The sequence below is a fragment of the Gallinula chloropus genome (assembly GCF_964237585.1).
Source record: "Gallinula chloropus genome assembly, chromosome: 1".
Classification (NCBI taxonomy): Eukaryota; Metazoa; Chordata; class Aves; order Gruiformes; family Rallidae; genus Gallinula; species Gallinula chloropus.
In genome coordinates, this window is record NC_140085.1 from 210,177,300 (window position 1) to 210,248,859 (window position 71,560).

Consider the following 71,560-nt stretch of genomic DNA (forward strand, 5'->3'; position numbering starts at 1 on the left):
CTAACCATTAATTGGATTTTTTTTGTGGTCTCCCTTCATGCTGACCCCTACAATCTCATCCAGCGCTTGAGGAAACTAACTGGATACTCAGTGCTGCTCTTAGTACTTGGGAAAATAACTATGAACATTAGGAAGGGCTTTCTACCCATGCCCTGTCAGCAATGGGAGATGGAGTCAGATCACCGTTTGATGAGCTAATTGTCATGAGCAGATGCTAAACGCCCCTGGGTTAAAAACCACCAAACACAGCAAGTTACAACAAGGATGAGTTGAACACAAAACCCACCAAGTCCTAGAAGATGCTCTACCTGCTGTGCACAAGCAGGGGAGCACCAGCCCCCCCGATGGGGTCTTCTGCTCAGTCTCACCTCTCATTTTCCAAGGAACATTTTCTAAAAGAGGCTTTTTACACGCACTCTATGGAGGTGGCTGCAATGCTGGGCTACAAGAGAGTACGTGCAAGGCAGGCTGGAGTCCTCTGAGGGAGGTTGGTGACAGCTCTTGGAAGCAAGAGATAACAGATACGTTATCCCGAAGGGAAGCACTGAAGTGGGACTGGATTACTCGGGACTCCAGAGCACGACATTCAGCACCCCCCTGAACCCAAAAGCTCTTTTTGGCAGGACACATGGCAGCTGTTTTCACATTATTCCTTCCCACCTCCCAAAACCGACCTTGGCCCTTGGGCAGTTAAGACAGAATCACAGAATTGTAGGAGTTGGAAGGGACCTGGAGAGATCATGGGGTCCAACCCCCCTGCCAAAGCAGCTCCCCAGCTCATATTGCACAGACAGGCGTCCAGACAGGGCTGGAATCTCTCCAGAGATGGAGACTCCACCACCTCCCTGGGCAGCCTGTCCCAGGGCTCTGGCACCCTCACTGGGGAAAAGTTCTTCCCCATGTTGGGGTGGAACTTCCTGTGCTCCAACTTGCAGCCACTGCCCCTTGTCCTGTCTCCACAGAGCACTGAGAAGGGGCTGGCTAATTCCCCCTGCTTCCCATGCTTTAGGTACTTATAGACATTAATTAGATCCCCCCTTAGTCTTCCCTTCTCAAGGCTGAACAGCCCCAGCTTACTCAGCCTTTCCTCACAGGGGAGATGCTCCAGGCCCTTCATCATCTTCGTAGCCCTTCTCTGGACTCTCTCCAGGAGATCCCTGTCCTTTTTATCCCAGGGAGCCCAGAACTGGACACAATACTCCAGGTGGGGCCTGACCAGGACATTCATGTGCTGTGACCATTACCAGGCTCTCTGTGGAAGCCTTACACTGAAGGAACAGCCTTCCCACAAACTTAGGTGTATGTGACACACACCGTATGCACGAGGAGATGCCACTTTTGGGACAGGCAGGCTCACCGTGCAGGCAGAATCTGTCCCTATGAGCCTGGATGGTCACCTCTTTCAGACTTCAAGGCTCTGGGGCTTATTTTATTTCACTCTAATCCTTATTCATAAGCTTTCACTACGCTAGTCAGTTTTATTTTTAAAAGCTACCAACTTTTCACAGCCAAAAGCAGTGCTCCACTGCTTCATATTAACAATTACTATTACTCACTGAAGCACAAAATTATCAGGCATTACATTTTTTTTATTTTATTTAAATGCCCAAGTTCTTTTTTAACCTTTTTTTTCCCCCCAAATAAATCTTGCACACAAACCCATAATGAAGAAAGACAAAAGACAGCTTAGGAACCGTAGTCACTTTATTTCTCCTCTGGTGAATTTTTCTATAGGTACTATAGAAAGAGGCTAATTGGTGTCACAATATCTGTGTGAAACATACTTCTTGATCTCAACCTGTAGTCCCTCCTCCTAATACTCTGAAATTCAGAGCAAATAGCCAAAACTTTATTTAAAAAATAAATAAATAAAACTGAGTGAACACACAGCCTATAGGTACCAAAATTGGGTCTTTAAAATGCTCTGCTTTTTCTGCAAAGAAATAGGGTGAAAAGGAGCACTTGGCCAGTCTCAGAGCTTTAAAAAGGGGAGGAAAGGGGTGCACAAAGGTTGTATTTGTTCAATCCTGTGACTACAAAACTGGATTTTTTTATATTGAAGGAGTGCTCACCAGAGAGGCACGAGGATTAGAAGGCAAAAAGCTCCAGGATTTTTGAGTGCAAAAATCTTAAACCTTGATCTCTCAGTCATTCAGCAAACGCTGCCTGGAGCTGCGCATCAGCAGTCTCCCTTGACATGAGGGATGCAGAGGGAAGACTGATGTGACACAACATTAGGATCATCAGCTTCCAGAAACACAAATATGCAGGGAAGTACGGGACTGGAGCTGGATGTCGTTAGCACATCTCACCAGAGCTGATTAAAGCAGCAGTTACAGTAAAGCAACGTTTAGGGAAATGGGGTTGAAATGCCAGAACAATCACAGCTCAAAGCAGTTGATCTGTATCAATTTGCCTTCTGATGTGACGATTCTTAACAGCTGATGCCTGACAGCAGTCAGGTTTTTAAACATCCATGGATACAGAATCACTTAATCATACAGCCTGCTAACAAAGTGCTCTGAGATCTCCTGGCTTTTTTCTAACTTAAAATCAGCAACAGGAAATTAAGATAAAGGAATGCTAGTGAATGGTTGGAAATACTTTGAAGATCAGCCCATCAGAAGATTATATTCCATTTGACTGACATATATGCATAAATTGTTTCTGGAGGAGCACTCATTAATACAGTCATGTCAACCCAACCAAGCTGTGTACAGATGGAAAGTTCCAATACAGGCTTAAACAGCAAATCAACACACCCACGAAGGCCATGACTCTTCAGTAACCAACTAAAGCCTACACTGGCAGGATTTCTGAGCACCCCTTAAATTCTCCAACCACCAGAAATCAGCATTAAATGGAACGTTCTGTCTTGTAGGAAATGCTGTGTTTCTATCCAGCATGTTAGGAAATGACTGTGGATTCACTTCTCTGTGCTCTCTGCTGGGCGCTCTCTCTCTCCCGGTTTACATGACCTGCCGAGTGCTGATCAAGGACACCACTGATGATCTTTCTGTAATTAAAGCTCCCTAATGCCGTCAACAGCAGTTCTATACACAGAGCTAGGTGGAAAGTACCTTGCCCTTTTCTGAGCCCTCACAATCTCTTATGCAGGCAGCAATCACAAGCCATTAGAGGGAGCGAGAGAACATAATTTATTTGTACTTTTGGGAAGAAACTGGAGAATATTACTGTATTCGTTTCAGAACTGGTGATGCCTGCAAACAATCCTCTTTATGTACCCACCACATTCTTACACAAGTTCCCCCAAAGGGATTTATCCAATAACACAGGAGCTTAATTAGGTTTAGCCTAAAAATTAACTCACTTTAAAAAAAAAAACGCTGGTAAGAAGCAAACCATTTTGCAGGTATTTGTGAATATAGAGCAAAGAAAGTTTATTTCTGCCTCACCCCACCCTACAGTTAAAACTGGAAACGAAAGATTCCAGAGATCTCTCTGCAAGGATGAAGCCCCTGTTTGTTTGCACAGTCGCTGACTTGCGTGGTTCATTTATAACAATCAGTAGCAAAGCTGCTGCAAAATGAACAACCCTTGAATACAGATTACGTAGGATATTAATTTCAGTAATAATTGAGCACTTGGAGGCTTGCACATAGAGAGGCTAATGTATTATACATCTCACATTGCACTGTGAGAGGTTAGAGGGCTCTGAAACCTCACAAGACAGAAACCATAACATCTGCACGTTGCTTTATCAAGATGGAAAACAAAGACTGAGTTTCTGAGGCATAAACTTCTGATCAGCCCAGACAAACCTGGGGGGAAAAAGTGGACAGCTTATAACATAAAGCCACTCTCTGAAAGCACACAAACCTTATCTGGATTATTTAAACTTTTAGGGAAAAGGTCACCAAAGTATTGGCAATGTAATACTGCAGCCCACAGGTTACTAACCTGTACTGAAGTGAGGGTTTCTCCTCTTACAGGTAGAGGTAACTGAAGAGATGTGTGCTGGGTTAACCTATGAAAACAGTTTCAAGTAACTGCTCTCAGGCATCTTTAAAATACCCAACCCAAAACAACCAACCAAAACAACCCAAATCCCAAACCACCACCCAGCCCTTTTTAGCATTCTCAGCTGTTGATGCATATTTGGGAGGGTTGGACCCAATGATCTCTCGAGGTCCCTTCCAACTTCTATGATTCTATGATTCTATGATATTCAACACCTTCTAAAAGCTCTCACTCCAAGCCTTCCAGCCCAGGCTGATTTCTGCCACTGAACAAAGCAGTTAAACAGAAAACAAGGCATCACCTCTTCATGTGTAAAAGTAGACAAAGCCTTGTGTGCAATGGAGTTCATCCCTGCTCTGTGACAGTCCATGTTGTGGAGGTACAGCGTGCTAAAGGACAGCTACTAACTTTGGACAAGCAGTTATGAAGAAAGTTATGAGGATCTGTTTAGCACCTTAACAGTTATGATCTTCCCCTTAAGGGCAGCTGGAAATTTCTGTAGAAAAAGGTAGGAAGAAACAAACCCAAGTCAGTTCCAGTAAGCAAATACTGAAGATTTCACACAGCAAAGTTTCTTTTAGGTACAGCGATGAGCTTAATAGTAGGGCTGTGCATGATCATCCTAAACCTACAGCTGAGAGACTGGACCAAACAGCACAAGATAAAGTTCCTTTCATTTTAATAAGGGAATTATGAAAAAAAAACCTGGAGGCCTCAGATACTTCAGGTATTAAAGCTTTACAAACATCACCACAAAAAAGTAATCAGGCAATAGAGACTTTCATCTGTATGTGGTCCAAATACTGCATGTGCAACGATGCTTGAGACTGAGTCACAGGGAACAAGCCAGGATGTCCTGCCCGGCTTCAGCCCACTGCTCCAGAAGGATCTTCTGTGGATCTTGTGTTATACCTGCCAGTCCCATGCTGATGTCAACGGGTACAAGATCTGAAGGAGCATCAAATCCCTACATGCCAACACCTGAATCCCACCTAAAGGAAGGCAATCTGATGCACGACAGACTTCTGAGAGCACAATCCAGTTCACCCACATGCCACTGCTCCCACGCACCGAAAGGCTGCGGCTGTGGCCACCACCACTACAGCCCGGGCAGGGTACCAACTGTTTGCACACAGATTCACTGCAAACAGGGAAGAACAACACGACACCAGATCACATGTGGATGGACACTGTCACCAGCTGCACCTTTTCCTTCTGATGCCAGACTCCCATTCTGTGGCCACTGTCTCTGCCAGTGCTGGGAACACTCCCGATTTTGCTTCCCGTTTTCTCTCCCACCAGGTGAGGATGTAACAAGTCCCTGAGGTGACTCAGCTGTATATTTTATAGCAAGGTACCCATCTCTCTGAGGAAATGGAAGTCAAAAAAAAGACCAGTATTGCCAAACACTCCCTCCTCCTCTGCCTCAGAAACCAACAGCTTGCTTACAGCCTCACCCTAGAGAAGCACACCACCAAAGACAGGGCTCCACTGAGCAAGGTTCCTAGCACAAGATCCAGAAAGACACAGAATGCAGCGTGTTTAAACCCACCTCTGCCCTCAGGGCTCAGCACAGGTGGCTTCACACAGGCAGCTCCAGACACTTTTTTAGCTTTGAAAGCACCGACCAGCACAGAAGGCAGGGACTGAGCATGCGGGCTCCACAAAGGATACAGTACTTACCTTTAGAGAACATACTTTATTTAATAGAAGTTTTTTTTGCTCCAATATACAAAATAGGGGACTACAGTCCCAATTAACATTTACATAGTTACACAGCAAATAATTTCCACCATTTACAACGACTGACAACTTTCCCACACTCCCCAATGAAACAGCCAAGAAAGATCCTATAATGCTTTACAGACCAATCAGTTATATTTTGCACTTCCCTGTCTCTCTTCCTTTTTGATTTATTTTTAAGTTGCAGTTTCTGACACCAGTTTAATTAAGAACTTACAATTATTTCAGCTGCACTAAAAGAAAAATGAAATATAGAATTTGGAATACTATGTCAAAACCCCTATACAAAATAAAAGTCAGTATCTTATAAAAATACATTGCAGGAATAAAACTAGTGAAACAACAAAAATGTTTTAAATTTTGTTAGGGTATAAAATATTCAACAACTAGCCTTGGCTTTTAACTACACCAAAAAAAAACCCCCAACCCTCAAAAAAAAAAAACAAACCCTAAAAACAAACAACAAAAAACCCCAAACATTTTCAATTAGCAAAATTAATGTTCTTTTACAACACTGTACCTTTAGTATGCAAAGGACTTCATCCTTCTAGCATGCACCATTATCCAGCTGACTCACCCCTTAACCCTTTTCCCACTGAAAGCTGAAAAAAGGTTTTACAATTATTCAAATGCTCTAAGAAAAATCCAATCCTGTTTTATGCACCTCCCACAGTATTTAAGCTTAGCTTTACAATGCTGGTAAGTTTAATCATGATACATACTTTTATATAAAAGAATTCTAGCCAAACCAAGGCTTTAGAAACTTTGCCTTTTACAAAAGCAATTTGTTACAGTATGACAGCTGCTAAGTAGCCCAATTTCTTTAGTGACCCTGTTAAAGATTTGTTCAACTGAGTGAATAGGTGAAGTCATTTCCTGAGCTGAAAGATACAGGTAAGTAAATAGTCAGGTATAGCAGCAGACAGGAGACATTCTTCTCAAAAGCTGTAACAGTATCAATAAAATAACCTTAGAAAAATCACAATAAATGTAAAAATCACTAGCTGAAGAGGGAGTGACAAGGACATCCAAGACCTGATTGCCACAATCGGGAACGAACATCCCATGACTTTCCAGAAGTTACATTCAGCTACTGTCAGACAATGGACTGGTAAGTGGAAGAATGTCGAATCACAACAGTTCACATTTCTTACAGATCAGGTGTTTTGCCAAGCTTTAATTCCTAATGCTATTTTTTTTCATAAACCTAAAGCAAGGTAAACTGCTTAGTTTCAGAAATTTTCACTCTACAGGACTTAAGTATTATTACTTTTCAAGGAATATGATATCTTCAGTCTCATGAAATTCCAAGCCTGTTTCTTCTTATTTCTCTGATGTTAACACACTTGAGCCCTTGAGTGGTTTTTGAGATGGTCACCCATGCCACTGGGAACAGAAGTGGATCCATTTTTTAGGAGATGGAATAATAACAATAATAACACTCTTAAAATGGTTTACTTTGATCCAAATCATTCTGGTTTGCTTAGAGTACGAGCCTTTAACCATTTATTAAAGAACTATAAACACCAGTATACCACCACTGCACCATCATTTGCTTACGATACGCATTCTCAGAGTCTTCTATGTCACAGTTCCATCACTTTTTCCCCCCCCCCACCCATTAATGCAAAGAGGATATTCTAACTTAATTAAATAAAGCACCTCACTTAGATACCAGTTCCTCCAGAAGGAAGTCTCTTTTCTGTGTTACTGGTTCTTACAGATATTGTAGGCATTGCTTTTAGAATTTATATTGGCTCTCCTTTAACGTTTAAACATAATTTGTTTTAATTCAAATTAATATAGAAAATTTCCAATACTTGTTAGAATAAAGGACAATACACAAGATCCTAAGTTACAATAATTTATAAATAAAAATAAACTATTACAAACCAAATCTTTCCCCATAGGGAGATTAAAAGCCATAATCTTGACTGATTGTTCCCGATCATACATTATAAATAACGTAAGCTTCTTCAGAGAAGCAAAACATACTTGCCTCCCTGACACCAGTTTACATCTTCAGTTAAACTACCACCATCAAGAAGGCAATTGTGTTGGGCCCAGATATATCTTCTTGCTTACACGTTAACCCTCCCAACCTTGTTATTTTAAACTTGAGCACAGGAAACTTAAGTTCACACAGAGTCCTTTTCCTTTTATACACAACGTCTGTAAAAAATACAGATTTCTAATGCTCCTATTGCACCAATCTGGCAGTGCAGTGAGAACCCCATTCATGAAAACCATCAGAGGTTCTCCAGTGACCTTAATGGGCTTTGAATTAGGACCACAGAGATAGCATTACCAAAGGAAAGCTCCTGCAAGAGTGGCTGGTATCTCTCTTTTTGCTTATGGGATGCAGTGGAGATGTGTAGTCGGCATGATACCTGAGCAAATAAAATGAAAACGATACAAAGGTTTTAAGAATCCCAAACTCTTTGCTTAGTTCTGTGCAAACTGTGCTACTGCCCCGGAGCTCCTTGCTTTCCTCTTTTTCAGTGCTTGCTCCACTCCAAGATAGAGAAGATCTGAGGTGTAGAAACCTCCCTTCACTGCAGCATCCCCTCAGTCCCGAGACTGATAGAAGAGGATGTAACCAGACTCAGAGTTCTTTGAGATGTCTGATGTCAACCCGTAGAATTCTTCAATAGCTTGTGCATCGATTTTCTGTAGGTAAAAACCCCAAAATGTAAGTAAGAATATCTTGCATATACATGACTAAGTTCCACTCTTATAAAACTACTGTCAAACAAACATTAAAAAACCCTTTCACGTAATGACATGAAGTAATAAAATCTAAGTAACATGTTATGCTTTGGTTTCCCCTCTGCCATCAGCTCCACAGAGGGTAGTGCTATATACATTTTATATCTAAATTTTTAAAGTCTTAAGTGAACCTGCTTTAAGTGCAACCTGATGTACATTGCTAGGCCAGATTTCCCACAGAATCATTTTAAAGACAACAAATGTCCCACTGAGGCTTTATATCAACATGAAGAATGCAAGTACAAACTATCAGTTCTAAATCTAAGCAGTGCAAGCCAGTCAAGTGCAGAGAAGAATAAGGACAAGGCAGAGAATGAGGGCAAACACAGAATGCTTGCTTGCAATCCTGTTAGCTTAGAAAGCCTCCTCTAACCAAGATTTTGGAGGAAAGATGCAAAACTTCTGTTAATAAGGCAAAAAGAGTGCTGTCTGGTTTTCATTGTCATCATTTGTGGCTACAAAAGAAACTAAAACTGAAAGCAACTTCACATTTTAAATCAAAGGCAATTAGGCAACAAACAAGATAGAAAGATAAGTGCTCCTTCTTTTAGGCAGATTTCATTTAACCTCTTTCTCTTTTCTCCCTCTGGAAGGACTGAGCCCGGCCAACTTGGTGAACCGTTGGCCTGTGACTCAATGAGATGGTTTTGATTTAAGAACAAAAAGATTCTTTCCTTCCCCTTCAGCAGGGCTAAGAGAATTTTAAAAACCCCAAACATTTCTGCCAGATGCTACTGCTTTGGCACTGGAGAGACTGTCCCTGTTGTCTGTGAAATGATGTGAGATCTACTAGAGCTCTCTGTTTTCTCTGGTGGAAAGTGAACTTTTGACCCTATCAAGACTTTTCAATTTACTGAGGATCTTGATAAGAGACAGAGGCAATCCTTTTACTTTCCTAACAGCTCGGTGTATGTTCATGTTTGTCATTTCCCATGTGAAAACCCCTCCAGAACGTGGCTTGGAAATAAGAACTCTTGGATACTCTTGACTCATCCTGCCAATTAACAATGTAAGTTCAATGTCTGTCTCCTTCGTTTTCCATCAACTACACAGCTTTTGTTTACTGTAAGGAGAATGTAAACTATTCATGCCACAGTTATTTAATTCAAATAAAGTCAGGAAACAGACCTGGATAGTGCAATCACACTTCTGTTCACACATTAAGCACAGACAAGGGGTGAAGAAGGAAGATGATAGAACAAGGAAAAAATCTGGGATGGCAGCTGAGAGAGGGACAGCAGCAGCTTCTGCTCCTTCTCTCAATAAATACTGAAAGATAACTGATGAAACAGAAAGATCATGAAGTCAAAACTGGTGAAGGGAATTCTGCTGTTCCAAGAAATTAGAAACTTTTTTTTAAAGAATAAGAAATCCTGGAAGCATGGCTGATATTAGCAAGAACACCACCAGAGGCAAACGGCTCCTGTTTCGTGGATTAACGTTTAAATTTTAGGGTAAAATTCCAAAAATTCAGATTTTTCTTCCTATTTTGATACTTGATAAAACAGACTACCAGACTAACCCATCTGAGCTCCTGGAAAATATGAACAGAATGGCTTGCTCCATCAAGCCACCCTCAGAAAAGAACTGTGGTAAAACACATCTGTATCTTTATGGGCCATGTCCTCCAGCCACAGGAGCAGCTCATCACACAAAGGTGAAGGACAGTGGCCATAAATAAGCAAAGCAGCTTCCCTTAAGAAGTAGAAAACCCAAAATGCAATTTGGAGTATCTCCCAGTCACACTGTGAGGTGCAGCTCTGTGCTCACACTTACTGCTCATTTACACTGGGGTTGAACCCTCTTTTCATTAACATACCAGTCCTTGTAGTAATAATATACATGGGGGCAGAGGGGGAGGTACAGGCACTCTGGTTGCTATAAAAGAAGCCCAGGGTTACACAAAACTTACCTCTACAATATCATCATCAAAAAGCAACCAGAAATCATGACTCTTCACTATTGCAATATAATGTCCTCTGTTGGGGCCACTGTAAAATAAAATTAGGAAAGAACACAGACAGTAACACACATGTATGTACAAGTGTATTTCATTAAATGGTCTTTTTCTACTAGAAAAGCAATACTTAAAAGTAATTAAAATGGATACCAGCACAAGCACAGTTTCTCATTGGATGTTTCTTGTTTTACCCCTTCTCTTATATAATTAAGTTTTTCTTATCTCCAAATGTAATATTTTGATTTAAAAAGGATTACAATTTCAAATGAAGAATAAGCAGCAAGGGCATTGAAAATTTAAATTAAATTTTTTAAAAAGAGAGTCAGAGAAGTGACATCAAGGAAACATTCTGGTGTTTCATAGGGACAGAACAGATCCCAAACTATTTCTGATCTTCAGAAAGAAAAGGCTGCAGAGTTGCTGTTCATTTACTGTCTCAATCAGGAATCTCTTTATCTGCTCCACTCTAAACAAAAGCTGAATTAAACTGACAGTTTAGAAGTCTCAAGAATCTTCCCAGCAACGAGAAGGGCTCCCAATTAAACTGAAACTGCTACAATGCACAGCTCCTCAAGTGAGGGACGTGTCTGTCTACCATATCACATCACCCAACCAAAACAGGGTTCATCTCCTGCCATGGCTCTGAGAATGAGCTTGAATGAAGGAGAATTAAACAGTCAGAATTGACAAGATTTTCTGATATGGACAGGTTCTATTTTCTCTAAAATCCTGAACAAGAATGTCTCAGTTTGAGATAGAGACACCTTGTCTCTCCTTTAATTCCAGGCCTATCTAGGGAGGAATGGGGGTGTTACCAGCAGTAACTGGCAACTAGAGGGCAGCTTTGCCATTCTGAAGGACTTCAAAAAGTTGGAGGAATGGGCTGATAAGAACCTTATGAAATTTTAACAAGTATGACTGCAAAGTCTTGTGCCAGACTAACTCCATCCAACAGCACCAGCCACAAAACAGCAGCACAGGTGGGCCCAGGAGTTCCACAAATTGAGCTGTTAGCCAGCCCTGCATCATTCTCCTGACAAGGCTTATTTGAGAATGAAGGAGAAACTGCTAATCTGGGAGAAATCCAGTGGCAGACAGGCTGAGGGAGCTGGCATTACTCAGCCTGGAGAAGACTACATGAGGAATCATAGAATCATACTATCGTAGGGGTTGGAAGGGACCTCCAGAGCTCATCGGGTCCAACCCCCCTGCCAAAGCAGCTCCCCAGCTCATATTGCACAGACAGGCCTCCAGATGGGCCTTGAATATCTCCAGAGATGGAATCCAACTGCTGTCTTCCACTACCCCCCCAAAAAAAAAAGAGTGATAAAGAAATCAGAGCCAGGCTCTTTTCAGAAACACACGGTGAGTTGACAAGAGGCAGTGGTCACAAACTGCAGCAAGGGAAATTCGACTGGATATAGGGAAAAAAATTTAAAATCACTGTGAGAACACTGCTGCACTGAAACAAATTGCCCACAGGCAGTGAAATCAGCATTCCTAGTCATGAAACTGAGCCCAGTGCAAGCTAATCTAATGTCAAAGTTAGCCCAGCTTTGAGCTTTAAGTGGTTGACATCCCAGTGTGAATTATTCTGATTCTGGATGTTAGATCATTGCTTTCAACTTTGGGGCTTTTATCTAATCTAATTTATCTATCCAACAGCAGTTTGTAAAGCAGCCCTGATTTTAAGACTTGAAGCCAGAAGAACATTTAGTGAATACAGCAAAATGAAATATAAATCTACCAGTTGTATTTCAAAAGTAAGGAAAAACTAATTAACAGAACCCATCTGATACAGATGTAGTTCAGAAAATGTTGCTCAAGCCTTAAAAGAATAACAACCACAAAGACCTTTAAGGAAATGCTTTATAAGGAAATCTGTTCTATAATGCTTTCTTTCCTAAGAAAGCTTTTTAAAAAATTATCTTTAAATTTTATTAGTTATATAATAATGAATGGTTTGGGGGTTTTTTAAACACAGTTAAGCTCATACAAAGCTCTATCATGTGATATACATTGTTATTGCTTTTCACAATGAGCTCTCAGGGTAAGAAAGCCAAATGTTCTGCCAGGATTGGTAGCATCTCCCCACTGTGCTTCCTTTCCTAAGGAACTTTTCCTTTAAGACGTCTTTAAATGCTACTAGAGTGACGTGACAATAGGTGTTGCAAACATAGTTAAGCTTGTACAAAACCCCCTTGCATAAAGTAAGAGTTATTACCTTCCACAATGAACTACCACAGCAACAAGGTCATACATTCTGTCAGGATTGGTGGCATCTCCTGAGGTGTTAAATAAACGAAGCTCTAAGGGAAAAACCACTCTATAAGAGAGTTTTGTGTATCGATGCAGCTGATCCATGTATTTAAATCTCTTCAAATGGAGAGCTAGAATCATAGGCAGCTTTTTTACTTTCATCCTGAAAAAAAAAAAAACCAACAACCAACAGTGTTTCCAAAATCTAGCCAAAACAGTCACTTGGGTATCAAGAAACAGGAAATCCATCTTACTGAAGTCTTTGAAAAAATTTGCAATTTAAAGCATAAAAAGATGCTCAAATAATCACTTCTTTACCAAATATTGGACATGTTTGTGCTGCTAAACTGAAGGTGGGTTTTAACAATTGAGAGACTTGCTGATGTAATTAAAATCACAAGCTATGATATAAAATAATAAAAATAGCCATACTGAACCCATATCACAATTCAGATACAGTGACCTCATAGCACAGGATTCTTTTTTTAAATGTACCTCTCCAGAGCCTTCCTGAGTGCCCAAAACCAAAGCCTAGATCCCACTTGGTATAAAGCAGAGGTATTGCAACAAAGCTGTTCCAGAGATCCTGTTCCAGTTGAATTTCTCAGTAAACCAGCCAAGTCAAACAAGCTTTTTAGAACCAGCTTCGTTACACCACTTTGTTACCTATGCATTACTCCAAGTTTTCCTATCAAGCCATTCATTTTAACATTGCCAAGGGGTACAAATAGCCCACTGTTCCTCATCCTACCTCCTGCTACCCAAACAAGATAATGCCATGCTCTAGCACAGTGATTTTATCCAAATGCTGCAGCATTATTTTATGGCAGTCAAAAGGAGAAAGCAATAAAACTAGTTTTTGCTGAGGGCTCACTGGCCCCTTTCCCTAGTTTGAGGTATTGAGACCTCACATCAGTGCCTGCAAATCCTCATCAGCCATCCACAGCTGGCCTGGCAGCAAACACAGACTTCTACTCTCTGGGCAATAAATTTGCCCACACTAACACAGCAACCAAGCTGGAGTGCACTGCTCCTTGGCACAGCTCGTTGCCTTTGATCAGCACTGTGCTGAATTTTTCAAGCTGCCTTCAGCCCCCAAAGGCAGCTCAAGAGCCTCAATACAGCCCAGGTTTCAGACTTGTCCACTAAGACCGTATTTTCAGAATGTCAGGAAATAGGTTTGTTCAAGACTATCCTTTTCAAAAGATGGAGCTGAGGATAAAATCCTTGAGAACTCACCTTCCTTCCCTTTCATTAATCTTACACTGATAGTAACCTGTAGGAAACCCTGCCTGACTGGCATCTTCTCCATGGCCCACAGGGGAAGTAAGGAAATGAAAAAAGCTGGAGAGGAGCAGAAAGATGAGAGAAGCAAGCTCTTTTTATGAGACTTATGGGTTTTTTTTGTTAGATTACTGAGATATGGCTGTAATTTCTGCTCTGTTTCCTCTTTTCAAAACGCAAGTCCTCTTCTTACAGTGCAACTGTGTTTGATAATAGGAGCTCTTTCACTGGTGAATAACTTCATTACACCACCTTTGCTAGTTGAGTAGACACTATTACAGATAAGCTCCGTGTTACAGGGATGAAGAAAATGATGACTGCAGTGAAACTGAACTTAAGCCCCACATAAAAAGCAGAACATAAACAATAAAAGCTGTGTTTTGCCAATACGCCAGTGCCTACCCTACAGGTTTATGTCAACACAGCTTCTATTTGTCAGGCATCACCTCACCTTCCACACATAAATAGAGCTAAGGCAACAGAAAACAAGACAGACCTGGCTTTGCAACCCTCTAATACACAGCAATTAGTAAGCTTAGGTAACGTGTGAAGGCAGACTTTGCAGATGAGATATGCCAAAAGCTATGTGCTGAACCTATGGTAAACCAAATCACCACCACCAGCGGTATAACCAGTAGAGCATGTCCATCTTCCCATCCCTTCAACTCACCATTAAGCAGACAAATACTTTCTCAGATAATAAACACCACACAGTACATAAAATCTGAGGTTTTTCAAAGGTATAAACAAGACTGGAGTAATTATTAGGCAGACAAGAACTGTTTTTAAACATAATGATTCTCAGGCTTTCCACAGAGCTTCTGATGCTTTTCAGGAGCACCGCTGAGCATAAGTTTAGCAAAACTAATTATGAATTTAAAGGATAATTATGAATTTTAAAAGAATTCTTTAAAGAAACCAGAAACTTGGTTAACAAATAAAGTTACAAGCCTCATTCTGGTTCAATCAGAGAAGTGCTATCAAGCCAATTCCTACAGCAACTGGAAACATGATTTTATTATCAAGACAAAGCCACGTTTAAAAGTCACATGAAATCAGTGACTTCTCAGCATTATCCATCCTCTTTGATTAATTACTGGCAGGTCCTGTCTTGTTAACTTACTTTTGGTCTTAAGACCATCCTTTCTCTCATTCAGGAAATAAATAATAATGCAAAGGAGTCCCAAAATGCTTTTACATGGCTTCTCATTACTCATGGGAGTAGGCTCATTGAATTCAAGCTGAGGAATGTAACTGAGTTATTAAGTGTAAGGAGAGTGAGAACAACTAAGGGAAAAATAGCCTTGTCCCCCTGCCTCAACAGACACATGCAAGGGAAAAAACAGGGTATTTCCATTAAATACATGGGGTTTTTTTCCCCTCCCTGAGTCTGATGTACCTTTTATGTGCTTCTTGCTTACTGCGACACTCTTCACAGTAATACTTGTATTCACTGCACAGAGTTTCTGTATTGCTGAAACCCCTGAATAGAAGAAAGAAAAAAGACACCAGGCTATAAATACTAGTTTCTTATCTGAAATACACATATAAACATTTCCAATTTAAACATAATTTTATGCTTTTAGGTCTGTATAAGCTAAAATTTGCTAAGCTTGTGAGATTTTTACTTCCTAATTTCATGGTGGCAGATAAATGACAAATTACAAAACTTCAGATTTTTGTGCCTACCTTAAACAATGAGTAATTGAAGTATTCTGTTCCACATCAACTGAAAGGTCTAAGAAGTCTTCATCTTTGCTGCTTATCTGCAGGGAAAAAGAACCAATACATTGTAATTAAAACTTGTTATACTAATTAACCTCTGGTTTTCAGTACCATTCTCTCTTGACAGAATGCATCTTTTACCTTATAAGACCCTTCTAAAAACTGTTATAAGTGGCCTTTCTATTTCAGAAATTTGCTACATCTCTGTCTCTGATTTTGAAATGTGGATGTGTCGGGGGTGGTACATAATGCCAGTTGTTATTATGCTGTGATTTCAGCTCAACAATATTAATGTCAAGTTCCTTCTACAGCTCAATGTTTTCAACATAACACAATCACTAGGATCCTTCCATTTAGGGCTCTCACCTCTGTTCTTCCCCTATTATTCCCTCCAACTGAAACGTATGTTTCATATGATAGTGTCCTTAATAAAAAGCACAAATATTTTGAAGCCTCTTCCCAGCTAAATTCTTAAAACAAGCAGCAGGTGGCATTTAGTTAGTTAGTTGGTAAATGAGAGCTTGGGACTAGGTCTGATAAAGGCAGAATGGTACAGAGCCATTTCTCAAACAAGTGGAAGAACAATTAAGAGTAAAAAATAAATTCTCAGAAGCAGAAAATTAATTCCACCACAAATTCTGACAAACGGTGATGGATGAATTCCACAGCTGTCCTGAAAGTTAACTATGTTATTAAAAGGTTTAGGAAAGAGCAATCTGCAACCTTTTGTCTGCTACTGTTTCTTCTGCCACTGAGCAGAATGTCCTCTGCTGAGTACTCTTAGGTACAGCAGTAAAGGCTTTTAGAAAAGATGAGTGGTTGCAGTTTATTGATTGAAAGAAAAAGTTGAACTGCAACAGAACTGATTTAAGTTGATCTTTAAAACATGAAATTTATGTTCCCTTTTCAACTCAGAACAAAGATACATATGGGAAGTTGTTCTGTGTGATCAAGAGGATCACACAGTTCCTAAGGGCAGCATGCATGGCAAATAAAAAGATAAATACAGGTGGTCAAGACAATTTTTGATAATTAATACCATTGGGCAAATCCAAAAACTTATGAAATCATGTTAAAAGTTTCTGCTAATATCACAGAATCACAGAATCATAGGGGTTGGAAGGGATCTCCAGAGATCACTGAGTCCAACCCCCCTGCCAAAGCAGCTCCCCAGCTCATATTGCACAGACAGGCGTCCAGATGGGGCTGGAATATCTCCAGAGATGGAGACTCCACCACCTCCCTGGGCAGCCTGTCCCAGGGCTCTGGCACCCTCACTGGGGAAAAGTGCTTCCCCATGTTGGTGTGGAACTTCCTGTGCTCCAACTTGAGGCCATTAAATATTAATATCTGTGAGAGGACTGGGAAAGTACTTCTCCCACTCTTCTGTACCTGATCTTTCCAAGTGTACATGTACAAAAGATGTCACTATGCCAGTATACATCACACATCCCACATCATTTAGATGCTGAAGTGTAATGTTTGTATTTCTAAAGAGACCCTGGAACATATGTCAAAAGATTCCAATATGGGTTTGGTTGGGTTTTGGGGGTTTTTTGGGGGCAGAGGGTGGGGAAAGGGGGAAGCCACCTACATCTTCAGTATGCTGCACATTTCCTTTCTTCTGGGCTGTACTATGGTTTAGGTGTGTAGACAATTCTTCAACATAACCCACTGCAAATCACTTTTGGAACTATCAAACTTGACTTTATAACTCTAATATCTCTGGGGGAAATTATCTTAGCCTAGGGATTAAGAAAAACTCAGGAAAAAATCAGTTCTCGAAAATACTCTGCTGCAGTCTTCAGCTAGGAGAGCTGGAATTAAGGAGTCACATGATCAGTGTTATTCAGACATGCAATTAGATAATTCTTCCTCTCTTGGTCTAATCAAAGAAAATTCCATGAAACAATAAAGATTTCACAGGCAGCTTTGTCCCACGCAGAAGCTGTAAGGGCAGGGAGGAGATGGAGAAGAGGGAAGGGATGTGTTGTACTCAGTTAAGAAGAGACTGGTACTGTAACCAGAAGCCTGCAAAAGAAATTCTCCCATTATTGGTGGTAACACTGGTGATGCTGCTTAAAGAGCCTCCCTCAGGTTGGCCAGTCCACTGTGTGCTTGGGATCGTGAGGAACCATTAAAGGCCTTATTGAAAGAATAGCCAAATGCATTTTTTCCACCCATGTTAATTTAGAAACTGTTATCCCTAGGATTTTTTGAACATTTTTTTTCAATGTTACCTTGTATGGTTTTAAGTATATAAAGAAAAATCATTTAAAAGTCGCCTTCCACTCTAACCAGCCCCCTGCTCCTGTAGAGGTTCTGTTCCAAATAAACATCACAAAGTTCCTTAGACCAAAGTCACTAATTCTATATAGTTCAACCATCTACAGAATGACAAAAATGATGGACCTGGTCAGAAAACCTCATCACTAGCAGGATCAAGCCCTGATGTGTTCAAAAAGCCACCTGAGTGCTCCTAAGGCCAGTGGCATCCTGGGGTGTATTAGGAGTGTGGTTAGTAGGTCATGAGAGGTTCTCCTCCCCCTCTACTCTGCCCTGGTGAGACCACACCTGGAATATCATAGCCAGTTCTGGGCCCCTCAGTTCAAGAAGGACAGGGAACTACTTGAAAGAGGCCAGCACAGGGACACTAAGATGATTAAGGGAGTGAAACATCTTCCTTATCACTACAGGCTGAGGGAGCTGGGCCTCTTTAGCTTGGAGGAGACTGAGGAATCATCTCTAATGTTTATAAATATGTAAAGACCAAGAGTCAGGATGATGGAGGCAGGTTCTTCTCAGTGATGGCCAGCGATTGGACAAGGGGCAATGAGTGCAAACTGGAGCACAGGAGGTTCCATGTGCATGTAAGGAAAAACTTCCTCACTGTGAGGGTGATGGAGTACTGGGATAGGCTGCTCTGAAAGATTGTGGGGTCTCCTTCTCTGGAGACATTCAAAATCTGCCTGGACATGTTCTTGTGTGACCTAATCAGGTGATCCTGCTCTGGCGGGGAGGTTGGACTAGATGATCTCTTGAGGTGCTTTCCAGCCTCTAACATTCTGTGATTCTGTGATTAACACCAGTGTCTGAATAATAGTGAAGAATTTGAGTATTCCAGTACTGAGGACATAATCTGCACCCAAACTGCTCAGCTGAACTCTGAGGACCAATGTCACAGTGAACAGCCACCTCAGAAGGCTCATGGAGAGAACACTCGTGGAATCCACACTTCTTTCCGTTTGGAATTTCACTGGCAACGTCAATCAGCTCACTGACTTTTTAAAAAGACTTTTACAACTGTAGGTTCCCATGTGTGCTGAGCCAGAAACTAGCTTTAAATGAAGCTGAAACAAAAGGAATGATTTATCTTTGTTTCAAAAAGAAAAGGAAAAAAGAGGGGGAAAAAAAAACCCCAACGCAGGGCATAGTTATGGCTTCTACAGTACTTCTGTAAGAGAGACCATGGAGATTTTCCTTATTGCCTTCTCTCAGTTCAAAGTAGAATTGAGCCAAAGATTTCTATGCCCTGTAGAGCCATCTGAATGCAACAGCAAGACCACCAGCCACAGAAAAACATTGTGGATGTATTTGGAGCCTCTGACCCAAAACAATTTCCTGTTTTTCTCTGTAGAACTACTGCTCACATTCAGACACTCCAGGTTTAATGCTGATGAAATCAATTTCATTATTTTCTGGTTTACTGTTGTTCTTTCCTTAAATTGTGAGAGAAATCTGTAAACCAAATTAACTTCTAGCTGATGTTTATCCATTAGCTGCAGAAATCTGTAATATTTACATCATCATATCAAAGAAGGGAGAACGCATGATAGCAAGAAATCACTTTAAAAACATATAAAGACAACTTAAAATCCATTTTATAATCTCTGTTTTATACTGCAGCTTGGCCCACAACACAAATCTGTTAAAGAATTGTATAGACACTCCTTATGTTCCATAGTCCATACTGAAACTGAGGACAGGTCTTTAGTCAGTTCATTTTTTGCCTTAAAGATGGGCTAATGAGACAGTGTCCTGGACAGAAGTGTGTTTCTATAATCAGGATAAATGAAATTAGGATAAAATCTTGCCGTGCTGACTTCAGGTACACTGAGTAGCTTTGGCCAGTTAGAAGATCGTTCCCACTTAGAGCAAAGACACATCATATGCATTAAATTCCAAATTTAAATTATAAATATACAAAGGTTATTGTCTTGTCATTTAGAAGCAATAATTCATCCACTATTGCTGCGTAATCTTCTACACGAGCACTCCAAGCACTCCTGACATTTTAAATTATATTTCTAAACACAGAAAGACTCTAAATGCCAACAGCTTTTAGCAGACATTAAACCAATCATATTTGTTCACTATATTTGAAACTAAGACATTATCCACAGTAGTATTACTTATTTAATGTGTCTAAATGTGTTTCTAAATGTTCATTTTCAGGTCATTGTGTTTTAATTAGACTCCAGCTGATGTATTGCATAGACAGAAGCCAGTAAAAGAGTTTCCAGATTATTAAGGTTTGGAAAACAAATGCTGTAATAGACTAAACCAAGCATGTTGGAACACTGAATTTAAAATTCAACTGGCCAAGGAGGCACAGTGGCAAACAGGTACGGTGGAGCATCCTGCTCAGCAGCAGCTAACAGAAAACCAGAACTGAGAGGTACTAGTAAAACTTCCAAAATTGAGACAGGCCTGATAGCTAATAAAATCATAGAATCATAGAACTGTAGGGGTTGGAAGGGACCTGGAGAGATCATCGGGTCCAACCCCTCTGCCAAAGCAGCTCCCCAGCTCATATTGCACAGACAGGTGTCCAGACGGGGCTGGAATCTCTCCAGAGATGGAGACTCCACCACCTCCCTGGGCAGCCTGTCCCAGGGCTCTGGCACCCTCACTGGGGAAAAGTTCTTCCCCATGTTGGTGTGGAACTGCCTGTGCTCCAACTTGCAGCCATTGCTCCTTGTCCTGTCTCCACAGAGCACTGAAAATGGGCTGGCTGATTCCCCCTGCATCCCCTGCTTCAGATAATTATAAACTTTAATTATGTCCCCCCTTAGTCTTCTCTTCTCAAGGCTGAACAGTCCCAACTTACTCAGCTTTTCCTCATAGGGGAGATGCTCCAGGCCCTTCATCATCTTTGTAGCCCTCCTCTGGACTCTCTCCAGGAGATCCCTGTCCTTTTTATCCCAGGGAGCCCAGAACTGGACACAATACTGCAGGTGGGGCCTGACCAGGGCATAGTAGAGGGGGAGGATCACCTCCTTCGACCCGCTGGCCACACTCCTCCTGATGCCCCCCAGGATCCCATTGTCTCTCTCAGCCCCCAGGGCACACTGCTGGCTCATGGCCAACCTGTCATCAACCAGGACCCCCAGGTCCTTCTCCACAGAGCTCTTCTCCAGCAGCTCATCCCCCAGCCTGTACTGATTCAAGTGGTTGTTCCTTCCCAGGTGCCAGACTCTCCACTTGCTTTTGTTGAACCTCATCTGGTTTCTCCCTGCCCAGCTCTCCAGCCTGTCCAGGTCTCTCTGGATGGCAGCGCAGTGTCCTGTGTGTCAGCCACGCAAAATATGCTGGCAAAGAGCATATCAGTGTTTTAAAATTGTATTATGGGCTGTATCTAGATCAAAATCCTGACAGTGGTGATTCACTGTGCCACAGTGAGGGACAGTAATAATATCAGTCATGTTATGAGATCAACCTAAACTCCTGCCTCAAGAAGAAAAATCCATTCAGGATTTAAAAGAGAAGTAATTGACTGTTGCCATGAAATAGTTATTAAGGAGGGGAAAGCTACCAGAAAAGAAAATATGGTAGCTAGAAACCAGCAATCTAAATTACCAAAGTCTGCAGTTACATTACACACAACATTAGGGAGCTATTTTCTTTGAAGTAAGAGAGGTGGGTATTTCTAGTAGATGGAATAAATTAGGTGTGAAATATACAGACTTAATCTGATTCATTCCTCCTTTCTAGCATCGTGCTGAAATACATGCATTATCTAATTAAGGAAAATAGGTATGAAGAGTCATACAAAAAACACAGTCATTTAGCTTTTTACAATATCTAAAGCACAGACCATGGCAGAATTACTGGAACTTTCAAACTGTGCTGCTTTTTAATCTCTCTCAGGCTGGTAAAATTCAATTCTAAGTTTTTTCTGAAAAGTATGCTTCCTCTTATGGAACTATTCTCAAAGAAAATTTTAGTGTAGCTTACTCAAAGGAGGAGTAAGTGGTCTAATATTAGAATTCCTGTAGACAGACATTTAGGAAAGGATTACTTTTCCTACACACCATGGTCTTCCAGACTCCTAGTCTACCGTCTCAGTGCCAAAAGCCAACCACAGTATCTTGACTTACAGGACTTTAAACTTAAAAACTAGAAATCAGTGGAAACTGATTCAGAAAACATATTTATGAAATGGATCACTAAGCATGACCATAAGTTATGATGAAATAAAACTTGAGGAGAACTACATATCCCCAAGTAACAGGCTTCACTGCTCTTAGGAATACATTGATTTAGAATTTTCTAATCTAAACTTTTGAGTTGATTTATGATCACGCTGTCAAAAATCCAACTGGGCATTTTCCAAATACTGACCAAAAGGTTTTTCCTCCAATTCATGTGTCAGCTGCCAAAATTTTCTCACTAACAAAGAAAAAATACGAACGCTCAGGCAAATGTAAGATTTCTTAGGGAAGAAACTAATCTAGTATGTCTGTCTGCTGAGATAAATGAATCATGAAACATAGAATAATTAATTCTGCGAAGTATATGCAAACTTACAGTTTCACATGTAAGACATCTGGTTTCATTAGTTAATGTTCCCTGAAAGATTTCATGAACCCAGGTTGGGTCTGGCAGGCTGTTATTTTCATTGTCAATGTTGCCATTAGGTAGGCGACCATTCTGCTTCTCTTGTTTTCTTTCCTCTTGCAAGATATCCGCAATTGTGTTTAACAGATAGTTTAGGAACTCGTGTGCGTCCTGCTGCATGTAGTTATCAAAAAGCTCTACAAAACAAAACAACAGAATTCTTTTTAATTAACCAGTTAGGGCTATACCACAAAAAAAAATGTTTCTAAAAAAAATATCACATTTCCAAACCAGTCTTTATTTCATGGCTTGAATCATCCCTGACAACACAACACCAACACCAAACACGTATTTCATGTACTAAGCCAAAAATATAGGGGGTGGGAGGAGGGGAGGGCAAGTCAGCTTACATTCACAGAAATCTCTCTGCTGGGAACTTATCAGAGGAAATGCTTCATGGCCTGTGTGTTCTATCACAGGAAGAATATGAAAGATAAATGCTCAGAATATTGCTTTATTTATTTCCACTTTAAGGGTCGTAAGTCCGCTGCTGCTTGGCCATAAGCACAGTGTCTGATGACGCTGGCGATGGAGATTAAAAACTTAAAGACACTGATACTTCTAAACAACTGTTTGCTTACTCATAGCTCTTTAAGTATTTGTAGAAGCCATGTCAAAGCAGCCTGAAGAAGTTCTACCCACTGCAAGAGCTAACAGGTTTCTAACCAGGACTTCAAGTACTAAATAGATCTGTCTCCCAAGATGTGAAATACGGTTTCTGGACACTGGTATCTGTGGCACCTTTATTACTGGTGAACTTGCTGGCTAGATAACAACAGATTCACAGTGCTTTCCACTTCATGTCCTCAATTTGTCAACATTTCTAAGCCTAACCGTTTTAGGAGTCATTCAGTAATAGTTTCACTGGCACATTACTTGCAATGTATAGCAATGATACAGATTAAAGCATAAAGCTGAACTCTCATTTGTGTTCAAATCGGTACTACCCTAAAAACATCATTTACTGTAGTCCCCCTGGGATATCAAGCTGAGAAAAACTGTTGCTACAAATCTTCACATTAGTGATGGGCCTGAGAAAACCATAAAGGTGTTGAATCACCTTTACCAATAGTTGCTACTTCTTTCTTTGACCAGGAATTGTTAAAAGGAAATTTACCTGCCAATTTAAAAATCATTAAATATCATTCTATATCACTGGCTAATATCATACAAGTCTTTTAATGTGCAATTACTTCAATTAATTATAACTTGCAAGATGCTTGTAGTCCAATATACTAAGAGACCAGCCTTCAGTGGAGGGATAGTTCCCAGGACTGAAAAGATTAATGAAAAAGATAGAAAGCTTAAGTTTTGAAGTGCACACAGGGACTACATGAAAGTTTTACTACCATGATGGCATCCAGGAGTAAACTTCAAATAGAAAAAATTAAATAAAATCCTGAGTTATTAGCAGAGAGAACATTATGCTCATCTAGCTCATTTGGAGAGGCTAAGTAGTGTAACAGGTCAGCCAAGAGTATGAACCAAGTAGTTTATTTAACAAACTACTCTGTTATTTTTGAGAAGTAAGTTCAACACTGAATCTAGCCAACTGTAAGGTCTTTATTTTATCAAGTAAGTCAAGGCAGAACAAGAGCTACAAACCTCTTGAGGTAAAACACTTCTGAGCATTACATCACAGACCTCTCAGGGCTATGTGCCCAGCCAGTAAATTAGCATTAAGTATAACAGAATGAAAGCTTGACATTGTTCATTTCATGATCAGGGCTGCTTACCAGCCAGTTAAGCTTTACAGTCATTAATATGTGTATGTTACATTCAGACTTTGAAAATAAAGAAGGAATAGCAGCTGCAGTCCGGAATACATGAAGATTATTTTCTCAGTCATCACCCTGGTATGACACAGCTGGATACTGGTTGGAAAAGAATCTAGATTGGTGTTGTATACCTACCTGATTCTTTAATTAGCTCTTCTTTAAAGCTCAAAATTATATACCTTTACAATAAGCACTTAATAGCATATATGATGTCTGTGGAAAACACCTGTTCTGTAGAAAAGGTGACAGTAAGAGACCACAAAAGCCAACAAATGCTGAACTTTCACATCCAATTTCTCTATCAAAGATTTTCCAATTGCCTTCTCCCACTTAGAATTTCAGTGTCATGACATAATTAAGCCCTAAAAAGAACACTTTCTAAAAAAGAACTCAGTGGTTCCTGGGGTTTTTCTGTTCTCCATTTGAACCATTCTCCACATCTGTCATAGTTAGTCAACATTCACTGACATAATGAACTATTTCTGCAAATGCATCAACATACAAGCGTGGGTACTTGGATGTACTGACAGACTAATTGAAGCCAAGTTTCCTATTCTGCAGAGGTAAGAGATCATACATTACGTGAGAGCTTTTTTTTAAAAAACAATATTATTACAACTTATGGTTTCCTGGAGGGGTCATTTTGAGTTAGGAATGCCATTATAGTATCTTATGTCTTTTTTTTACTATAGAATTTAAACATTTTTTAGTCTGCATATATATAGTCTTGAAGAGATTACAACAGTGTGAACATGTCTACTGCAGCAGTTTTAAATATGGCACCACATCCAGCTTACTTCTATCTAGTGGTTATGTTTTAGAGGAAATTTATCTTCTTTTTTTACAAAACTGTATTCAAATAAAGTAGTAGATTGAAAGGTTTCATTTCTGTTTTAACATCAAACTGTGTTCTAAAACATTTTGATCACTTAGCCCTGCAGATAAGAAACAAGAAATGTTACAAACCTCTGGAAATCTCTTGAAATTTAAGATATTAATTACACTAAAAAAATAGCCAAAACTACTTAGTGATTTTAAAATTAATGAATCCTTTAAAAATTAGATCAAGCTAAGTATTGCATAACTTATAAATTCATTTTTAAAATTGTGGTGTTTTAAGCTAGATTCTTGCAGGGAAGTTTTAATGTCCTTTGCATACATTCAGTTTGGGAGACTGATTCTTGCATTCAAAGAGTAATGATGTTTTTTTTTTTAAATATAGGACAACAGATTTGCAGTGAGTTTTTGGTATAAAAATACAATTCATAGAGAGGCAAAATTAGCAAGCAATATCATAACCAGCAGCTGACAACACACTGAGTTCCACATGAAGAGAGAGAGACAAGGATTCTCTCTCAAAGCCAAAGCAGCTCCAGTATAACATCCTTATTCTAATGGGTTACCTCCTCTTTCTATGGCAGAAACACCTTCCATGCCTAGCAAATACACAGGTCAACTTCAGAATTAAATCACAATTGCTATGATTATTACACAAGAAAAAAAGTTACCATTTTCTTTTCGTAATCTTGTTATAAATTTCTTGGGAGGTATTACTCCAACTTTTTTCTTCTGGGTGGCTATACTGTGGAAGAGATCAGCTAAGCAGGTGAGGAGATTCTCTTTTTTCCTTGGTTGACTCTTGTATGCTAAGACTTTGTCTCGAAATGGTCGACAAAAATAAAGTGCCTGAAGAACCGAATTGCAGTAGCATGTATTCCCAAACTACAAAATAAGAGAGAGATTTATTAGCTTGCAATGTATTACTGCAGAGAGGTAAAATTAAAGCCAAAGTATAAGAGAATTCATGAGCAGGGGCAAATTTTCTGCAAGTCATTTCTTCATGCCTTTAAGATAGCACTTATGAAACTTCTGTTTCATTAAGGATTAACAAGTACACTGTATGCAAGAAAAACCTGGGTAAATTTGATTGTTCAAATATCATTGTCTCAATTGTAAATGTAGTTATTTAGTAATATTTTTCATTTACTTGGGTCAAAATGTTCAGCAAATACCACCAATTTCACAGGTGCCAAAATATGCCCAGGACGCCAGCCACAACATGAAAGAACAGGTACAGCACGAAACTTGTGCTGTGAAGAAATTCAGCTATAAATTGAAAGCATCTCAGACACTTCAGAGATTGGATTCTCCCAAACTTACTTGTTGTGATCAAAGTCAGAAATAATTGCTTTAACCCGTTCCTACATTTTGGATTCTCATTTTAGGGTGAACAGGATTGGCTTTCAGGAGTTTCCTTAAAAGATTGCAACATGGCTTGTTTAGCACTAACAGCTATGACATAGGGAGTAGTTTCAAACCAAGACTGGAAGGAAAAGACTGCACAATTTGGACATGTGCACTCCAAAGGAGGCAGGCCACTGGATTGAAACAGCTATTAAAAAAATATTCATAAACCCCCCTGTACCAAGATGCTCCAGATGTCCCTCTTCCCCAAACTCATTAAGACACCTGGATATTGTGATCACTGACATGTCTCCAGCTAACCCAAACACCACAGACCTCCCCCTCCCCATCACCTCTGTGAAGGTATCATGAGCTGTCACAGAATCACAAGGTTGGAAAAGAGCTTTAAGACCATCAAGTCCAACCATTCCCATCCTAAGCTAAACCAGATCCCTAAGTACCTCATCTACCCTTTTTTTGAACACATCCAGGGAAGGTGACTCAACCCCCTCCCTGGGCAGCCTGTTCCAGGCCCTGACAACTCTTGCAGGAAAACATTTGTTTCTAATGTCCAATCTGTCCCTGCCCTGGCACAGCTTCATGCCATTGCCCCTTGTCCCATCTCCTGTCCCCTGGCTGAAGAGACCATCGCCCACCTCTCTACAACCTCCCTTCAGGTAGTTGTAGGTGGTGATCAGGTCTCCCCTCAGCCTCCTCTTCTCCAGGCTAAACACCCCCAGCTCCCTCAGCCGCTCCTCAGAGGATTTGCCCCCCAGCCCCTTCCCCAGCCTGGTTGCCCTTCTCTGGACACGCTCCAGAGCCTCGATGTCTTTCTTGTAGTGAGCGGCCCAGAACTGGACACAGCACTTGAGGTGTGGCCTCACCAATGCCCAGTACAGGGGCACCATCACTTCCCTAGACCTACTGGCCAAACTATTTCTGATACAAGAAATTCCGTCAGTTTTATGCTGCCCTCCTCCAGTGAGATCTAGTACCTAGTAACTAACACTGAAAGTGTACGAAAAAATCTTTATAAGGCCCTCAGCATATATCCCAACCTTTCAGCTGCAGGCCCTCAGCCAGGAAATTGAAGCACACACCTAATACACATATTCTGTAAAATACAAAAACAATGTCCATATTTATGTTTTAGCCGCAAATTTTAAAACTGTATTGTGATGGGGAGACTATTTATATAGCAAACAGTGCCTTCTGAGATACTTTCAGAGCAGGTTCTTTCAAGAGGGAAAAAGAACTAAAAGCTTTTACAACTTAGGAATAACAGGGAAGTAACCTGGTTTTTATTTCTCTCATGAGTATAGGCAATGACAAAAGGTGCATCATGAAATCTTATCAGACAACTGGAAAGTAAATGGTTTTATTTTAAATTAACGGAATCTGAGAAACTACTTTCTAAATACTAATTCTTTGAGCATATTGTGGGTAAGAACTGTATTTCAGAAACATATTTAGAAGTCTTAAGAGCTCCATGTTAAAAAGCGAGGAAATTTAGGGCCATTATTTTGATTTCTTTAAGCACGGGAAGATACTTATATTAGTCTTTGTGGTCCAAATCTGAACTCAAGTAGGTCAGTGAACTTAAGAGGAATACCAGGGCTTAAAGGAAGCAGAAGAAATCACACAGTAATTTATGTCAAAATGTTTAATACGGTAACCTAACAACTTAAGAGTTTATAATTAGAAACAGCCACAAAAAGAGAACTACATTAAAATGTTAAGAAAGTTCCTAAAATTAAATCAAATGAGAAAAGTGATAAAATTTCTACAGCAAGTGTCAAAAGATGAAAAGGCAGCAAATTGGAAATTTTATAACATCCTACTTTTGAAAAGGAATAGTCTGAGGATAAATTAATTAGAATAGCAAACACGCACCGAGAGACAGACCAGAGCATGAAGCAGCAGAAAACTCAGAACACTGAACAAAATTCCAGAGATTAATTTAATTTGAACGTATGCTAACCTACAGGCACGTGGATAGGAAATAAAAGCAAGCAGACTAAGTTCATAAAAGGTTTTCTTCAACCAAATTCAGACAGACAGCAGGCAATAGAACACTGAAAACAAACTCCTGAAGAAAATGCAATTAGTTCACATTTGGTTTATGTTGAAAGCATCAATCTTCATTGCTTCAAAATCTAAAATCTTTTAAAATAAAAGCTTCCAATAATTAGAAAAATATAATGGTACACATAGTAAACAAGAGGAGGGAAGCCATAATCTATTTGTTTTGTGTAAACACTCCAGCTCCACACTCTGAAATACAAAAATGCATAGCAATGGAAGTCCCTCAGACGATTCAAATCACAAAGGATATTTAACTAGCTCTAGAAATCAGCTAGCTTTATTTAAAATAGAATTATAGTAAAGGAAATGCTTTACTGTAGAAAACTGTAAGACCATCATTGTCATTTGATATATTAAACTGCCAGGCTGTACAGGATACTGAAACGCCTCTATTGCACACAGCGGGAGTAATAGAGAATATATAGAGCAGAGTTATTTTAACCTATTTTCAACTAATTTATGTCTTGCCTCCTTCTGAGAGGACCACCTTAAGATGTGAGTATCTAGGAAAAGTAAAAAAAACAAATTTTGTCTTTTTTTCTTACTTCATATTGTTCTTTTGTTCTAAATTCTGAGAAATCAGATTTCCTTTTACAAAAATACTGCACGCACTACATTACATTTTTATGTTTTACACACACATCTTCATTTCTCTTTAATCCCCAAATCAAAGTTAGAACACTCAAACCTATAAGGAAATTAAAAAAATAAAGAGAGAGACAATCAGGAAAGCTGCAACAAAACCACCACACAGACTAAACACCTTGTAACCTTATAGTTTTAGTCTTCTGATGCAGAATAAAACTTGGAAGAAACTTGGAACTTGGTTGTTGAACCCCAGAAAAACAAAGAAGATCTCTACAAGAACGTAGCCAGGGTTTCTCTCAGCTCTGATAACTTTTACTTGTAGCAACAGGCTGTGCCAGTAAATAAGATTTCTCCAAAATACTCAGATCTGTTGCTAGAAACTGAGTAACCAAACTTTCTCCTCTAGAAATCTGGTAAACTGCTGAAAAGCTACCAGAGCAGCTCTTCTGACTTTAAAAACGTTCATTGTTTTATACTTGTTGGATAAAACCATTGCTTCTGGGAAGCCGTGCTGTGGGAGGAAAGAATGACAGGGAGACTTGATGATCCTGATTGTCCATGTGTACCGACCATCATACTACTAATATTTTCATCTTACCATGTATCTAAGTATTTCTTGCTGATTCAGTGAATGGTGTTGTCCTTTCAAACCTATGCTGAATTTTCTATTTAGAGCTTCCATTGACAGAATCAAACAACCCATCCACCATCTGGTCTTCCATATGCTTCCCATAATTGCCCTCTCTTAATTCTTTTACCTCTCAAATGGTTCTTTCAGCACATCCTCTGAACAATCCCTAGATTCCAACACAAAGCTGGAGAGGAGATAAGACAGCTGCTTCTACCTCCTCTTCTTTTACACTACCTCTGGATAATCACTACCTCTAATATTAACAGATCCCTATTTCAGAGTTGTCATCTGTATCTAAAATCCTGCCCTGCACTCCAGACATCTCAAATGGCTAGCTGTGGCACAGTTAGAAGGGAGCTATTGATTTCCACATTATCTCCTTTTTCTTTTTTTCCCTTACTCTGGACAAACCAAAGGGATAAACAAATTTAGCAGTAAATGGAATGAACCTCCTAAGAGCTTCACTTCTTCTAATTGCTATAAAACAATTAGATAAATCAATCAGGGCAAAAATTGTGATTTCTATCAATTCTCAATCTAATAGTGCTCTTTATTAGACAATTACATAATAAGTTCTTGTAATTATCATTAACTCTGTCATTCTTTCTGAATGGCCATTGTCCATAGTTGCTAATGTGGAGGTCCCAACCTTTCATTTTCCTCATAGATTTAAAAGCTGCTAGCTTCTTACATGTTTACAGCAAATACATACTATATTAGTAAACACAGTCTGCAGAACAGATCTGAAAAACGTTCAAGCAACAATATGCCTGAATTTCCATAGCCAAGCACTGCACCTGAAAAAGCCAGCACCAGCGTGCCACAGATGTCATGGAATCCCATTTTACTATTTGTTACAATTCAAAGACTTCTGGTGCATAAAAGTTTATTGTTTTTCTTAAGGGTACAAAATATGTAAAGCTTCAAGATTTGGTGTGCAATGCCACTTTACTGGTAAGTCTTAAATCCTCTCCAGACTTGGACTAGAAATTATGAAAATGGGTTATCTGTCAACAGAATGGCAGATATGAGAAAGGTAAGAACAGCTTTGATGGAAAGGCTAAGCTTTGCTACAGAACTAACAAGTATTAGCAGTTGAACTACTGTATTTCCTCTTTTCAGATTAAAAAAAACATCACTTTGAAGGTATTTCAAATTTCATGAGAAACAAAAATCAGTAATTTAAGTCATGGCATTTGAGATGTATGTAAAACAGCCTATCAGTACGAGTGTTTACTGACTGCACACTGTAGACTCAGACTGCACACTCCTGGACCACGTCAGTGCTAAGAATGTAGAGGTAGAGATGTATGTTACAGTAGCAGGACAAGCACTGGAAGTCATTAGTTTAATTAAAAAGGCAAGACGGTAGCTCTTGTTAAGGCAACTTGGTTTATATATGTACTTTCTGAAGCCTCAATAAAGAAAATAATTTAATATTTCATTTCAGAATACCATCATTTCTAACAAGATTTCATGGGTAACAGCAGAATTGAAAAAGTTAATCACTCATTAAAACTAATGATTGAATCAAACAATTCAGTATACTTTTTCCACCACTGGTTTCCCAAAGGGGAACCTTTGGGCTCAGTATTTTTTAAAAACCTTAATACAAACAGCAGATGTGAACACTTCATATCATCAACAGCCTTTCAAAGATTTCTTTCTTTTACTATATTTATGCACTTAGACTGGCATATTACGAACTACACACTATGTATTTTTAACAGCTTTACAACTTATACATTAGCAAGAGAATTCTTTTTTAAATACCCTACAATTAGTAAAATTAAATAAAGTATTAAATACAGAGTTCAATTTCAACAATTATTTCAGTAACATATTTCAACAAACACCCTGAATACCAAACCATATTTCAATAAGCACGTATATTCAATGACTCTATCTTTCAGCGTTTTAATTACTCATTCAGTTGCAGTCTTGCAATTTAACAAATCCTGACATTTCAAAGCAATTAAGTTACAGGCTGAAACTTACATTAACCAAACCAAAATAGTGCTCATTGACTGGAAATTGTTCCGGACCAATCTCTTTCTCCAAAGCTGAGGCATTGGCGCCCTAGAAAAATCCAAAGTAGTAAAATATTAGTGTTGTGACTAGGTATACAGTGAATTTACCTAGTTGAGGGGGGGGAAAAAGGTGAATTTTCTGGCAAGGATAAATGACCAAAACAAATAAATTACCAAAAAAAAAAAAAAGCCCAACAACAAACCCCTGGTCACAACTATTTGCCTTGGTAACATCAAATCAGTATATTCAAATCTCAGCCCATAAAACCTTGGGTTTACTAAACTTACTTACACTGCAGCACTTTCCAGTCAGGAAGGAGGAAAACAAAAATAAATGAGAGACTAAATCCTGAAAACAAATGAAACACCCTCCTGTCTCATGTGGTGTGGTGCAGAAAGTTGAGTTTGTGACCCAGCTCAATAATCCTACACGGCAAATTAACCAAACCTTTCCAGCTAGTCTATTGCTTAATGCAAGGACAAGGTAAGCAGGGTGGCATTAGCCATGAACGCAGAAAAATCAGCCCTTTGAGTTCTCTCAAAGTGCTTGGTTTGCACTCCCAGGATGTTTAGACTGTCCACAAAACCATTTCACCAGACCTTAAAGCAGACAGCAAGTCTTCTGTGCCGTAACTTCATGATTACATCCTTGCAACCCAGAAATTGAGAACCTAACACCCTTCCACCACAAGAATGTTCTATCAACACAATCCAAACTACCTTAAGAGATACCATTCCAAATACGCTCTGTTCAAAAACATCTCAAAGGTGTATCATTTTCATATCTTTTCATGCAATGATACTGTTTTGATGTTCTGTGTTTCTTACTGTCAGAGCGGAGCTTCTTTAACAACAACTGCAGTAAGACGGTATTGCAAAGCAGGTGACACAGGGCCAAACAGTGAGCTCCTCTTAACCAGTGTAATTTTCATGCTGTATAGCACATCTCAGAAGAAGTTAAGAAATGTAGATTGCTCACAGGAAGCAAAACCAGCAGTCTACTTCACTTATACTGAAAAATATAAAATATTCAAAGTGCTTTGCTGAATACCTTGAACTTAGTAAAATTAAAGACAACATACTACAGCCAGCGTTGGTGTGCATCACAAATGCTGCAGCCTTTGCCCAACAGACCTGCTGTGTCTAATTCTCAGAAAGAAGACAGAGAAGGTAACTTTGGTTACTCTGTGGTTCTGACTTAACCATGGTTGACTGAACTGGTGCAAGAAACACTGGGTTTCAAAGGGAAGAGGGGTATTTTTTAATTTATTTAGAAACAGAAAACCCTCTTCTCTGGAAAAAAAATTAGAGAACAAAAAAAATGGAGCTTGCTATGAGCTCTTACATGGAGTATAATATATCCAACTCTAAATCCTTTCTGTTGCATACAAAACCACTGAGATAGAGATATATCCTCTATCAAACTCATATATGAACATTCCAGTCTAAAGTCAGGCCTAAGTGAAGCTAAAAAAGCACACAGTATACAGCAAACAATCTTAAAAGCAGATTCAATTCCTTCCCAACAAGTTTTCTTTGCACCACAGATGTAGCAAAAAGCCCTGGACATTGAAACAACAAAATTAAATCAAAATCACCAAATGCATTAAAGACAGCACACAGGATTTCACAGATTAATTACAGAGAGGGGGAAGGAGGCCAGGATTAAAGTTAGGACTGTATCAGAACAAGTAAAATAGAAAGGAAACTCTATTAGTGGTACGCTGCACGATGTGATTGTGGTAGTGCAGAATTTAAGGGTGGTTACCCAATCTAACACAGTAGTTCTGAAACTGGAAACACATGGTCAACAGCCCATGTGGAGGTTAACAACTTCAGTCAGAGGAAAGCAAAAGACAGCATCCCTCTGCACACGAGGCAGTACAGCTCTGCCCCATTCACAACACAGCCCCAGCTGCCGCTTCCTCAGTCACACTATCCAGCCCCTCCTTTGCTGGGGATTTGGCTGCAGGGCTGTTCTCAAATGCCAATGTTGGTGGTAAGGAAAAGGGGTATAAACCCTCATTCAATACTAAAGCACCCCACGACTTCTGAATATTTAGTTTCACAGCCTAATTGAAATGCACCCACGACTTCTGGCAGGGTGGGTACTACTTACAAATAAACTAGGGAAGAAAATGAAGGAACTGTGGAGACCTTTCATCCTACTGTTAAAATACCTACTACTTTAAATAAATTCAGGAGCAGGCTTTTAGGAAATTCTTTCTCTTTTCAAAGCTAGGGTGGAGTAGCTGCTTTATTCTATCTTTCAAAGGAAGAATATGATGGCACAAACTTTCACTTTGTGTTTTGTACAGACCTGAACACTGCATTTTAGTTTCCTAGGACAATGAAGACCCTGACGTGGCAATTAGAAAGATATGCTAAGATACTCCAATACACTGAACCTTTCCCAATGATCCAAGACTGTTTCATTCAACACTTCGGCTTTCACACGATTTCAAAGCATGGCATTACCTATGTCTGAATGCAGTTGTTAATGAATGTTTTATTACTACAAACCTGCATGGATGTTTCATACTGATATAAGAACCCTCAAGCTACTTACAAATTCCCCCTACAGCTCTCTTTTCATCTGTCATGACGGATGGTATTCCTCCCCCCCAGAGTAATCACTTATTCTGTGCAGAGTGTGATGGTTGCAGAGAGTAAAAACCCAGCATGCAGCAGGGGCCTGAGAGAGCAGGCTAAAATGCATCTTCACATCTCAGCCTTAAAAGCTATTTTAAGGCCCAACTATCTGTCACAGCAAAACATTTCCCCTGCATTATTACAGCAGGCATTATCAGTCTCAGTCAACTCTTCCATTATGCAAATACAGATGCAGAGGGGAAGCACTGCGACACCACCCACCATTAGGGTACCGTATCGCCTCTTGGACAAGCAGGCAGCAGAGGTTTAAGGCAGAAGTGGAGTTTATGTCTTTCCATCAACTCAGGTGGACTGACTGGGCTCAGGATCTAGACTTGAAAGATTTCAGCCTGTGATGCACGCTGCAGAGTACAGAATTTCTTCCTCCGTCACTTAACTGGGATGCAGGAAGACCCCAAAATGAACCTTTTTTGGGGGGCTCATTGAAAAACCATACCATAGGTGCTCAGTCCCCACACAGAAACTTGGCTTTGACACTGCTCAGGGGACAGACAGAAAAGGAGTAACATCCACTGTGATTACTACCACCACCTCCAGTTTCCCTACCCTTCTGGGTAACATCATCAGCTGTGGTTAGTATGGTTAGTACCCTCACCTCTGGTTTCCCTACCCTTCTGAATGGAAGCACACAAGGTCATCCCAGAAGGGGGAAGGAACAGAGACTCAACAGAAGTCCAAAAACCTGATACTGCAATAGTATTTACCAGGTTTTGCATCATATTAGTATAAAACCTATGCACCACCAATCACTGCCTTACATTACGCCCTCTTCCAGCACAAAGATAATTATACAGAAGGTGTTTGTCACAGTTGATGCAATACAGCTTTAGAAAGTGGCAAGTTCAGCCACTAAGGTGTGTATACAAGAACACAACATGAAATTAACACCTGCTTAGCTTTTATTTGAAAATTATCCTGGAAACAACGTTAAAATAGCAATGATTTTATAAAGATGTGTTCTCTCATATAACGAAACTTAGCTCTAAAGCTGAACTGCTGTACACTTCATCCTGTGATTAACTTCAAACTGATAGGAGACAAATCATGAGTGATCTTAGTTTAACCACGTTCCAAGCAGTGGAACACCTATTGCTTACCTCCCCCGCCAAGTTAGAGAACAAGGCTGTGTTACTGGATTTATCAAGGATCCCCTTGGATGCTAATTTCTTAATGAAAGGATAAGAATCCATGTTTGCTGTGGAAAACCCTTAATTAAATTTCTGACCTTTTCATTGCAAAAGAGCTTGAGGTTTCTAGAGATTAATACATTTAACATTAATCAAATGAGTGTTTTATTTCAGCTTAGTGAAACCAAGAAACAGAAAACACAGTGGCAGAAGAAAGTGTTGATGTACCTTTCAAGTACAGTTAAGTTTTTCTGATTTTCAAGTTTGACAGATAAGTATTCTCATAAAGATCTAAAATAAACTAAAACCCCCTGACATTGTACATTTGAATGGAAAAGTGTGAGGGGGGGAGGATAGAAAGCTCAGGCATACAATGGGATTTTTTTTGTTGTTGTTTAGTTTTTCACTTGTTAAAAATCAGTAATATTGTTAAATGCCATTACTGCTTTTATTCTTGCCTTTTCACACTGCCTCAGAGGTCACACTACTGTGATGCTACATGTCCAGCTAGTACTCCTGGGACACACTAACAGCCAACATATGGATAAGCTAACTGGAGCCAATGTGTGAAGCAAAACATGGATCGGTTGGTGCTTATGCTCTGACATACACACTTTGGGTTTCAGAGGTTTTTGCCCAACTAGTTCTAGGCTAACTGAATGCCCAGCTCCAGCTGAGCTTCAGTTTCCTCCAAAAGGAATCTAATTTGTACACCCCGAGACCACTCTAAGGCACAAATCAAACTATGGGAAATGTGGATGCCTGAGAATCACTTCAGAATTGCACACACTTTACCTGAACTAGAACACTCATGAAAATTCACCCAGCACTTGTCTAAAGAAAAAAATAAAACCCTATATTTAAAATGCTGTCTAAAACCATGCCAGCAGGCAGGCAAATGACTGCAGTTTTAAAGTCTCCTACCTTCTTGTTACCATCCAACCTAGTAGGCAGCATTTCTCTTTACAAAGACTTGATTCGTAACCAGCCCAACATGCCCTGCAGATTACACTAGTGTTAAGTCTTTTTGGGGTGGGATGGACGTGGGGTTTCATCTCTCCTTTTCTACAATAAATACCAGTTGATAACTTGCTGGGTCATCTTTTCAGAAGCTGGCTGTAACAGCTTTATGCTCTAGCTGCCCTGAATGGTAGACTTCCTGAGTAAAACAAAACAAAAAAATTCACCTTTAAAAGAGTTTTTTTTAATCTCAAAATTTAGATTTGGTGTCAAAACTCCGAAGAACCATTTCTCCCTTCACACATGTACTATGCTAGATCCACCCTTACAATGCTCTCCACCTCCCACAAGAAGCAAGGAATGGTAAAGGTGACCCACATAACTAAACCACACTGCATAGGTATATGCAAGCCAATTTCTTTAAACACAACCTTAGCTACAGGTAAGTGAAAACAGTAACAACAACCCCCCCGTAACACTGAACTTCCATTCTTTGTCCTGACAGGCATTATAAGTAAAAGGGAAGCTTTTCACCAGGAATAGCAATGTTTTCCCATATTAAGCATATGGGAAGAATAAAGCATTATGAATGTAAAGTTAATGACTTATAATTAGCAAAAACAAATCTCAGTACGGAAGTGCTCATTAACTAGTGCTTCCATTATTCTTTTTGACCATGTATTCGAAGACTCTTCCCTGCCTGTGCCTCTGGTGAAGCTACACAAAATTTCAGAGCCCACACTAATTAAGGCACTGTGACTGAGGGAATCTTCTGCTGAAGGAGAAATACAGGCTGCTGCTCTTTCAGTTATGTTTTACTAGAATATGTGACTTCATACTTCTCCATGTACTTACATGAATCGGCATCAAGGGAAGACAGAATAGCTGTCCTAAATCAGGTTAGATCTGTTGTTTCAACTGGAACCAAAATGGAAACACTTTGCTTTTGATACTGTTTCTAGCCAAGGAAGCAGAAGTGAAATAAACTGAGTGAGACTCAATAATCCTTGCTGTTTGTTGATTTGCAAAAGGACACGTGTTAGCCATACACAATTTGATAATCTCCCTAAGGAATATCTGGATAGCTTCGGTTTGTATTTTTCAAATACTTACAAATAATGCTGTTTTCTTAACTAATTAGTTTAAGACACAGACCTGTATATTGTCTCCATGTGCCTGGGCAAGGAAAATGACAGCATAGCACAAAATTACCTTCTCTTCACATTTGGTATGTCTACCACACCCGTCCTTTTGAGCCCCGCTGCGCATACACAATGCATTCATTCCCCTTCACAGCAACTAGTTCCAGCCATACTTCCTCCTGGTTTGAATACTGAAGTCAAAGGTAAGTTACTCTCACATACAAAGCTGAGACTTGGAGAACTTGGGCTCTGGGTTTGGCTCTTCTGTGGACCTGATCTTCAGAACGTCAAAAGACACGATGATGGTTCCACAACCATCCCCCAAGTTGCTGCCAGACTTGAAATGAACTTCAACAACAACCTGTCTAATGCAGAATGAAATCACACTGCTAAAAACTAAAATACTGCTGAGATAAGTCATATTTTTACTGTATAAAATCCAGAAAAATCTTGGGGTAACACTGTTTATGGTCTCAGGTGCCTTTGATTCAGTTTCCGTCAATCAGATGGCTTTTCAATCGCATCAGTGCAGCACATCTCATGAAGTGGGGTCCCAAAAGGTCAAATCTATTGCCTTCCAAGGCTTTTAGTTAAAGACTGAATTACACTAGCAGGCAAGATAGGAAGCCTACGACGTGTTTAAAAGAGGACCCAATGGTGACCTTAGAAATCTTTCACTGTCTAAAAAGTAGAGGCAGTTATAAGAGTTTATATTAATCTTTAAGAAAACTCAGACTTACCTAATCACCCAAAATGCAGAGGGGAAGGAAAAAAAAACAAAAACCAACTGAACATGTTTGCTCAACCACTTTTGTTGATAAACTGCACGCTGTGGTGTGTGTCACATGCTTTTTTAACCCACATAATTCCTGTTTCATAAAAAGCAGTGTGCTGCTTTTATAACTTCTCATCTTCATGGAAGTACAAAAATAATTTGAGTATATGAAAAGCAGTTCTGGTTTTCGTACATTAATACACCATCCTGGTCTATTAAAAAAATCAAGTTTTGGGTTTTTTTTTTTGCCCCTCAACTGAAGGATCAGACAGATCTTGTTGAAATAAGGCTATTGTTAAATGTAATTTTAGCAAACTCCCTAAGCTGTGAAAACAAAAATCACCTATACACTTCCTATATATTTATTTTTATACACCTCCCTCTTTCGGCAAATTTGAAAGACAAAATTAGGTAATATCAATTAATAGACAGACATCCTTTTACCACATTTTTACAGACTAATTCCTAGAAGTTTTAATGCAAATGGGTTGCTTCAGTAGATTAAAAATCAAGTACAAAGAGTACACAAATTACCAATCTAAATATTCAAGCGTTTCTGGTAATAGGATCAGTTATTCCCACTGACACAGCTAAATATTCTGTCGTGAGACTTGAGTCCAAATTTATATTTCATTGTTTCTTTGTGCTTAGAACTTGCACTATACTTGACTATATCTACACATACAAGTAAAAAGAAAAATGAACCTTTATATAATTGAAGTTACTCAACTAAGTAATGTGCCAACTAAATAATTCTCTGTGCTGGTATTGCTTTACAGCTACACGACTTCAGGATTTTTTTCCTTCATGTCTCACATCTGACATTCATTTTACATTCATTTATAGCCATATTCATATTTTAACGTTTCTCTAAATTAACTGGCATACTGAGCAGTGTCATAAACCCAGTATTTTAAAGCACAAATGTACAGATTCATTTTTATTACCATATTGGAGCTTGTTACATCTACAAAAACGATGATGACAAATGCCACAATCATGCTTCAGTCTGAGTATCGTATTTATCATGAAACGTTCTCTGGGTAAGAACTCCCAACAGATGAGCAAACCTGCCCACTGTGGCTGAAGCTCTTTCCCCAGCTGCCTAACGAACACTTCCCCAAAATTAAATGTGCTTGCAACAGAATCACCACAACAGAACACGTGCCTCGACACTCCAGTCCACCGATCAGGGTGGATTCAGGTCATGATGCGAGTGAAATACAGCGGCTGAGACACAGCACATGTTCCTTCTTGCCAACCCTGCTACACAAGCCAGTCAGGCAGCTGGATAAAGGAATACCATAACACTGCTATTCAGCCTGTGTCACTTTAGTCTTCTCCTCCTCTAACCTTCTTTTCTGCCACCTCCTCGCTTCAAAGCCATGTTTTTCCATAACTTTTCTTTCCTTGCTGTAATTCTCCGTTCTCACTTCTTCCAGCATGAGTCTTCCATACACTTTCCTGAGGAATCTGTGAACCTGATCATGAATTACTCTTTAGGTATCGCAATTTGTGCTTCAGGGGAGACAGTGCAATTAGCAGGGACAGGAGTGAGTCCATCACGGCCATTTCTGACTGACTGCAAACCCTGGCAAACGTCAGTTTACATTGAGTGCAGATTTCACAATCAGGTTGGAAAACCCTACTGTAAACAACTGATTCCTGAAGCAGTCATAAAGTCCATATACGTTCACCCATCGCACAGAGAGTTATAAAACTCCCCTGCAAGTGTTTTTATAAAGCCTCTCTGCTGCGATCTCTGAGGTAGGTGCGCTGCAACCTTCTCTCAGATGGCCACTTTGTGGTCTGGTTCCTCTAAGCTGCCTTGTTTCAACTCAAATACCTCTGAGACCTCATCACCCTTGTCACATCTGACTGAAACAGGGAAAAAGGGTACTTGGTTCCTTAGACAGGAGACAGGCAGGAAAAGGCCAATAGCTGGCCATGCAGCAGGATTCCACAAGCCTTAATCCTTTTAAAAACAAAACAAAAATTTGCATGGTAAGACATGCAGAGACTTCTCATGCAGAAGTGTCTTGGGTTTGCATGGCAAGGTTTTGCTAGCACAGGGGCTGCAGGGGTGGCTTCTGTGAGAAGCTGCCAGAAGCTTCCCCCATGTTGAGCTCCAACCCCATGTTGGGGGTTGGAGCTCTATGATCCTTGGGGTCCCTTCCAACCCAGCCCATTCTATGATTCTATGTCTGACAGAGCGAATGCCAGCCAGCTCCAAGACAGAACAAGCCACTGGCCAAGGCCAAGCCCATCAGTGACGGTGGTGGTGCCATTTTTTTGCCAGCAGAGAGAAGTGAGAAGATGTGAGAAACTCTGTAGGCACCAAGGTTAGAGAAGAAGGAGGGGGAGAAGGTGCTCCAGGTGCCAGACCAGAGATTCCCCTGCAGCCTGTGAAGACCGTGGTGAAGCAGGTTGTCTATCCCCCTGCAGCCCATGTGGGATGATGACAGAGCTGAGATCCCACCTGAAGACCATGGAGGATCCCACACTGGAGCAGGTGGAGGCACCCAAAGGAGGCTGTGACCCTGTGGGAAGCCTGTTCTGGGGCAAGCTCCTGGCAGGACCTATGGCCCCATGGATAGAAGAGCTGACGCTCAAGAACGTTTGTTGGCAGGACTTGTGACCCCATGGGGAATCCATGCTGGAGCAGTCTGGTCCTGAAGGTCTGCACTCCATGGAAGGGATGCACGTTGGGGCAGTTAGTGAAGAACTGCAGCCTGTGGGAAGGACTCACGTTGGAAAAGCTGGTGGAGGACTGTCTCCTGTCAGGGGGACCTCATGGTGGAGCAGGGAGAGAGTGTGAGGAGTCCTCCCCCTTAGGAGGAAGGAGCAGCAGAGACAACATGTGATGAACTGACCCCAACCCCCATTCCCTGTCCCCCTGTGCCACTGGGGAGAAGGAGGTAGAGAAATTAGGAATAAAGTCGAGCCCGGGAAGAAGGAAGGGGTGGGGGGAAGGTCCTTTTAAGATTTGGTTTTATTTCTCATTACTCCGTTTTTCTTGGTAATAAATTAGATTTTTTTTTGTTGTTGTTGAGTCTGTTTTTCCCATGATGGTAACTGGTGAGTGATCTCTGCCTGTCCTGACCCAGGGACTTTTCATTACAACTTCTCTCCCCTGCAGCTGAGGAGGGCAGTGACAGAGCAGCTTTGGTGGGCACCTGCCCTCCACTCAGGGTCACCCCATCACAAGAACACACTGTCACATCATAACTGACATACACAAACTGTGTATTTGATGTCACAGTGTGGGGCTGAATCCATCACTGAAGGAATTCAGCGACACCCACCCTGTATGCTAAATGGCAGACAGAGAAGGGAACATGCAGACAAAACACCTGAAACTTGAAGAAAAGATTTTCATCTCTAATGCTACAGCTTCTAGATTAGCATCATTTGTAAATTTCATTAAACTTTTTCAGGCTGTGCTAACACCATCAACCAGTTTCGAGAAGAAACGCTGAAAAACAAGTACTACCACCACTCCATACTTCTGTATGTCTGAGACGAAGTCTTGTAGCTTTTTGTAGCTTTTAAGCTACAAAGATAATTTCTATCTTCTCTTTACTTCAGCTATTATATATAAGGCTTGATACCTTTCAACTGCCAGCAAATGTTTGCTGGATTCCAGATGACAGAGGAGTCAGAAGTCCCTGATTCAATCTCTGTTGTGTGGTGAGAATAGCTTGGGGCACATCTTCATTGCAGTTACCACTTCTCAGCCATGCATAAACCCCCCTATAATTCAGTCAAGTAAGACTCTGATTACACAATTTGATTCACAGATGAGGATAAACAACAAAGTTTTACTGCAAAATAGACTGGGGGATGGAGGGATGGAGAAGAGGCCTCAGACTTTTAACCTCATCCATTTTGCAACAAGAACAGTGGATAAACCCCTCAAGGGGAAAGGTACTTTTCAGTGCTTTTCTACCATCTCCAGGCATGTAATTAGGACTTACTATAGCACAAGGAACCACAGGAGTGGTGATATAGAGCAATGAAGTCCAAGGAAGCTCCAAGGGGATACAACACTAGGAGACAGCACTACAGGAAGAGCTCTGCCATCACTGGTATGAACACTGGAGTACAGATCAATGAGCTAATTCAGCATACAAAGGAGCCAACCCTTTGTAGACTGAATGTGCTCTTGTAGGATCACCCAAAAAGGTGCCTTGGCTAACAAACTAAAATGACTGGGTATCACTCTTTGCTGTACCCACACAACCTGCCAGCACTGTAAAACATAACATACTGATTTCTAATATACAGAGCCTGAACAACAAGGATAAGATGCATGAAATATAAGTGAGTCAGCAGAAGTGAAACTTGAATTTGGATACAAAAAAGAAAGCAATGAAATGCAAGGCTGTGATGGAAGAGCTTCTTCAACACAGTTCCATGTGTATGTGCTTGTCAGGTTTGTGCAAGCACAACCCGTCTCCTGACAAAAATTGCCTGTCACAGGTTTTGTAATAACAAAAGAAGAGGAGCAACAGCCTCAGAGTTCTTGTAAGAGGCATGGGGAAAAGGCAGGAAAAACCTATCAGAATTTTTAGGAAGTTGTCCAGCAGTTTATCAAACAGCAGGTTGACACAAAGAAGAATTGCCAGGAAAAGGACCATGTATTACGCATCAATTGTGTTCCTGTTTGGTTCTGCAAATTACATGCTTCAACATAAGCAGATGAGACTTTGTTAAAAAGATTGGCTTGACCATAACCACAACTCCCTAGAAAACACCAAGAGCTTCTTTCATGCCATCTTTACTGAAATATTTTATGCACAATCCTCTATTATCAACTAGAATCACAGAATGGTTTAGTCTGGAAGGAACCTCAAAAATCACCTAGTTCCCACCTGCCTGCCAAGGGCAGGGACACCCTCCACTATACCAGGTTGCCCCATCCAACCTGGCCTTGAACCCTGCCAGGGAGGGGGCAGCCACAGCTTCTCTGGGCAGCCTGTGCCAGGGCCTTGGCTATTAAGTGTTCACACAACTTTTACAGCAGGTATCCTGTGGTAGCTGTCCCATCTCACAGTACTCACCCATCAGCTCATGCATCAGAAAGGCACAGGAAGAATCTTATGGCTGGCGTTTATCCGCCTCACTGCGGATGATTATGATTGGACAGATAATACCTAATTGCCATCAGAACTCCAGCTTCATGGACAGACACTTTGGTTAATCATAAGAAGATTTTCAGTTGAAAAAATTGGTTTGGGATTGACCTGAATGTCAATGACATAATGTCATTTCTCATAACCATACATACAGAATAATCTTAAACTAGCTGCTTGGCCAGCCCAGACCCACAACTTCCATGCTGTCCAGAGGCAGGAAAGCAAGATGCCATACTGGACCTTAATCAAGAGGCCAGCACTGAGTTTATGCCGACACAAAGGCTTGTGGCCAGCTGTTGGTGAACGGATGTTAGCCAGAACTGCAATAAAGCAAGATCACCCCAGCTCAAGGACCAACCACGCTGCCTCCTCAAACAGCCTAACCTAAGATCTACCTCAGAGAACAAAAACTGAAACACACAGTGTATGTCCTACACTTGGCCATACAGAGATCTGGTATGCAGCTCATGAATTTGAGGAGTCAGAGTCTCCAAGTCCCAATGAGAAGATGTGATGATCTCCCACACCACAACAAACATTGCTCCAGCTGATGCGCAGCCACCTGAGCCATCTGGTTACGGGCTTACAGACCTTCCTTCCAGACTCTCACAGGCCACCTCTGAGATGTTCAAGCCTCTCTGCAGCCAGATTTATGAAAACCATCAACCAGTTTTCAGTAACACAACACGTATGCAGTTCCCACTCTTTGACATTACAATCCCAACCCAGAGACCGTTCTTCCCCTTAACCACCTCTTCATGGAAACAGACCTGGGAACAAGAACTTCCATGGCAGAGGCAGTAAGGAGCACAAACGCCAGATATGACACATTTACTCCATGACAAGGAGTAGCTTCTACTGACCAAGGGATATATCCTTCCCTCAACACTCATTCCTCCTACTGGGCTGCCCACCGCTGTTCCAAACCCCCCCGCCCCCCCCAACCAGAGCCTTATCGCATCTGCCTATCTGCTTCTAGCTCTAATTTCTCAAGAGAGAGCGTAACGAAAAGGCAGCGGCTGGGAGAAGCCTCCTGCCAGGACCAGGATCGACGCAAACAAGTCAAATGACAGGCGGACGCGGGGAGCGATCCCGGCTGCGCTGCCGGGGCGGGATGCGGACACCTTCCCGAGCACCCCGGGAGCAGCCGGCCGGCCGCAGGTTACAGGTTACAGCCGCCGCAGCCCTCCCGCACGAGGAAGGCTCGCCGAGAGCCGGTCGGGAGAAGGGGAGCGCTCTCGCAAACCCCGCCCTAAACACCACACACCAGCCGCCGGCAGCCCCGCAGCCGGGGGCAGCGTCCCGCAGCTCTCCCTCCCCGGCTTTCTCGACCCCCCCCCCCCCCCACGCACTCCCACCCCGCTCACAGCCGGGATCCCGCCCCCTTGCCACCCCAACCCCCCCCCCCCCCCCCGGGCCCAGCCCAATCCCATCGGCGTCCGCACCGCCGAGGTCGAGTCTCCCAAAGCCGATTATAACCCGGCTCCGCTTCCGATCCCCACCCACGGCAGCGCTCCCGAGCCAGGGACGCCTCCCCGCCGCCCCGTCCCCGCGCCGCCCGCGGCCGGGGCGCTGCGCAAACCCAGCCTTCCCCCCGCAGCCCCGTCCACCGCCCCGCGCACCCGCCGGCGGGGCCCGGCACCGGCCCCACACTCACCATGGTACAGATGGAGGCGATTTTGGAGACTGTCATTAGGATTTCCATCCGCCCAGCGCCATCTTCCGCCCAATCGCAGCGCCGAGCCGAGCGGAGCCGGGCCGGGCCGGGCGGGAGTAGGAGGGCAAAGGAAGGCGGGCGGCGGGGGCAGCCCCCGGCGCCCTCGCCAGCGCCCGCCGCGCGGGCCGCACGCAGCCCCGACGGCCCCGACGGCCGGGCGCGCGGCTCCCAGCCCGCGCCACAGAGCTCCGCTCCCCCCCCCCTCCCTCGCTCCGCGCGCGGCCGGCACCGCGCGAGCCCGCCCCGCCCGGCCCCGCCTCCCGCCGGGCCCTAGCGCCGCCGGGTCACCGGCAACTCCCCACCCACCCCTCAGCCTCGGCACCGCCTCGCCTTTCGCCTCCCGCGCCCCGCCCTCTCGGCCGGCTCATCCGCGGCGCCGGCCGCCGCCAAGCGCGCATGCGTGGGACGGAGGGGGGCGGGCCAGGGCTGCGCGCAGGGCCGCTTGAAGGGGCAGGGGCGGGGGTGTGGGCGGCGCCTCGCTCGCCTCAGGAGGGTCGTCGCGCCCTGGCATGGCGCCGCGGGGCGAGGGTCCCGCCTGGCTGCGCTCAGCGCGCAGCCTTCCCGGGTTTCTGCCCTCCGTGGCCCGGGAGTTGAAATCTAATGGGCGGTCGCGGGCTGAGCGCCGGTGGTGTAGGGGTTCAGGGGGCGGGGGGGGGGGGGGGGAGGGCATTAATGGGTGTTTCGGTAATGCAAGTGCTGAGCCGCTTGCAGGGAAGGAGCTCCCTTGTGGCCTGGAGAGCTGAGGAGAGCGAGAGGGCCTAACTCACTGCCAGATGGTAAAAGCAGGTTAAAAAGCAGGACTGAGAAAACTTTGTCTCCTGTCAGATTAATCGTGGTAATGCCAAACGAGCTTCAAAGTGACGTTTCGCCTTATGAACAGCCGTTGCCTTGTCAAAGGACAGGGGTTGGACCCGATGATCTCTCGAGGTCCCTTCCAACCCCTACAATTCTATGATTCAAGGGCCCTCCCAGGAGGAGGGGGGTGTGGAGGGGCTTGCACCCATGAACTCCTTTCTTTTAGTCTCTAGATTACCAGCTCTCCGGCTTCCATCAGTCTGGGATTTGCATCCCTCAGCCTCAAGACATTTTGGAAAACGGGGCTGATCTGTACACTAGTCATTTGTATCAGCTACTTGAGGTGTCTGCATGGCAATGATGAATCATCTTGATGTGCCTGATGATCTGCAGACTGGGGTGGAAATACGGATGACTCGTTCAAGATGTTGATGTCTGCGTTAAACAAGCATAAAGCTAGCTAAGATACAGCATCATGGAATCATTTAGTCTGGAAAAGTCCAACTGTAAGCCTAACACTGCCAAGCCCACCACTAACCCATGTCCCTAAGCACCACATCTACACGTCTTTTAAATACTCAACCACTTCCCTGGGAAGGCTGTTCCAGTGCTTGACATGGAATGCCCCACCTTGTTGTTTCATGTATGGGCAACACCTACCAGATCAAGACGCGTTATTGTTAAGAATAATGTGTATGAACATAAGGCCTAGATCATAAATGCATCCTTTCACTATAAAAAATAAAGACATTTTAGTATCTATACCATTAAATCATGACACTTTTGGTGATCTTCAGAGGTAAACATTCTTTAACAATGAAATGAATGGAAACAGGAAATCTTCCTTCAGCTGAAACATGAAGGATGTGACTTCTGAAAGTGCTGCAACTGCAAGCTATTGCAAGCTGAAATATCCTCAAGTAATTATTTTATACATTATCTGTGGTCTAGAAGGGTATATTTCAAAAGTATAGTATTTGAGAAAATGAGTGCCTCTTGGATGACTACATTTCAGAAACTGTTGCCACAGAAACCATGGGGGAGGACAGCATCAGGAGAGTGAGAAAGAATAGAAACAAAAGCATTGGATCGGCCATTTCTGTGCAAAAAAGTGAGAACGGGCACTTGGCCGGCTGGAAGTGTCAAACCCTCAGATATCCAGCAGTTCATCTACTGAAATACAACGGCACAAGGTACTTCTGTAATATGATTCTTTACAGTATTAATCAGACATGCTACAAGAGATACTCCCGAATATTCCACAGTGGAGACAGTCTTCCAGAGAAATGACATCAGGAAAACCTGACTGCACGGGTAGATGGAGGGAGAGCAGTGGATGTCATCTACCTTGACTTCAGCAAGGCTTTCAATACTGTCTCTCATGACATCCTGATAGCAAAGCTGAGAGAGCATGAGATGAGTGGACAGTGAGGTGGGTTGAGAATTGGCTGTCGCACTGAGCTCAGAGAGCGGTGAACAGTGGAGCAGAATCTGACTGGAGACCTGTGACTAGTGGTGTTCCCCAGGGCTCAGTGTTGGGTCCAGTCCTGTTTAATATCTTCAATGACGACCTTGATGAGGGAACAGCATCCACCCTCAGCAAGTACCCGATGGTACAAAGCTGGGAGGAGTGGCTGACAGGCAGGACACTGCGCTGCCATCCAGAGAGACCTGGACAGGCTGGAGAGCTGGGCAGGGGGAAACCAGAGGAGGGTCAACAAAAGCAAGTGGAGAGTCTGGCACCTGGGAAGGAACAACCACTTGAATCAGTACAGGCTGGAGGATGAGCTGCTGGAGAAGAGTTCTATGGAGAAGGACCTGGGGGTACTGGTTGATGACAGGTTGGCCATGAGCCAGCAGTGTGCCCTGGTGGCTGAGAGAGACAATGGGATCCTGGGGGGCATCAGGAGGAGTGTGGCCAGCAGGTCACAGGAGGGGATCCTCCCCCTCTACTCTGCCCTGGTCAGGCCCCACCTGCAGTATTGTGTCCAGTTCTGGGCTCCCTGGGATAAAAAAGACAGGGATCTCCTGGAGAGAGTCCAGAGGAGGCTACAAAGATGATGAAGGGCCTGGAGCATCTCCCCTATGAGGAAAGGCTGAGTGAGCTGGGTGTCCTGGTTTTACCCCAGCTGAGAGCCGAGATCCACACAGCTGCCTGCTCTTCAAAGGAAAAGAGCAGGGGGAGAAGGGGTGTGTGTGTGTGTGTGTGTGAGGCAAGGGAAGGGAAAAGGAAGGGGCAAATAACAACCCCAAAACCAAGAAACCAAAAGGCCCGTGGGTTGGTATAAGGATAGTTTACTGAAATAGCAGAAAGATAAAATATAACAATGCTAACAGGACTTTAGAGCAAAAAAAATCTATGAAACTGTTGATACCCAATGCAGTGTCTCACTGAACCCACAGCTCAGGCCGTGCCACCCAGAGCCGTCCCAGAACCCGACCGTCCCCCCAAAAACTGCGCGTCCTGGAGCCGCCCCCCCTGCTCCTCCTCCCATCAGCCCCCTTTATACTGAGCAGGGTGCGATTGGCATGGAATACTCTTTAGCCCGTTTGGGTCACCTGTCCTGGCTTCGCCCCTCCTTTCTCATGAATAGAGAAATATGAAGAACTGAGAAAGTCCTTGACTGTCTGACAGCAACTAAAACCATCAGGATGTTACCAGCACTGCTTTCATTTTAACTCTCAAACACAGCATCCCATCCGCTGCTACAAAAGAAGTTAACTCCATCCTGGCCAAAGCCAGGACACTGGGACTGTTCAGCCTAGAGAAAAGAAGACTAAGGGGGGACCTTATTAATGTTTATAAATATCTTAAGTATGGGATGCAGGGGGAATGGGCAGCCCCTTTTCAGTGCTCTGTGGGGACAGGACAAGGGGCAATGGCTGCAAGTTGGAGCACAGGAAGTTCCACACCAACATGGGGAAGAACTTTTCCCCAGTGAGGGTGCCAGAGCCCTGGGACAGGCTGCCCAGGGAGGTGGTGGAGTCTCCATCTCTGGAGAGATTCCAGCCCCGTCTGGACACCTGTCTGTGCAATATGAGCTGGGGAGCTGCTTTGGCAGGGGGGTTGGACCTGATGATCTCTCGAGGTCCCTTCCAACCCCTATAATTCTATGATTCTATGCTGTCTCCCCAAAGCAAAAATACAAAAAGCAATTGCATGATTGCAGAAGCTGGTCTGATCATCCAGGTGAACTGATCACGTGGCATCAAGTGGAACCATACAGGCCATTGAAAACTGTGGGAGTCTTGAAAGGCTCTCAAGCGGGAAGTTAGAGGTTGCCTTGAAGCTTCCTCCTACCCATAAATTAGAGAAAGGAGGCATATTGTACTTGGTGTGAAGGGCTCTTTCTGTCTGTAGGGAAAATTCCAGTATCGTGGAGTGTTGGACCACATTTCAAAAAGAGCAGGGGATGTATGGCTATGCTGGTCTGCATCTGATAGGTGGGGGCTGATCGTGGCTGGACACTAAGCCCAGCAGCTGGGAAGATGCTAAATTAGTAACATACAGACAGACTGGTTATTTTTTTTTTCTTTAAAACGCTGTGCAAACTGAACTCTTGCCATGTAGAATGAGGGGAAATACAGAAATGCTTCCTATGCCACTGGCCATTAAAATGAAGTAAATTGTGAGGAAATGAGTAAGAGATTTGAAATTATCAATTAATTGTCATTAAGCCCCTTGAGGTGATTGGAATTATTTGTAAATTAAGTATTCCAGGTATTTGACCAGCTAAGGAAAAACAGGGTGGGTAGACCAGCCTTGCATGTGTGTGTGTGTGTTTGCATACACCTGAGGAGTCAGAGCTCTGAAAGCAATTACAACATCACTGTAGTGCATTTAGATCAGTATGGTAACTAACCCTGTCTGAGACAAGATATCAGTCTCATCTTGTATCACTGGGGTGAGACAAGATCCACCCGACAAAATGCAACAAGAGCATCTTTGCCAGCTGGCTAGCCAGCCTGCTAAGGAGAACCTTAACTAGGAACAAGGAAGTCTCTTGGTCATAGACCCTGGGTTTTGGGGGGAATTTCAACCTGCATGACATCTGCTATGAGCACCACGTATCAGAATGCAAGCAGTCAAGGAGATTTCTGAAGGGCATCGAGGATAACTTCTCTGGGCCAACCATGGGTGATTCACAGACCTGGGGATGTGGTAATCAGTGGGTCAGTTATCTAACCTTGGGCTGTAGTAACTGAGGATTGGAGTTTGCAGTCTTGTGGAGGCTGAGGAAGGACAGCAGTAAACTACAGACAAACTGGCATTTGGGGAACAGACCGGTTTATTTAGGAAACTAGTAGGTGGGATCCACTGAATGGCAGCTCTGAAAGGTAAAGTTGCTCAGAAAAGCTGGCAGGAGAGCACAAGCATCCTGGGACTGAGAAAAACATGTAAATGTATTGGTATTTTCAGCAATGAGAAAGCAAAACTGGTGGGCTGGGAAGAGAAAAAGAGTGGCTAACTATGAAATGAAATTAAGGCTGGGGTTATCATAAGATCTCTGTTGTTAGATACATTCATCCCATTCAGATACAGTGTGCTTTAATACAGGCACAATTACTTTAAAATACAAGAATTACTTTAAAATACAGTGAGCAGGTCACGTCTGCAGGGAGGAGGGGCTGTGTTGTGGAGAGCAGTGACTGGAAAGAAGTTGAGACTTGATAGTGGCCAAGCCAGAAAAAATTTATTTCCAGTCTAATGCTATGGTATAATCAAATAATGGAACCCTTGACTATATAACCAGAGATGTGGCAAGCAAGAAGAGACGTTATCTTCCTTCTACATATGGCACTGGGGAGATTTAGATGATAATACTGTGCTACTCTCTGCTATCCTTGATGTCATATGAATGCTGAGAAATTATTTGAGGCTGGAGACATATTTTTTTTTTGCATGGAGTTAAAGAACAGAATCTCTTTGGCTTATCAAAAAGAAGATTGGAAGTTGGCTACAGTGGTCTGTTTAGCTTGGAGAAGAGGAGGCTGAGGGAAGACCTACTCACCACCTACAACTACCTGAAGGGAGGTTGTAGAGAGGTGGGCGATTGACTCTTCAGCCAGGTGATAGGAGATGGGACAAGGGGAAATGGCATGAAGCTGTGCCAGGGCAGGGATAGATTGAATATTAGAAAAAAAAAAATTTCCTGAAAGAGTTGTCAGGGCCTGGAACAGGCTGCCCAGGGAGGGGGTTGAGTCACCTTCCCTGGATGTGTTCAAAAAAAGGGTTGATGAGGTACTTAGGGATCTGGTTTAGCTTAGGATGGGAATGGTTGGACTTGATGATCTTCAAAGGTCTCTTCCAACCTTGTGATTCTGTGATTCTGTCTTTAATCTTGCACAGTGAGTGATGTAACAAGATGTAACAAGATGTAACAAGAAAAAAATAACTAAACCTGAAATAAAAAAAATGTAATTAGAAATTATACACATTTTTTAACAGTTTTGTTTTGGCTTACCTATTTTAAAGCCACTAAAGGCTAATTCTCTCCTGTTTATTCCTTAGAGACAAAAATGCTTTGAACACACTGTGAGTTTTGCCTGAGCAAAACCAATATAGAAAACCTGACTTTGTGACAGCGAAATTGCTGAGACACCTGCTGTTGCATGAGCGTGAGATTAAGAAATTCTCTCCTAGTTCCCAGCTAGCAGGTTAAGGACAAGCACTGAAACATTTACAGCCAGAGGAAAAAAAAAAAAGCCAACCCCAGGAGCTTCATGTTTCGCAGACTGTAATTCAGTAATAACAGGAAGTATCTCAGAAATAATTGGTGCAGGGTAAGTAAGCTAACTGGGGCTGCTGTGTACCAATCTGATCGCTGAGAACTCAAGAGAGATGTGTGGGAATGGGAGCAAATGCACAGAGCCTGGTACGTGCCTGGAGGCTCCAAAAGCCTGGAGTATTTAGCTTAGTAAAATGAAAGTGTAAAGGGGATAACGTTCTTCTCTGTAAATAGTGACAAAAGAAGGTAAAGGGCAGGCATTGCTGTTCTCCCAGCTAGAAGTACCCCTAAGATCAGACATAAAGGAACAGAAAATAGCACTGTGCTCCTAATCATTAAGCCAGTTATTTCTTAAACTATAGTTAATATCTCCCAAGAGGCTAGAGAAGGCCTTGAGGGAGGTTGTGAAAAAATAGGGGTTTTATAATATTTTAATATTAATCCTACGCCTCTGTTCAATACATTAGCAGAAGAAAATCCCCCCAAAAATCCCCACATTACGCAGATTTACTGCTGGCAGCATCTAAGTTCCTCCATGACAGAGGAGCAAAAAAAGTATCTGTAATTACCCACTGTGCCAGCCAACGAGTGGCTAATCACCTTTAGTCAAAACAACTAAATATACAGTAAAACTAATGCTGACAATCATAGAATCACAGAATCATAGAATCACAGGGGTTGGAAGGGACCTCGAGAGATCATTGGGTCCAACCCCCCTGCCAAAGCAGCTCCCCAGCTCATATTGCACAGACAGGCATCCAGATGGGGCTGGAATATCTCCAGAGATGGAGACTCCACCACCTCCCTGGGCAGCCTGTCCCAGGGCTCTGGCACCCTCACTGGGGAAAAGTTCTTCCCCATGTTGCTGTGGAACTTCCTGTGCTCCCACTTGCAGCCATTGCCCCTTGTCCTGTCTCCACAGAGCACTGAAAAGGGGCTGCCCATTCCCCCTGCATTTCATGCTTAAGATACTCATAGACATTAATCAGATCCCGCCTTAGTCTTCTCAAGGCTGAACAGTCCCAGCTCACTCAGCCTTTCCTCACAGGGGAGATGCTCCAGGCCCTTCATCATCTTCGTAGCCCTTCTTTGGACTCTCTCCAGGAGATCCCTGTCCTTTTTATGCCAGGGAGCCCAGAACTGGACACAATACTGCAGGTGGGGCCTGACCAGGGCAGAGTAGAGGGGGAGGATCACCTCCTGTGACCTGCTGGCCACACTCCTCCTGAGCGAAGCTGGTCACAGTTACACAACAGGTTCCTTGCAAATTCCTGGTGATGGCTGTATGGTCCGTAATGCGGTATTCACTGATGTATGTATACAAGTAGAATGCCGTGTTAGTCAAATAAGTGGTTGACTGACAGTCAGTATTTCAGATTTTATGTGGCAGTCAAGATAATGATGACAAAAAAGGCCATTTGTTTGGCTTCAGTATCAACCTGCCTGCATCTTGTAACATTTCGAATTAGCTACATATATGTTATATATTTCTATAATCAACATGAGTGTAATGAAAACTTTCACCCATGTGTGATGTGCTGGACCCTATCACGATTCTTGGTCTATAGAGGTTTTGCCCTTTCATTTCTCTCAAAGGCACACTTTCCCTTCCTCTCTGAAACGCCTCACTGGCAATGCAGCACAGTACAGCCACCTGTCCCTGCACCTTGGCAATTTCACAGTGAGCCCACTCAAAAAAGCTTGTCTGTACAGTCATTTTGGGGAGGTAATTGGTTGATTAGACAGGAACTCCATTGATTTTCAACTCCCATGAAACTAGGCGCAGGCTTTTCTTTACAGAACAGGTTTTGTGGATGAGGAGTTGAACTGACTGCTGGAAATAAGAAGGATCTTACAGATGGAAACATCAGGGAGCTAAAGAGACTGTGCAAGGGGTCAGAAGCATGATTCTGATATGGCACATAACAAGATTCTTTTGGGAAAAGTGAACAATGGAACAACTGGGTCAACTTGAGAGGTGACACAGGTGGCTTTGGTCAGTGACTTTTTGATCAAAAGCACAGGGGAGATGCTGCACTTCTATGGCTGGGAGCCTGCCAAGGGGTAACCAATTAAGCTCATAACCTTGATTTTCAATGTAGAGTCTTGGTTTTGTGGCATTACAAGAAGAGGAACTGTAGATTTCAGTCCTCTTTAGCTAATATCTATTCTCAGTTATTTCTGTTAAAATTTTGCTCCAGTCATAATTAGCTTTTTTTCCCCCATGCAATGAATGCATTACGTGAGACACAGGACACCTACACTCTGCTGAAGGAGAATGTTTTTCATTTTTTACCTCAAAGCCCTTTACAGACTCTCATTAATTTAAATTCCTTCCACACCCCTGCTGAATAACCTCACACAAATGGAATGTCACACTCAAGACCTCCGTATGTATCACTTGGGTCCCCGAGCTTAGGAAGCAAGCCAGATCCCACTGTGCATTAGAATTTCAGGGAAGGATTCCTGACAACCCCATGTGCAGGATCCTCATCGTGCATTTAGAGAGAGCTGTTGTCCAGACAGGTGCTGCAGAGGAGTGTCAGGAACAGATGATGCTCTCCCAAAGAAGATGCCAGGATCCTGACTATGGGAGCTTGAGGACTGGAAAGGTTAGGAGTTTGGCATGGTACTTTCCACTCTGAAAAACAAGTGATGTTTATCTAGTCCCCACTACTTGAACTTCTAGTGAGCCCTCCCTTTCAAACTCCTTTCTCCAGCAGGTTTTGAAGTGGCTCCCATTACTCTTACTCTACCTCCAAGACAGGGAGAGCAGGAGGGAAACTCGGTCTACCATGGTGTAGGAAGAGTTCCAGAGTACATGAATGGGTGGAGCACCAGCCTGGGACCTTCATGGGGTTTTAGATCTTCACACTGAGCTGGGTGTTGCCACTGGTGTTCACCCCAGTGTTGAGGATGTGGTATTTCTGAAGCAGGACCAGATGTGTTGTTTTCTGTACACCCTAGGAGAAATTGGAATCTGGATCCTACAACTGCAGTTCCATCAAGGATGAGTGGTATAGGCTGGGTTTCTGAGAGGATGAGGCAGGACAGTAAGGGAAGCACCTGTAGTCTGGAATGCAGAGCTGCAGGTCTCCACCACATCTGCTTGGCTGCTTGCTCTGGTTTCCAGAACTCACCCTGCAACTTGTGCACCTCTGTCTGCTGGAGGCAGCCATTAGTAAGAGACCCTTTTGCAAACAACATGTAAAGGTTCTGCAGTCTTTAACTGCTCAGTAGCCCACAGGTCTGCCATGGATTTGGGAAACTGTGTGTGAAATGTTGGTAGATAGGATGGACCTCTGGAACAGACACAGAGAGCATCCCCACAGAACCATTCAATGGAGACAAACTGGGAAGCATGATTCCTTGGAATCATGTGGAGCTAAAGAAGGATCCTGGGAATGTGCTAATCAAGGTAAATGTTATGGGTAAAAACATTACTGAAATTTTGAATAAACCTGTCCTGCAATTTATTCAGGAAAAGAAATGTAGCAAATCCTGAATGTTGGCCCCAGATAAGGCGGAGTTCACTTAAGTTGACAGTTACTGCTCCCTTATGAATTACACTTCCATGCTCACATGCACTTACATGCTCTACATGGGGACATGAGTTTCAACATGTGGCATGTCTTCCCCATTCCTTCCCTCCTGATGTGGAGATTTGCCCTCTATGTAAATCACTGGTGAGGGTAAGGAGTTTGGCTCACTGAAAACACCGATCTTCCTTTCGTGAACAACGCCTTTGTGCTGGTTCTGCCTGGGATAGAGTTGATGGTATGGGGCTGGGGTTTGGGTCTGTGCTGGAAACAGTCTTGATAACACAGGAGTGTTTTAGTTACTGCTGAGCAGTGAGCAGTGCTTACACAGCATCAAGGCCTTTTCTCACACCACCCCCAACAGCAAGTAGGCTGAGGATGCATGAGTTGGGAGGGGACACAGTCAGGACAGCTGACCCCAACTGGCCCAAGGGCTATTTCATACCATATGACATCGTGCTCAGTATATAAGGGGCTGGGGGAAGAGGAAGGAAGCAGGGGAACATTCAGAGCAATGGTGTTTGTTTCCCCAAGTTATGGTTACGTGTGATGGAGCCCTGCTTTCCTGGAGATGGCTGAACACCCGTGTGTTCATGGGATGTGGTGAATGAATTCCTTGTCTGGATTTGCTTGTGTGTGTGACTTTTGCATTACCTATTAAACTGTCTTTTACCTCAACCCATGAGTGTTCTCGCTTTTACTCTTCTGATTCTCCCCCCAACCCACCGGCAGGGAGGGGGTATGATGTGTGGTGCTCAGGTGTTGGCCACAGCTAAACCACAACAGCCTTTTGGGATTTGGGTTCTTATCTTTACTTTGCTTGATACCCTCCCTGAAATATCTCTTATCTGTTGCCAATGTACTTCCCCACCTAACAGCTGTCCAGGCTTATAACTATCCTAGGCTGAATGCACATTAAGTGGTATAGATTTCCTCTGTGTAGATATCAGGTGCTGTAAATTCTAGACTCCTCATGGTGCAGAGCTGGAAATACAAACACATTTTTCTAATTATAACATTTCAAGAGATTTTGTGTGTAGACAGGGCCTCTGTCATAACGTGCCTTGCCAGCTAGCTTTGCAGGCAGAACCAGACAGTTCATTTAATCCTCCGTATCCATTCTGCCATCCATAAATATTAAACTATCTTTCAAACGATGATAAAAAAGGGCTTGAGTTTTGCAAGACAACATTAGAATAACTGTGAAGTTAGTCAGAGGATCAAATATGGTTTTATATGCTGCTTTTAAGTAATCATCCCTCCCCTAAATTAAATAAGCTCTTCTTTCATTCAAAACAAAAATTCCTGCAATAAGGGCAACTTCTCGCTCAGACAAGTTTCGAGCTGTCCCTGCGTGTTTCGCTCGGGGGAGGGAGGCCCTCTCGACTCACTCTCGCCTGCCATCAGCTTCCCATGATGATTCCCTCCTGCTCCAGTACTGAGGATGCACAAACACGACAGGGCCGTGCCACCAGCTCGGGAAGCCTCTCCCCAGCCCGCTTCGTTCCCAGGCACCGCGCAGACGATGCAACCTGCGGCTGTAGAAAGGTTCGTTGCCCAGAACCTGCACTTTATTCATCTTTGTGGGAAAAGTTGCCTCACAAATTGGGAGATTAGGGTGTTATAATAAGAAGAAACCCACCCCGTAACCATAATAAGAAACTCCAAGCCGGAGCAGCCCCCCTGCTTCTGCTACCGGCTCGACTGTCCCAGCGTGCCCTCCTGCCCCGGCCCACACGGGTGTCCTGTCAAGCAGACACCTAACAGCAGGAGGCTGGCAGTACCGCAAACTTAAACATGGGTGCACTGCTCTTATGAGGTAAAGCAGCTTCTTGGCAGCTTATACTTTAAACAGCCAAACATAACTTCTATCTTCAGGAACTTCAAGAACATCTGAAGATTAGGGCTTTCAAAGACTTGATAGAGACAGAGAGTTGACTGGAGCACTCATTGCTTCTCTCATAAACTGTTACATCAGAGATGATGCTGCTGTGGATGGCATCTAAGGGGGGACCTTATTAATGTTTATAAATATCTTAAGTATGGGATGCAGGGGGAATGGGCAGCCCCTTTTCAGTGCTCTGTGGAGACAGGACAAGGGGCAATGGCTGCAAGTTGGAGCACAGGAAGTTCCACACCAACATGGGGAAGAACTTTTCCCCAGTGAGGGTGCCAGAGCCCTGGGACAGGCTGCCCAGGGAGGTGGTGGAGTCTCCATCTCTGGAGAGATTCCAGCCCCGTCTGGACGCCTGTCTGTGCAATATGAGCTGGGGAGCTGCTTTGGCAGGGGGGTTGGACCCCATGATCTCTCCAGGTCCCTTCCAACCCCTGTGATTCCATGATACCGCCTCACGGGCGCCGGGCCGGCCGCCGCTCCTGAGGATCCCCAGGAGGCGGCTGTCCCGCCTTCCCGCTTCCCGCCGCCCCCGCGGTCAGACCGCCCCCAGCCCCGCCTCACGCACACCCCGAAAACCAAACAACCCCCAAAACGACGCTCTGTGCCCGCTTCAGCGAGAGTGCCGGGCTTCTGCGAGCCCGGTTTTGCGGCGGTTTATGGGGATCCACGTAAAAAAGCTTCCTTCGCAAGCTTCGTCTCAGGCAGGGAGGAAGGCGCCTTCCCGGCACTTTCAGTCAGGCGCGGCGCGGGCAGCCTCGCGAAGGGCCCCCTGTTAAGGGCGGCCGAGGCGCCGCCTCTTTCCTTTCGCTGCGAGCCGCCATTTTGTGGGCACGCACGGCGAGGTGAGTGGAGGCTGCCTCGCCGCCTTCGGGTGTGTCGGCGGCTTCTGGTTGTGGCAGGAAGGCGGGAGGGTGGCCTGGCTGCGATCGCGGTGGGGATGGGCCGCGATCAGTGCGTTCCGACCCGAGGCGGCAGGGCCTCGTTGGAGCCCTCCTGGCTGAGGGAGCGCGGAGGCCGCGGCCTGTAGGCCGCAGTGCAGGGAGCCGGGCCGGGCCGGGCTGGAAGGCTGATGAGGGATGGAGGGAAGGAAGGTGGTGACAGCTGAGAACGGTGAGGCGGCGGGTGTAGGCACGGGGGAGCTGGGCTCCGCTGGTGTGGGGGCACATGGCGACGGGCCCGCTCAGCCCTGCGGCTGCAGGCGGCGTGTCGGGAGCCGGGGAGCGGCCTCGCGTGGAGTGGGCGGCCGAGGCAGCTGCCCGGCGTGGGGGTCGCCGGGTTTCGCAAACCGCTTCGTGTCCCTGTCCGCGTGGAGTGTGCGCGCGCCGTGTGTCAGATGTTACAGCGACCGAGGGATCGGGTAGCAGAGATGGTGCCTTTTAGTACCTGTGAGGAGAGGCTGAGGGAACGGGGCTTAGTCACAGAATCCCAGAATAACAAGGTTGGAAGAGACCTTTGAAGATCATCGAGTCTAACCATTCCCATCCTATGCTAAATCATATAGTCGTCCTGGAGCAGGGGTGTCTATGGGGAGGCATTTAACAGCACCGTGATAGGGCAGGCGAATCCTGGTGCTTTCATATGGTATGATACAAGGTTTAAGTCAAAATTAGAAGCGTGAACCTAGATATAAGGGGGAAAAAAATACCATCTTTAGAACAGCTAGGGTTCAAAGATGCTGCCTGGGGACCCAGTTTGGTAGTCTCCATCCTTGGAGGATTTAAAGACCTGACTGGACAAATCTCTGAGCAACCTGGTCTGATCTGATAGTAGACCTAACTATAAGGAGGAGTTTGAGCTAGATGACTTACTAGCATCTGTCCTAATCTTCTGGTTCTCTAAATACTGTTGGCTATGAATACCTAAGCAAATAGAGTTGCTTGAATCCACCTGGCAGTTTTGAAGTGTCATTTTACATAGACTTAAAGACTTGATTTTTCTAAAATGCCTGAAAACGCCATCAAACATGTAGTGAGTGAACTAATCATTGTATTGATTTTCTTTTGCAGTAATCGGCCAAAATGACGAACACAAAGGGAAAGAGGAGGGGAACACGTTACATGTTCTCAAGGCCGTTTCGCAAGCATGGTGAGTGTGCCTTGATGTAAGGACGCTGCGTTAAGTTACTGACATGTTGGATGTCAGTAGTCCCAAAGTAGCACTTGCAAAACAGTTGCTTGGCTAAAAACTGTAAAACAGCATGCAAGTAAACTCCCAGCTCTTGCAGGTTTTGTGTTGGCATTGAGATTGCTTCACAGTAGTAACAATGCCAATTCTGTCAGTGCTTGAGAATTAATTTAAAAGGGAAGAAAATATTCCAACAGTGATGCTTACTTAAAATACGTGGTTTGTTGCATCTTAGCAATCAGGAGAGATGACAGCTGTGTTCACAATGAGGTAGTAGATAGCTGTAATCCCTTCTCTGTGTTAGGAATGGGATGAAGGCTGTGATTTTGCCTTAGTTGGAGGGTTTTTTTTAATTGGAAGCTTATAGAGCAGTAATTACAGAAGATGGCTTGGTTTCTTGGTTTGTGTTTTAAATTGAATTTAAATTTTAAGGTATTTTTTAAAAAATATCAAATGTGTTATCTGTGTCTGCCATCTCATTGTGGGGGATGTGTGTGTCTTTGACATTAGGAGCTTCACAAGTACCCAAATTTCTCTCTCTCAACAGGAGTTGTCCCTCTGGCTACCTACATGCGCATCTACAAGAAGGGTGATATAGTTGATATCAAGGTACTTTCTACAGTGCTCTTGTAATTAAAAGCTGAAGCAGTGTAATCCTTTTCAGTGTCTAGTTTTGTCAGTCTCTTCCATTAGTTGGGTCATGTGTGTCAACACAAGTACCCACTGCTCAATTCTGAAGCAATAATGGAGTGAGAGTGCTACTGTAATATTAACATTTAGGTGTTATGTGCTGGTTTATGTTGGGTTTTTAGAGTTAGTGTGTGTATAGATACATTTTCATATTTGGCTGTGCTCTTACTCTGTGTTCAGCTGCAGAAAGTAAGTGGGAAGTGTCATATCTAATGCTCAGGTTGTTGTGGGGTGCCTGCTGGCGCTGTTTTCACAGGTACCCTATTCAGAAGAGCCACTGTTCGTGGTGGTGTGGCTGATAGTTACGTCCAGGTGTCTCTTGTCATTATGGGACTGCTTAAAATAAGTATGTCCAGGGATGTGATGGCAAAGCTGTGTTAAAACTAGAGACCCAAGAAATAAATACAGGGATAAGATGCACAGGAGGGAAAAAGTGAAGCAGTGTTTTCCATCAGTTGGTATTTTCTAGAACTTGTACTTTGAAAATTCAGTTGCAGTGAATCTGAAAGCCTTTCACCAAGGATATTCCTACTTCACTGAATCCTTTAGTTAAATTAGAAGTGTAGAGTTCTTGTAACAATTACATAGAACATGGTGTGTAATTTCTGTGTTTGGCATTTGACTCTTAAGAGAACCGCACTGTTCAGAATCAGCCCTTCTGACAGGCTGGAGCTTGATGATGATTGTCTTCCCGTGATTGCTTGCTGAAAGCAAAGTGATCCATCATTTCACCGACGCTGAAAGCAACCAGAATTGCCACAGCAAAATGCTGCTGTTTTCAGATACAGAATGCGTGGTTATCAGTAAATGGCTCTCAAGCGATTTGAAATGTGTTCTCTAAATAACTTAATGTTGCTTTTTTATTTCTTCCCCCCTCCAAGTTTTTAAGTTTACACTTTATTATTGTTTTACCTCTTAAACAGGGCATGGGTACTGTCCAGAAAGGTATGCCCCACAAGTGTTACCATGGCAAGACAGGAAGGGTATACAATGTGACTCAGCACGCCGTGGGCATTATTGTTAACAAGCAGGTTAAGTAAGTAAGAAAATTCCACGTATCAAAACTTGGTATTTGAGAAAGTTGATCTGTAGTTGCACCCTCCTTTCACTTTGCCAGTTGGACAGTTATTGTCTAGATTGGTCATTCAAGGTGGGTAAAGTGTATATCCTTTTTATAACCCAAGCAAATGTTGCTCATTTGACTTGGATCCTGTCAGAGGAAACAGTTGTTGTTTTTCTGAGCACCACTTAAAGTGGCATTGCCTGATGGTGATTTTCAGCTGACTCTTAATGTTGGTGTTGAAGCCCTTTTTAAATACTGATTTGGGTTTTGCACTGTGCAGTCAGGAAAGGACAGGTTGGTGTTTTTGGGGGGATGGACAGTGACACTGGACTGAAGGATGGTAGTAATAACAGTTCTTTGTATGCTACAAGGTTAAGTGCAGTAGATTAAAAACCTATTTCTTTTCTTAGGGGCAAGATTCTTGCCAAGAGAATTAATGTGCGTATTGAGCACATTAAACATTCCAAGAGCAGAGACAGCTTTCTGCAGCGTGTAAAGGAGAATGAAAAGAAGAAAAAGGAGGCAAAAGAAAAAGGCATTTGGGTTCAGCTGAAACGCCAGGTAACGTTCTTATTGCAGCTGACACGTTAATTCAGTTCACAAAAAAAGCCAGAACCAAACTAGTTGAGTAAAATACTCTTTTCTTACAAAAGTGTTATGCTCTAAATGGAGCTCTTCCTGTTTTTTAAAAACCCCACCTCACATGAATGAAGGTGCTTGCAGCATTCTGAAAAATCCAGCACTCTGGCAAGTAACTGTCTGTTGCTGCCACCCTCACTGTGCTCACCATCTGTTTGCAGGAGTTCAAGGCTTTTTTTTATGAGTGGCAGCATCAGCGTGGCTGTATCTGAGCTGTCCCTTACGTTTTGTGCCTGGACAGCACCGTGCTGTTCCTGGATGGGAATTGCAGCCTTGTCTGTGAGCAGAGGGCTGGATGCTTCCTGTTCTCCTGCAGGAACAGAACAGAAGCTCTGGGTGATACCTAGGATTGGTGTTGTCTTTTGGATTAGTTGAATTTAGCTGCAATAGTTTCTGTGGCAACCCTGTAAGAAAAGAATGAATAACCAGACTTCAGAGAGGAGATAATGGCTGTGGAGCCCTGGGGTACGTTGCTCTGTGGTAATTCAGACTAGGAAATTGCAGAGGATAAAGTGTGCTCTTTTTTTTCATTCAGCAGTGAAAGTCAAGCACGCTTTCTAGCGGATAGTTTTGTTGCTTTTACTCTTTGAATCAAATTGTAGAGACCAGGAATGGTAAAATTGCTGCATTGTTTGTATAATAATCTGTTAAATGGTTGTCAAAATGTATATTCTGTAAGGTTGCTTTTCAGTTTGTGCCATGAGTTTTCTCTTCTGTTTTGTTTTGTTTACAGCCTGCTCCACCAAGAGAAGCACACTTTGTGAGAACGAATGGCAAGGATCCAGAGCTTCTGGAGCCAATTCCCTATGAATTCATGGCATAATGCACATGTGAAAAATAAATTAAAGATCTGGTTTTGGACAAGTGTATGTGATTGTGGATGATTCCTCTTTCTTTTTTTTTTATCAGATGCTTTGGAAAACTCTTACTGGAATGTGCTTTTTTAACTTTGCTTACACAGTGCTTGGTCACTTAAATGATCTGCAACTTCTCCTGGTCAGTCCAGTCATTTATATAGACCATAAATGCTGCAATTTGATTAATATTCAGTGAGGATCATGAAGTAATGTGAGAGAACATGGAATATTTCACGATGCAAACCCAAGAGCATATTCCAAGCATCATACAGCGTCACTTGAAGGTTAAATTTATCTTTATATTTTGTGGGTAAATTGATAATGGGCTTCAGATTTCATTGATTACAAGCTTTTGGCTAAGGGGCCTCATCTTAATAATGAAGAATTGTTGAAACTGTTTTTGAAAGCAACCTCTTGAGAAATGAGGGTGATTTTGGTGTTTCACCACTGTAACCTGCAAAAGAAGGATGTTTAGAACATCTGCAGGCCAATAAGTGTCTTAGGAAGTAGCAATAGTTCAGAAACAAGGCTTTAATTCCAGGGCTTTAAGGCTGCCAGCCTTGTAATTTGATTTTTATCACTTTAATTAGCTGGCGTAGCCAAATGCTCGTGTTTAGCATGTTTCCTGCGTGTGTCAGTTGAATCTGAATTGTCTGTGTGGATGTTCTAATGCATTCCTCTCATCCCATTGATTTTATTGACAATTCACAAAAGCCCAGGGTTTCTTGGATGGAAGAACATCATCAGCCAACTACTCACCTAACCAGTGCTATTTTTATGAGCTGTGTTTGAAGCTGCTTGACAGCAACCTGCTTATTTAGCTTTGAACAAGGTACAAGCTCAAGCTTAGCTGTTAAAGATACAGATAAATAATCTTACGCCTTTCTAAGTGTGATGTGTGGCATTGCTTAGCTACCTCAAGTAAGTGGTGTAAAATTAAGGTCTACTTGTAGAGAGAGAGTAAAATGCTAGAGAAGCTACTGACCTCAAGCAATTTGTATGTGCTGATAGTCGAAGGTTACTAAATAGTCAATTGCAGGACAACTAGTAGGCTTGGGAGTAAGAAATTAAGAGATCATAGAATCATAAGGGTTGAAAGGGACCTCAAAAGATCCTCGGGTCCAACCCCCCTGCCAAAGCAGCTCCCCAGCTCATATTGCACAGACAGGCGTCCAGACGGGGCTGGAATATCTCCAGAGATGGAGACTCCACCACCTCCCTGGGCAGCCTGTCCCAGGGCTCTGGCACCCTCACTGGGGAAAAGTTCTTCCCCATGTTGGTGTGGAACTTCCTGTGCTCCAACTTGCAGCCATTGCCCCTTGTCCTGTCTCCACAGAGCACTGAAAAGGGGCTGCCCATTCCCCCTGCATCCCATGCTTAAGATACTTATAGACATTAATTAGATCCCCCCTTAGTCTTCTCTTCTCAAGACTGAACAGTCCCAGCTCACTCAGCCTTTCCTCACAGGGGAGATGCCCCAGGCATCTGTCTGCTTTTTTCCCTTACTTCTGAAGTGCCTTAAGACAGTCAAACAGCACAAGTTGCTTGTCAGCTAAGGGATTTGTGCCTTTTTGCATTTACCTGACATTTCATTGTGGGTATTCTCATGCTCATGGAATGTCGCTTTTGGATGTTGAAGTCACTGTAATTTAAGGGTGATGGTCTTCAGGCTCTGGACGTCCATGGTCATAGTGGGCAGATGCTGCATTTGAAATCTCCAAGCTCCCCTCTCAAAAGATGGGGTGGGCTGTGTAGTTGAAATGAGTTTGGAAATGCTGTGAAGAGTGAGCTGTGTTCTGGGTGCAGAGTGCACCACCCTCTCCTGCAGTGAGGTTGGTCGAACTGTCTTGGCTTTTACTGTGCAGCTCACGTGCTCAGTTCACCATTGAGTGGGGTTTGCTTGGAGCCACTAGACCTGTGTATGAGCCTTAGACCTTCATTGGCTTTTTGGTATTTGGCCCACAAGATATGTGCTGTTTTCCATCAGGCTTTGCATCTGAAGGAGTTAAGTGGGAGGCTTTTTTATCATTGGTGACGGTATTAAACTTCTTCTCAAGAATGTTTGTGTAAGTTACTTTGGTTCTATGACTTCTCTGTCAGTGTTTAAGTGGATTAGCTGTAGCATTGTGATGAAATTGTTAACTGTAAGTGGTGGGTAGTTCTAAACTCGAATTTATTTTCAGTCATGTGAGGTAATAAGACTAGGCAGCATGCAGTGGTCTGGTTTAAGAGATGTGCTTCCAGAGGGCCAGTGCATTGCAACAATTTTCAATTTATTTAGTCTCAGTTTTAAGGTCACTGTGTCAACAGTAATGTTCTGAAATGCATATTTGGAAGTTGTGTGTGGGCTGGGAGGAGGCAGAGGGAATGTCTTGCTTGGTCAAGATTCCCAGAAATGACTGGACATGAAATGAGGTTTTATGAGCAAGAGAATAGCTGCTGCTTTTTTCTTTTTTTTTTTTTAGTGTTTTGAGAACAGGACAAATTTAACCTGACTTGGGTTTATCGACACTACCTGTTAGTTGCTCTCAGTGCAGCAGTGGTTTTCCTAGTAATGTCAGGGTTGCAGAAGGGCAGCTCAGATACTTACGTATCTCAGTATCTGCTGTTGAAGGTTGCTTCCCATGTCTTCAGCTGTCCTGGTTTTGCACAGCCCTGACTAAAGGGACATCTGTGGATTAAAAAGTTGGTGAAGAACTTGCTGTCAGGGCATCTTCAGCCATGAAAACTGTGTCTCAAATGAAATGCATCCATAATAAAAAGAAAATAGTTGTACACAGAACTGGCAGAAGATTTGGGAGGGGGGCTGAGAGGCTGAACTGCTGAAATCACGCCTCTGGTCGGAGGAAGCATGTTTCTTTATGGTGTTGAGTTGGAAGTTCCTCTCCCCTTTACTCACTCTGGAAGGGGTTTTACAGACTAGACCCATACACTGACCCGTTCTGAGGCTGTGCCTGGCAAGCAAAACCTTGCAGCCAGTGTGCCAGCTACAGGCTGTGTGCTCCCACACCGATGGCTGAACTGTTTCCTTTTGTGATGCTTTGAATTGTGGAGAACTGTGAAAGCTGCAGTGCTGCACGTTTCCCTCACAACTGGGCACACCTTGAGCCAGCAGAATTCAGGATTCCCTAGGTTACAAGCCAGTTTTGCAGGAGTTGAGTATTGCATCTTACCTGTTTTCCAGTCCCTTTCCAGCACAGGGAGCTGGTGGACAGACTGGCCTGGTACAACATGCAGAGAGTGAAGTGCTTATGGATTAGCACAAGCCATTACACTTCAGTGTAGTACTTTGTTCCACAGAGCCCAATTAGGAGGTGGCAGCTGAGCTGTTTTCCACACCAGGTTTTACTGCAGCTGCTTCCCTGCCAAAGGCTTTGCCAAAATCTTCTGTTGTCTTAGAAAAGAAGCAAGGAAGCCACCTCCTGAGCTGTCAGCTTTGTCACTTCTGGCATGTCAGTGTCACTGAGGTGGGTTTCCTGAGGGCTGTGTGGCCCTATTAGCACTAAGAAGTGGTGGGGAAGGTCAGTGAGAGTGCAGAGAGGACTGGGGAGAGGGAGCCATGCCCATGTAGAGGGGCTGTAGGCTGAGGACCCTGAGCAGGGTGCCTGAAGGAGGCAAGGAGTGTGCAGACACCTCCCACCTCATTCCTGGGGACAGGCCAGTAAGCAGCTGGCATGAGGACGTGCAAAACATGCCTTTGATCTTTGTCCTACGTATCCAGTGGGAGAAACAGTCTTGATGTTTATTCCCTTGTCCTCTACACTCAGCAGGTTCATGGCCTTTATCATGATAAAAGGGCGTCTGGCATCCCAGATACAGGTGCTGTGCTGGGGCGTCCTGGCTGGCTCAGAGGATGCAACGAGCCCTGCCTACAGCTCCCAGGGTTAGTGGTCCTCTCTATCCCAGCACAGACAGACAGGCTCCTCACAGAGACTGCAAAGGTCTGTGGGTCCCTGTAGTCCAAGGGATGTGGTGAAGAGACATGGTTAAACTATGCTCATGGATGTCTGGGTCACACCCCATGATTGAGGGGTTGGGTATTGCCTCCCACAGTGCAGGGGATACCCTGCTACTGCAAATGGTCTTGCATGGGAAGGAGGTACCAGCTGGCCCTGGGATGCTGAGGGTGGTGGTATGGAAGACAGACAATGAGTTTTCATGTCCATGTATCTACCTCAGTGTGTGTACTACCGAGATCTGTATAGGAATCAAGTTGTAGCTGTTGGTACTTACGTAGTCATAACCATCTTTGCTCAAGTGTCAGGTAAGGATGTCGCTTGCATCAGCAGCACCCATACAGCTCTGGAAGCCAGAAAAATACAAAGCTCTGGTTGAGGCTGCTGATTCAATTTTCCACTCTTTGGAGGAAGAGGCTTTGGGTGATGGCCCCTGGGACATCAGTCACCTCTTTGTCCATGGCCACTCCCAAGCGAGTAGCCATTGATCAGCAGGAACTGGGGAGCATAAGGAACAGCTGCAGTTTATAGGAGAGTAGGGAAGTCATTTGTCACCAGCGCTCTTTCACATGGGAAAACTTTGTGCCTGTTGCTCTTTATCTCTCATCTTGCCAATCTTAGAACTTCTAGCTGTCTCCACACTATCAGCAGCCTCCCAAGAAAACACTGCGTTTTCTTTCTTAGAGCAGAAAGGAGCTACAGAGGCTCTCAGGATGTCCTCCCTCCTGCAGCCACAGGAATAAGCTACCTACTCCCTCCCTGAAAGAGCTTCCTGTTGAATGTTACTGGAGTTTGGAATAGGGAGGTGGGTCAGGCAGCACTATGGTGTCCCTGGGACCCCACATGAGTGGGACTGAGTGGTGTACAGTAGGAAAGAGGATTGTGATGGACTGTAAGCATGGTGGTGTGGGCCATCTGCATGGGATGGGTGAAAGTACAGCCTGATGCTTCCAAGTAGGACCTCCAGATGAGAAAGGAAAGGCTCCTTGGAGTAGCTTTGAGGACTTGTACATCCCAGGGGCTGCTCAGTCCACAGAGTGGGGACAGCTAATCCGAGCCTCTACATGTGGGGAACCTGAGCCCCAGTTGCTTCACCCTTCTGTAGCACCAGAGTAGGTGTGATGCAAACATAGTCCATTGCTCCCTGGAAGTAATTCCTTCTCAAGGTTTCCTACCTGGGTTTGCTCACTGTCATCTCTCTGCTTGACCATCACTGCTTGCTGTTTGGGGGTGCTTTCAGAGGGAGGCAAGCTGGAGCAGGGCGGCACAAGCTCTACAGCTGCCCAAAAACAGGGAGCTCCTCACATTTTGGGACAGGTGACTGTTCAGTACTCCTGCTTTGACAGCTCAGTGCCTGTAATCATCTGCCTGGGATGGTCTCACCTCGGTAGCGTTTTTCCAAGGGGGTGCTGAATGTGCTCTGATAGCTCTTTTGTAAAGAAATGTGTAAAAATAGCCTGTGTTGGCTCTGTGAGCAAGGCCACAGACAAGTGTGCTGCACCACAATGGGAGCAGATGACAGTAGCATGAACCTCTGGAAACCAAAAGCTTTTAGTGATACAAGAGAAATCTTGTTTACAAAAGGAAAAGGGCTCACTGGCATGATGGGAAGTGAAGTAGAATGTTAGAGGCAATCAGCTTTTGAGGTTAAAAGTGGCCTTGATGTTCCCATCGGGGTTCTGAGGCACTAGAGTAACACAAATAACACCTTCCACCGTGCTCTTCTGCAGGCTCTATTTTAACCCCTGTTAATTAGCGTGGTGTGAACTACTGTGAGGTGTGTGTAATCCTTCAGCAAAGAGCAGCGTGGAATTGTTACCAGGAAAAAGCTGTTGGAGGTTTCAGTGCACCAGGGGAGACTCTTTAAATGGGGCAGAAGATTGATGGGGGGGTGGGGGGGAAGAGGGGGAAGCTCATCCTCAGGCCACTGCAGTGTGCAGAGCCCAAGCTGAGCCTCTGCTCTCTGTGTGAAGTGTGTGCCCACAGGAAGCAGGGAGCAGTAGTTTCTTCCCATCCTTGTCCACACAGTTCCAAGGATGGGCTTTCCTCAGGAACACCTTGGCTGTGGTAGAGCAGAGCTGGTGCATTACCTGCTGCCCTTGCTCTGAGTTTTCATGTCACTGCAGGGACTGGGGCTGAGGGTGTCCAGGGAAGTGCAGAGCACATTGGGTACTTGGACTCTTGGATTGATGGAGAGAGAGAGGAAGGACAAGAGGAAAAACACGACGTCGTTGCATGCATCTCCTGAGAGCTGTATTGAAGGGGAAGGGCAAAGGGCATCAACCCCACAGCTGGGGCCCAGCAGGTCCCAAAGTGCCTCAGTCCCCACATAGCTCTTGACTGTGGCACCACAGACCCCTCCTGCTCCTTTTGAGTACTCGCCTGCTGGCATCTTCTGTGTTGTTTCCTGCTGGCTTGTGTTATCTCCTTGATGATAATAAAAATAAAGCAGTGCCTGAATTAATTATTTAGCTTGTAAGGACTTTGTGGCTGGCAAAGCAGCACTCTGCAGAAGTGGTTTTGCAGGAGCCAAGGCAACAATTTGCTGGCCTGGTTGCAGGTTTGAGGCTCATTTAGCAGCACCCTGTGATGGGTGTCTGTCTTCTCCGAAGCTTTCTTCCACTTTAAAAACCCACAGGGCTTAATCCAGACCTCCAAGCACTGTGGACCAGTTCGGTTTCAGGGCTGGATCTTGCTTGATTCACTTGCTGACATTTCAATGCCAGCTGTTGAAGGATGTCTGGGTGTAGGAAACAAAATAGGCTGAGATAAAATGGACTGCATCGAAACCAGCATGACCAGGGAAGTGATTCTGCCCCTCTGCTGTCATGAGACACCACCTGGAATATTGTGCCCAGCTCTGGGGTCTCCAGGACAAGACAGACATGGAGCTGCTGGAGTGAGTCCAGAGGAGCGCCATGGAGATGATCCTGTCCTGTAAAGACAGGCTGAGAGAGTTGGGCTTGTTCAGCCAGGAGAAGAGAAGGCTCAGGGGAGACCTTGTAGCAGCCTTCCAGTACCTGAAGGGGACCTACAGGAAAGCTGGGGAGGGGCTGTTTGCAAGGGCAGGGGGTGACAGGACAAGGGGTGATGGCTTTAAACTGAAAGAGAAGAGATGTAGATTAGACATTTGGAAGAAGTTCTTCCCTGTGAGGGCAGTGAGTCCCTGGCACAGGCTGCCCAGAGAAGCTGTGGCTGCCCCCTCCCTGGCAGGGTTCAAGGCCAGGCTGGATGGGGCTTTGGGCAGCCTGGGCTAGTGGAGGGTGTCCCTGCCCATGGCAGGGGGCTGGAACTGGACGGGCTCTGAGGTCTCTTCCAACCCAAACCTGTCCGTGTCTCTGTAACTCTTTCCCCTTCATTTATGACTCGGTCCGTCGCTGCAGGGAGGGTGCAGGAAGGTGCCTGTTGCGGTGGTTGGGGCCGGCGCGGGAACGCGTCCTCCCCAGCGCAGCCAGACCCGTGCTGCCGCCTGCCGCGGCTGAGGGTGATGCCCGTCCCCATCCGCAGGTCGCACCGGGGGCTGCACCCACCCAGGGCCGCCCCGCACGCCGGGGATGGGGAAGGTGGGGAGGAAGGGGCACAACTGAGGGGCGAGCGGGACGGCCAGTAACTGGGGGAGAGAGAGCTCGGGCGGTACAGCCGAGCGGCCGAGGGCTGCGGGGCGGTACAGCAGCGGGAGGCGGGGGGGTGCGGGGGGCTGCCGGGCGGTACTTGGGGGGGAGGCGGGGGGGCTGCTGGGCGGTACAGCGGGGCGGTAATGCGCGGGGGGAGGCGGCCCGGCCGGGGGCGGGACAGCCAATGGGCGCCCCGCGCTGTGCGCACCCTGCGGGGCGGCCCCGCGGACGGCGCTGCCGGCGGAGCCTTTAAAAGCCGCCGGCAGCCGCCCGCGCCGGGCGCTGCTGGCCGAGCCGAGCCGAGCCGAGCCGAGCCGAGCCGAGCCGAGCCGAGCCGAGCCGAGCCGAGCCGAGCCGAGCCGAGCCGAGCCGGGCTGACGCGTCCGGCCGCCCCTCCCATGCGCCTGCCGAGCATGTCCCAGCCCTTCCTGCTGACCCCCATCGCCGAGTGCGCCCCGGGGCCGCCCGGTCCCCAGGTCCGGCTGGCGGTGCTGGGCGCCCGCGGCGTCGGCAAGAGCGGTGAGTGCCGGGGGACGTGGGGCTTTTAATGTCCCCCCCCGTTCCCTCCTCTTCCTTCCCCTGTGCGTCCGTCCCGCGTAACGCGCCGCTCTGTTTCAGCCATGGTCGTGCGGTTCCTGACGAAGCGGTTCATCGGGGACTACGAGCCCAACACAGGTGAGGGGGGCGGCGGGGGGCGGCGGGGACCCCCGGGGCCGCGGCTTGGGCCTGACAGCCTCTGTGCTCCCCAGGCAACCTCTACTCCAGGCTGGTCCATCTGGAGGGGGACCACGTTGCCGTGCAGATCCAGGACACGCCGGGGTGCATCCAGGTACGGAGATGCTTCGGGTGGATCGGCTTTTCGCTGCCACCTAAAAGCTTTTGAGCTCCAGGTTCCTGCCAAGGCCGGGCTTAGGCTCCTCAAACAGAGCTCAGGCTTCCCTCTGGATCAGTTTAACGGTGCTGCCTTTGATACAGGCTTTATGCTTTCATGCCCCGATGCCAAATTTGCTCTCTCTGTTGCACTGCAGGTGCAGGAAGACTGCGTGGAGGTGCTGGACTCCCTGTCCAGGTGTGTGAAGTGGGCAGAGGGCTTCCTCTTGGTTTACTCCATCACCGACTACAGCAGCTACCAGTCGGTCCGACCTCTCTACCAGCACATACGCACGGTCCACCCGGATGCCAGGACTCCCGTCATTATCGTGGGGAAC

The 71,560-nt window shown here is 43.9% G+C and overlaps 3 protein-coding genes across 4 annotated transcripts in view; 2 read left to right on the top strand and 1 right to left on the bottom strand.

Annotated features, from left to right (window-relative positions):
- Positions 1 to 8,272: 8,272 nt before the first annotated feature.
- On the bottom strand, positions 8,273 to 45,437 carry USP12 (ubiquitin specific peptidase 12; the record flags this gene model as incomplete). Of its 2 annotated transcripts, none has more annotated exons than XM_084279292.1 (9): positions 8,273 to 8,394; positions 10,406 to 10,484; positions 12,678 to 12,875; positions 15,396 to 15,479; positions 15,686 to 15,762; positions 22,532 to 22,758; positions 25,908 to 26,121; positions 31,886 to 31,966; positions 45,390 to 45,437. In XM_084279292.1, 9 exons carry the CDS (start codon positions 45,435 to 45,437, stop codon positions 8,293 to 8,295), a joined length of 1,110 nt encoding a protein of 369 aa, XP_084135418.1. In that variant the 3' UTR covers positions 8,273 to 8,292. The 2 variants fall into 2 exon arrangements, with proteins under 2 accessions (XP_084135418.1, XP_084135419.1); XM_084279293.1 differs by having other exon boundaries at positions 25,908 to 26,085; positions 45,390 to 45,425.
- Positions 45,438 to 58,199: 12,762 nt separating this feature from the next.
- On the top strand, positions 58,200 to 62,794 carry RPL21 (ribosomal protein L21). The gene is made up of 6 exons (XM_084279361.1): positions 58,200 to 58,251; positions 59,416 to 59,494; positions 60,081 to 60,142; positions 61,147 to 61,259; positions 61,697 to 61,847; positions 62,659 to 62,794. Exons 2-6 carry the CDS (start codon positions 59,428 to 59,430, stop codon positions 62,746 to 62,748), a joined length of 483 nt encoding a protein of 160 aa, XP_084135487.1. The 5' UTR covers positions 58,200 to 58,251; positions 59,416 to 59,427; the 3' UTR covers positions 62,749 to 62,794.
- A 7,956-nt stretch (positions 62,795 to 70,750) lies between these two features.
- RASL11A (RAS like family 11 member A) overlaps positions 70,751 to 71,560 on the top strand; it is a gene marked incomplete at both ends in the record, with an annotated part of 1,083 nt that continues 273 nt past the window's right edge. Inside the window, 4 exons of the mRNA XM_084279378.1 lie at positions 70,751 to 70,871; positions 70,971 to 71,027; positions 71,102 to 71,181; positions 71,381 to 71,560. The exon at positions 71,381 to 71,560 is cut by the window's right edge and continues 273 nt beyond it. Coding sequence (XP_084135504.1) covers positions 70,751 to 70,871; positions 70,971 to 71,027; positions 71,102 to 71,181; positions 71,381 to 71,560 — 438 coding nt within the window. The remainder of the gene's footprint in view (positions 70,872 to 70,970; positions 71,028 to 71,101; positions 71,182 to 71,380) is intronic.

What these genes read in the sequence shown, in the direction of transcription:
- RPL21 (XM_084279361.1), top strand. Translation starts at nt 59,428, where the DNA reads ATGACGAACACAAAGGGAAAGAGGAGGGGAACACGTTACATGTTCTCA. An exon ending in AAGGCCGTTTCGCAAGCATG is followed by an intron (nt 59,495 to 60,080) that starts GTGAGTGTGCCT and finishes CTCTCTCAACAG; the next exon opens with GAGTTGTCCCTCTGGCTACC. An exon ending in ATTGTTAACAAGCAGGTTAA is followed by an intron (nt 61,260 to 61,696) that starts GTAAGTAAGAAA and finishes TTCTTTTCTTAG; the next exon opens with GGGCAAGATTCTTGCCAAGA.